The sequence below is a fragment of the Martes martes genome (assembly GCF_963455335.1).
Source record: "Martes martes genome assembly, chromosome: 6".
In the NCBI taxonomy this organism is placed as follows: Eukaryota; Metazoa; Chordata; class Mammalia; order Carnivora; family Mustelidae; genus Martes; species Martes martes.
In genome coordinates, this window is record NC_137893.1 from 86792558 (window position 1) to 86864154 (window position 71597).

The window sequence follows — 71597 nt, forward strand, 5'->3', positions numbered from 1 at the left end:
GTGTTCTCTACCTTGGGGGACATATAAATTAAAAGTATAGAATCAATTGTAATCAGAATAATACCACCTGACAGGGATATTGATGAGCAGAGGAGAGTTTATTTGGAGATCTCTGATCTTTCCAGCCCTGAGACTCTGGGCTTAATACCCATATAATAATCATTAGTGTTCTGTAGTTTATAACAGTGTTATCATTGATCCAGGTCATTAATCATCATGAATTGGTGACTTCTCAAATGTTATGGATTATTTGCATAGCTATGAAGAGCTCTGTGATTTACAAACCAGGGGTTCCTTGGAGGTAGAGGGATACCATGGCCATTTTACAGATGAGGATACTGAAAACAGGAAAAAGATTCAGCTCCCTTGAAGGAGAGGGTCTGCAGTGCCCTTGACCTGTTGGGCCTACTGGCTTATTCCTCCTACCCCCACATTTTAGAAAACAAAAGCAAAAAAGCAAATAGGGACTTGGGGCTTGTTTAATCCTCAGTTTTTCAGGATGTTTAAGGCCTTTGGGGCAGTCTTCTCTTTCTCACAGGCACTACTAGGACAGGCACAGAAGTCATTAAATATTTGTTCAATAGATCTCTCCATGTCTTCCAAATTTTAATGTTATATTTTCATTTTTAACTCTCATCGCTCACACGATTCCTTCCAGGTGATTCACGGAGAGTCCTTCACTGTTCTTAGGTAAACTTGGGGCAACTCCAATTATCAGGTGACTAATTACCCAGCTCTTCCCTGGGTAATTATATGACCTGCAGCAAGTTGTGTATCCTTTCCGTGTCTCAGTTTTCTCAGTGGTAAAATGGGTGCTCTAACCCTTGTGTCATAATCCTTGTAGGATTATGAGTAATGGCACATGAAGTATGCAAGATGCTTACTGCACTGTTCAGAAAATCACATGAGTTCCTCTTCCCTGCTTGGACAGCCCTTTGTATAACAGACTCTTCAACAAAGAGCTTTACTATTCATGGTGCCTCACAACCAAGAGAGGAGAGTCCTGAGTCTCCCCTTCCCTAGCCGCTTTATGGCCAACCCATATTCCATAAAACTTTCTGAAAGACATCTACTCTTCTGTGCAACAGCTCTCCCTCAATAAATTTACCCTGAAATAATCTGGAAGGCCAGGGGCTCATCACCCTCAGTCACTCTCCACTCATGTGGTGTCCAGTCATGCCTTCGTGGAGACCTAGAAGAGACAAGCGGATTTATTGGTGGGACCATGCCCTAGAGTCTCCAGTATTCATGGAGAAGCCAGCCCTTTCTTCCTTTACTAAACCTTGATGTGCGGGTAGAGACACAGCCATGATTTCCCAATGAGCGTCTCTTCTTTTATGGGGTCAGGAGTCTTTGCCTTCCCACAGGGAAGAAGAGCCTCAAGACATATACAGTATGAACACTCAAATCCTGAAAACGACCTCAGTTTCTTGGTGGACCTGCTTGTCTCCTGGCTTCACTATGTAGAAGGCCCACAAGGATGCTCCAGATGGAGCCCCATTGCAGGCCTCTGCTCTCTTGCCCTCTTCTGGATGTAGATGGTAGATGGGCTAGACCTATATCCTAGATTCACACAGCTGTCTCTTCCCAATTGTTCCTCTGATTCTGCCCCTTACCTCTTCCTTACTCATGCTTGCCTGATCCCTCTCCCCTCCCCTCTTCTTAACTAACAGTAGACCATGGTCTCTGACCCTGTTCCAGCTGACCTGGCACTGAAGGGCTGAGAGAGCTTCATGCCCATGGGGAATTCCTGGCAGAGTCACCCTTTTCAGCCCTATGCTGCAGCTATCCAGGGCCCCATATCCTTTTTCACCTCTTCTAGGCTTGATTGTCCTTCTGCCATGTGGATATTTTCTTTCCTTCTTCTGGTTGCCTTCTGGGACTTACTTGTATTTTGCTGTAGCAGTACAGACATCACTGTAGTGGCTGGGGGAGTGGGGGAGGTGGGGGTTGGGAGTGATGAGAACACATGTTCTGGGGTCTGAAGATTTCATTTGAGACCATCTTCTGCTCCATAAACTCTATAAGAACTTGGAAAAAACAACTTGCATTCTCATTGGTGGCAGCATTTAGGTCATTCCAGAGCCCCATTGTTGGATTTTGGTTATTATGCCAGACCTGGAATGAGGATAAAGGGTGAGCAGGGATCAGGGAAGTGATAAGCAAGGGAACCCAGGGGTGCACTCAGGGATTTTCCAGGTCCTCCTTGCTGCTACTGAGACTGTAGATCTCGCAACATGAAGGAGCATCAGGGACTGCGGAGGCTACCATGTGCTTTGTGCCCCTTTCTGGCCTCCTTCCTTCTCTCAGTTTCATGGAGACCAACAGTGATTTGGCAAGGGAGCAGCGTCCTCCCCCATGGAGATTTTCTCAGCCAAGGTCCTGGCTCTGTACCTAGTTTCCCATCATGATTTTGGCCACAGCATTCTGAGAGCTGCTTTTTGTCTGGCCTCTAGATTTCTTGTGAAGGCAGGAATGATGGCCCCACATGGGCCCACCAGGAATATGGTGTCATAACCATCAGGCCTTGATCTGATTGGAGTATGGGGAGCCACTTCCTGCCTGGGATGAACTCTGAAATTCATCATGCACAATCTTGCTTGTAATAAGATTAATGACGGTTTTCATGGATATTGAACAGAAGATTCTAATCCCCATTGAGGGAGGCTAGAGGGGATGGCCCCTCATAGCTCTGGCAGCCCTAAGATTCTCTGAGTCTGAGATACCTAATATTGTTACTAATTCCCTGTAATTTATAATAATGTTTTCAACGATGCATATCATTAATAATAATGACTGTTATCACTCTGCCTTTTCCAGTCTGATGTGTGATCTATTGAACTACATGGTACTTCTCAGGCATACTTACCAAAGTTGATACTTACCGTTGATACTTTACCAGGAAGGAAACCAGGGCCAAGAAATGACTCTGAACCCAGCTCTTCCCACTAAAGGGCCCCTCACCCACGGGAACAATTGTATTTGCCTTGGGTTACTCGGGACCACCCCCCACCCTGACCAAGTTCTCTGCAACTGCCCCTCTTCCAGGACTCCTTGGTTCTCTCCATCCTACTTCCCACCACTCCTCCTCAAAAACTCCTGGGACAGCTAGTTGCTGCCATCCACCCCTGCTTGCCCATGTGCAGGATTCCAGTCCTGACCTGGTTCCAATTTGGCACAAACCTCATCAGTCCCCATGCCAGGTTCCTTTGGAACTTAAAATCTAGTGAATTCTTCCAGCCAGAGGTGTCACCTGGGGCTTGTGGCCCTGACCAGTCCATCCATCCAGCCATCTCCTCCGGGATAGTAGGTTCCCCAGAGCTATACATTATCTTGAAATAAAAAACAAACCCATCTTTGCAAAATCAGAGATATAGAAACTAGCTCATGTCCCTGGCCCTCCGGGAAACATGTAAGATCCTCAAGGGCATGCACAGTGTCCTTCACTTTTATTTTGATTTCTTTTTAAAACCAGGCACAGTGTGGGGCACACAGCAGGTCAGCAAATGCATGTTGAATGCCTACAGCGCTGATTTCTCCACCTCTCTCACTTTTTCTACTGGGCTGGGTCTTCTCAAATTCAAGGTTCACACACCAGGATTCAGGCCTTTGACATGAAACCCAGCAAACTACGTTTCTATTCGCCTTTGCAGCTCTGCAGGTAACTCAGTGCAAATCCATTTATTGAATGTTTATCCAACTCTGCCACTCACTCACTGTGTGATGTGGGGCAAGTTATTTAACCCCTCTCTACCTTAGCTTCCCCAACGGGAATGTTAATAATACCTACTCCATTGTGTTGTTTTGATAATAAAGTGAGATTACACCAAGCTCTTAGAACAGCGCGTGGCACATAGGAAAAATCTCAATGTCAGCTATTATTAGCAATTTAATTTTGCGGTTCAATGTCCACTTGGAAAATGTTAATTTCATGTCAACCTAATGAAGGGATAAAACTTTCCCCGTATTGGTCTGGGTAAATAAGGCAACTAGCCCATCCTGGGTAGACAGGCAGAATCGTATCCTCGAGAGATCCCCGGAGGAATGGGTGGAATGTGATAGGGAACCCAGGAGGGAAACGTTCAGAATTAGTAGGTATAACCCAAGTCTTCACTCTCTTCTTCTTCATAACATTTCTTTTCCGACAGGGAACAAGATACCTGCCTCTTGTCAGGATGTGCCGAGTCGGTGATGGGAGTATGAGGCTCTGTGGTTTTTTTCTTTGCAAGAAAGTGGGAACAGTGTCAGGAAGTTCAGCTAACAGAGGTAAGTACAATTTGGGGAACAGGAGACACCTCAAATACAGCATAGGAGGTGTCAAGGGAAAGCGAACTCACCCCTGGTCAAGTCGCTGCTGGGTGGCCAGGGAGCACCAATGAACACATGGTACAGAGGAGGTGGTGAAAGAAGAGGGGGTGTGCTCATCATCACTTAAGCAGATGGGCAGCTGGACAGAGTGACCTGAGGCCGTGGGAGGCTGGTCAGTGGGCTGATTGGCTGCAGACCAGATGGGTTTGGGGATCCCATGGAGATGGGTGCAATTCCAGTTTCACCCCCTCATCACTAAGAAACCAAGCGGGTGTCTGCAAGATGCACTGACATCTCAGAAAGGGATGAGATAATGAGATCTTCCTTGCCCCAGTCCCCCAGACACCAGCTCAAGATGCTGGGGGAGAATAGTGGCTCTCATTCAACAGGAGCACATTCGGCTGTTGGCTAAAGGAGCTAGAAGCTCAAGGACCCCAACAAGAAGAGGAAAATAACCAGACAAGAGCCTGCAATCTGGACCCATTTGCTTGGAGTCAGTGAGCTGAAGAAAGATGCCAAGAATCCAAAACGAGGACACCGAGCAAGATGGCTGGGTCCGTCAGAAGATGCTATGTGGCTACGATGGGCATCAGAGGATAGCTTGAGATGCAAAAGCCAGCTCCCCTCTTCGGTCTATTGGAGAGCATAACAATTCCCTCTGCTAGAGACTGTAGGGAAGGGAAATCCTGAGCCTTGTAGTAAACACTGACTGGCTGTGATGTGGGAGACTTTAAATGAGATCATGAAAGATCAGAAATGAAGATCTTGGGTTTAAAGCCTAAAAGAAAAAAAAAAAACAACTATCTTTAAACTGTAAAGGCAGCAGTGTTCCATGTAGATGTTGGGAGAGCAACCTGGGTGGGTCCGATTCTATTCTGCAAAGGTAGAAACCTAAGGTATTTACCTGGGAGAAGCCTTGTCACAACAAGTTTCCTGCTGCCAACTGCATCACGGGAGCGGCTGGGTTTGAGAATCTAGGTGTGCTATTTAAAACCGCGTGGTAGGGATTTGACTGCTGTCTGCCAAATCTTGTCTTTTGAGTAAGTGTGTCGATTTCAGCAGCAGCAGTTTGCAGAGACAGCAGTGGCTGTAAGAACAGAGGAAGTCCCGCCTCGCTGGCTCAAGCCCTGAAACCCTCACTGCAGACACACAGAGAACAGAAAATAGAAGACACGCAAATACCCAGGCTGTGCTTCAGAAAAATCAGTACCTAGAGACCTGGGGAGAAAAAGGTACTACTTGTCTTGGGAGGGGGAAGCCTGAGACAATGACCTTCCTTTTAACCAGCTGGAAATTATATCCCTTAAAAAATGTGCATAAATTCTTTTGGACTTTCAGCAGTGTTATGATGGCAAAATGAAAAGCATCTCCTTTGAGGGGAAACTGAGGAATGTCATTATCAAGAATTTGGGGAAAGGGCGTTGGAGTATTTGTCAGAAAGCTTAATAATTCTGTTGGGCTCAGAGTGTATCAGCTACCTCTTCTCTGCAAAAGAGCAGAGAACGGAAGCTTCTCTCATTCAGGAAAGAGGATCTGGGTGGGCGAGCGCTTCTCCTGATAGGGAGGAGAGTTTAGGGACAGGAAGTGGTGGGAAGATGGGGTTGGTCATTGGAAGGAGCTGGCATGAGGCTTTCTATCTTACAGGGATAAAGTCACAGGCTTTCAGGGCACGGGGGACCAGATGAGGCTGGGGGTGGAAGGTTATTAAGCAAGGGATCTTCTAGAAGACTCCAGGCCAGGAGAAGGGCTGATCACAAGGGTGGTCTGAGCAGGACCTTCTGAAGCCTGGGGGAGTCTTTCCTGTCAGGGGAGGGAATGTGTTACACAAGCAAAGAAGGGCCAGAAAGGCCGGTGTGAGGTCAGAGGAAACCACTTAACCAAGGGACCCTTACCTGGAGTCAACACTTGAGAATTTTACCAGCCTTGAGGCCAAACCAAGAGCTTCCAGATTAGGCTATAAATCTGAGGACTTCCACCAGTCTAAAATACAATCCATAATGCGGTGAAGGGAGGAAGAAAGAATCAGGGGTGATGTTATGGAAAGAGCTGAGGCTCTGCAGCCAGACTTATTGCGTGACCTTGGGCAAGTTACTTAACCTCTCTTGGGCCTCAGGCCCTTCATCTGTGAAATCAGCATGAGAATATCTACTTTGAGAGGCTGCAGTGAGAAATGTCTAATTAGTAGCAGCGCAGGACCTGTAGGTGCTCAGTAACTGTCAGCCTCCTTCCCCTTCCAAAGGGTGTGCTGGCAAGTCAATCACTCTCTGTCTAGAGTTGCTCTGTCCCATATAGTGACCAGTAATGGCCACACGTGGCTCTCAAGCACTTTCAACGTGGCTAGTCTGGATTGAGAGCACACACTCGATTTCCAAAACTTTGGGGACAATAAAACTCCCCCTCCCTACCCCAAACTTAAAGGTCTTATTAACAATTTTATAGTGATCACACATTAAAATAATACTCTTTTGTATATATTGGATTAGATAAAATATATTATTAAAATTAATTCAACCTGTTTCTTCATACTTGGTTTAATGCAGCCACTGGAAAATTTAAAATGACCATGTGGGTCACACTTTATTCCAGTTGGACAGTGCTAATCTAGCCACTAGATGTAGCTAGGGTTGGGAAGCTGTTTCCAGAGAAATTTATTCGTTTCTATACCTTGGGTTTATGCTTTGGTTTGTTGTCCCAAGTTTCCCCGTGAAATAACCTTTTTGAAAAACTGTCATCCAAGGCTCAACGAAGATGGGTGGGAGGTGTCCGTGCGCCCCTAGTGGTTAAGTGTGGTGGTGGCCACAGTACAGGAAAAAGGAGGCAGGGCAGGTCTGAGATACCAGGTGGGACAGGCAGGGCCGCTGAGGATGGACCATTCCTTCTTCGCCTGGAGCTTCCCTCCAGATCCCTCTACTGTTCTTTATTTCAGAAGGACGACCCCATTCTCTCTTATTTCAGACGGCTCCCATCTTATATATGAACTTGGCAGGAAGCAGGCTCCCACTGGGCAGTAACAAACACAGGTGCAAGAGAAAATGCCACTTCAAAGCCACCTTCAGAAAACCGCAGTTTCCAGAGAAATGAACAGCAGACATTCACAGATAGGAGAATGTTCTTTTTTCTCTCTCTCCCAAGGAGTGTGGTTGGTTTTGTTTTTTAAACTGTACATTTTACTGTACATTTCTTTTTTAGCAAAGAAAGTTGGCATTTATATTCTGACCACATGGATGCTGCTTTCCAAAACTCCGAGTCAGAAACATGACAAACACAAGTGCAAGTACATATCATGTCATGACAGAGCTCGGGGCCACTGACTGAAATACATGGTTGGTTCCTCCCCTTCCGGTGTCCACCATTACCTTCTGGGTGTCCGAACCCAAAAGCAAAAAGAAAGGTGGTATTCCGGGTCACTGCCTCAATGGCTACATTTAGAAATACTGAACAAGAAAAGTTCAGGGAGGAAAAGGAGAGAAGAGAAACTTGGGCAGGGAAAGAGGGAGGGAGAGAGAGATTTCTGTTCAAGTCACCCAATTCTGTGGTTGCCACCCTGACTGGGGAAGGCCTATGCTCTGGCCCCAGGACTGGCCTAGAAAATTAACGTGTCTCAGGAAGAGACTTTCCTGGGCTACTAATGACCATCAGGACCAGAAAGGGTCTGGGGAAGGCAGAGGGTCAACAGAAAGAACAAGAATGAAGACAGGAGAGTGGAGGGAAGGTGAGAGAAGGCAGGAGGGGTGGAAGGGAGAAGGACAAAGACAAGGGATTTGGAGGCTCCTGGCCTGAAGCCAGAAGGCAATCTGCATAGACAGTTCCCCACCAGCTTCTTGTGTGTTCCAAGTGGGGCTGGAGGCTGCCAGCTCAGGGCCAGGTGGAGCCCATCAGAACCCTTCAGCAGAAGTAGACTCACCTAGACATTGTATGCAGTGTGGTTGGCAAGTGGAAGGAGGGAGAAGAACAGGAGAGAAGCTAGATCAATGGCAGAGACTCAGAAGAGCAAAGAATGGTTTGGGAGACCGAGGGAGAGGTAGTATGTTGGCAGTGAGGAGAGATCTGGAAGAGACGGAGACCAGGAGAGACAGAGATGCAGGGGAAAGTCCTCCAGATGCTTCTAGAATAGTTACTCCCTGGCTACATGTCCTCTGCCCCCTCTTGACATGGTCCGGGGTGTGGGGGTTCATCCCATGGTAGAAAGGATCCTAGGTGCACCTGCCCATCACCCTCTGTCATTTCCATGGATGGATGGATCTTCCTCAAAGCTGGCATCCAGGAAAGTCGTCCCCTATCTCCCACCCTGGGCCACCTTCCTCAGGAACAAACAAGGGATAGACTTTAGACACAGAAATGCCTGAGCTGGGGTGAAGAAAGCATAATGAATTCCAAACAGCATCCTAGGAGGTGGCCTTGGCACCTGCACTGACTTAGTCACTAACTCACTGTGTGACCTTGGGCAAGTCCTGTATACTCTGAGGTGGGTGGGGGAGGGAGAGAGGGTTAAGGATAAGATGATTACAAACACCTCTCCAAACTTCAAAACTCTACCATTCTAAACAGATTCCAATTTCCCCCTCCCAAACCTCTTGAATTCTCTTTTTGTGTCAAGTAGGAAAAATAAGGATGTTCTACCAGCTTGTGCTGCTTGTGCTGCTGATCTGGAAGCCATTACATCTAGAGTCACGGAAGATTTCATTAGTCCTTAGAACTTGAGGGGCATTAAAGACTGGGTACAATCCAGTAGTTTGGGAGTTAAGAGACTGAGGTCCAAAAAGAAAAGGGTCTTGCCCAAGGTGTTCAGCTGGTTACTCAGTGGTGGCTCTGGAGCCCAAACTGAGAGCTTTGGACTCCAAGTCCAGTGCTCCTTTTGCCACTCCACTCTGCTTTCCTCAAGAGAAGCCCTCTTGACCCACCATAAGCTCATGGGGAATTTTGGTCCCAGCTTCCCCCCAAAAGAGGTAAAAATCTTACAGCAACTCCAGAAGTTTATATCCTTTATACCCTTATGGCTCATAAAACCCTTCTCTCTTTCCCACACATAAGAAGTTCTGGAAGTTACCCTTCTGGCTTAGCCTGCTGTCATGGGTGTGGGTCATGATATCTGAGCGGAGGGAGCTGGATCAAATATGGGGGTGGTTGTCTATCTCCCCCAAGCATGCGGACAGTTGGGAATAAGGAGTCTGGGCAGAAGATGCCACAGTCTTCCCTCCAAACAAGTGTGGAGTCAGACTCTTTCCCTTCTCTTGTCAAAGGACAAAAATCCCCCACTACCAGGGTTGCTCAGAACGCACCCTCACATGAAGAGTAAATTCTCCATGATCTGTGTGAACGAAGAGGAGGAGTCTGGGAAGTGGGGAAAATAAATTAAGAAATAAAAACCATAAGCAATCCAAAGCCGCTTGCTTACATACTACATTCGTGATCAGAAAGGAGGGAGTCTGCCTTTCCAAACACTCAGGGCTCAGTCCAACATTTTAGCGATCGAATCTGCTTTCCCTGAGCACACCCCAGCTGGGTGGTGGGGGACAGGCTTAGAAGGTGGTGTGGGTTGGTGGTGGGGTGGGGGGGGGCGTTGACAGGGAGACGAAACTGTCCCTAGATGTAAACATCACCATGGAAACTCCACAAAGACTTGCCAGTACAGATTCTTTCCCCTTCATCCACTCTGCAAGGGTGAGCGGGAGGAGGCCCCCCCAGGGCTACACCGTGCTCTCCATCACCCACTCGGAGCTGCCAAAAGTCCCCCGGGCCCCCACCAGGTCACTCTCCTCAAAGGGCAAGAGCATGCCATTGACAGAGAGGCTGCGCTTTGTCCAGATGTTCGAGACCCTCCGAGGTGGGCTGTAGCCACCGGGGGCGACCCCTCCAGCTGCCGCAGCTGCAGCAGCAAAGTCCCCCATGTCAAAGGAATGGCTGCGCTTGGCCTTGCCCTCCAGGGGCAAGGGGAGCAGGCTCCTGGCCCGGGCTGCAGGCGGCCCCAGCAGTGGCTCTCGGTCCGAGTGGTGGCCCCTGGCCGATGTCCCAGACCCTCTCCCGCCTGGAGTCCTGGAGTCCAGCAGCTCCTCCTTTCTCTGACTCTTGAGGTCCAGAGAGGCAAAGGCCCCCATCAGGCGGTCAAGGTTAGGCTTCGGGCGGGGGGCAGGGGGTGGGAGCCTCCAGGGGCCCCGTCCCAGCCCTGCGGCTTCCCCACTGCCCAGGGAGCTGGAGGAAGAGGAGTCGCTGCCCCGGGCCAGGCTGGCACTGAATTGCACAAGTTCATTGCGTACCACCACCTTGGGCGGACCCTGCGTGGGGGCCCCACCAGGCGTGCCAGCCAGAGCAGGTGGCGGGGCTCCGTTGGTTTGTGAGTGCACATTGCTGACAGCAGCGGCTGCCAGCTTGCCAGGGGCCTCCTGGTTGCAGACCTTGTACCGCACCATGAGGATAACAATGAAGACCAGTAGTGTAGTCACGATGATGCCACCAATGACCAGGATCATTGTGCCACCCAGGATCTGGCTGTGCACTGACTGGCACTGTGGGTAGTCAGCCTTGGTGAAGAACTGGGCGCAGCCCACGATGTTGGTGGCCGTGAGAGTTGTGGCTGTATCGTCCCACATGGCCAGCACACACAGGTCATAGCCGGTTCCTGACACCAGGTTGTTGACCACGAAGGCCTTGTTGGAGGCTGGGATCATCCTGGAGTGGGTGGACGCAGAGGGGAAAGACAGGGAGGATCGGCAGAGACAGAAAGAGAGAGAGTGACAGAGACAGGAGGGGTTGGCGGTAGGGAGACAGACACAGGGACACAGAGGGGATGAGGTGGAGCAGGAGAGAGAGGGATGAGCCAAGAGATAGGAAAAGGAGCCAAGGAGATGGGAGGGGAGGGGAGATAGGAGGAGGAAGCAAAGGCACGAAGGAATGGCAGGGGACAGGAACAGGGCATGGGAGGTGGTGAAGTTGTCCCAGAGGTAGGAGGAGAGGGGCCCAGGTAAGAAGTCAGAGAAGGACAGGTGGGGGTAAAAAGGGCAGCAAGAGAGAGATTCAGGGGTGGAAGCGTCAGTGAGAGTTGCACACGCAGACCAGGTGCCCAAGGGCCCAGAAGAGGCAGAAACACAGACACCAGGAGTGTGAAGATGAAGGGAATGAGGAGGGGGGAGTGGAGAGCAGGTAAGAAGAAGGAGGTACAGAGAAGAAGGGAGGGCCTCAGGCAGAGACGGGAGAGGGACCACAGGAGGGGCAGAGGGAGAGACACAGAGAGGCAGAGAGGTTAAAGCCTGCAGAAGCCCAGTCTGAACAAAGGGACCCCCAGCCTGAGTCCCGCACTATCTCCCTCAGACTCTGGGAGGTTGTGGGAGCTGTGCCTGCCAGGGCCCCCACTCCAGATACCCCAGACCCCGTCCACCCTTGTTGTGTCCTGGAGATTTGTGGATATCGCCTGAGCCCTTCCCTGGGCCTGTGCTCTGGGGAGTCACAGTCAAGGCCCTGCTCTCGAAGCCCATGCCATCCTCCTCTGCAAATGGCTTTCTCAGGCCTGGCAGGAGAACGTTTGCTGCTGCAAACCGGGTTGGCCGGGTCTAAGCAGAAGACAGCTGGAGGCATGGAAGGGAGGGGGACAGTGCAATCTGAAGACAGGAGGGCGATTCTGCTTCCCAGAGGGAAGTGATGATTCTTCCCTCGCGGGCATAGCAGGCCAACCTCATCCAGAGAGGCCTGGGGAAAGAGAGTCTCTGCTTGCGGTGGCATCAACTGGTCCCTACCTACACCTTAGGGGAGGGTATGGTGGGGCCTCAGTCTCCCAAACTGGAGACTGTCTACTGTCCTGGGCCTCTCTTGCTGGGACCCTCAGGAAGCCTGGGCACAATCCCTGATCTCTAAGGCCCTGTCCACGTATCCTGCCTGTGATATCTCCAGAGACAATGCCCGTGTCACCCCATAAACACTCCTGCAGAGATAGTCACCATGTCCTGAGGGGGCCACATCCCTCTGTGCCCTTCCCACTGCCCCTCCATTTCTCCAGTCCCCTACTACTCAAGGGCTCTATCGCCACCCATCAACCCCGAAAACCCAGAGCCGGGCAGCTTAATTGAGATCTCACATATGAAATACCGGAGCCTGGAAACTTCCACCCAGGAACTCCTCGCTCAGGATCGAGCTGACAGGCATCTATTGACATCCCGTCAGTGGGCAGCACGAGAGGCCGTTGCCTCCCTCCTCACGTTCCCAGCCTGCTCTGCAGATGGGGAAGCCACAGTGGAGGAAACTTTGGTCCCCAACCCCACCCCCAGCCCACAGCTACAAGAGGTGGGGAGGTGGGGTGGTGGGGCTGGGGTCGGTGCAGGGTGGGGAGGGGTCCGCAAGGGCCTGTGGGCCAGCCCTTTAGGTCTTTCGCCTGGGCATCGTGGCAATCCCAAGAAGATAGGGACTAGTCCTCTCATGGCACAAAAGAGGAATGGCCAAGATTCAGAGAGGTTAAGTGATTTGCCTGAAGTCACACAGCTGGGACTGCTAAGAGGGGCCACTGGCCTTTAACACTGGTTTCCATGTCCATAGTCTGGGTTTGCTCCTTACAGGTGACAAACACAGGGCATGTTTCCTTATCTCACTGAAAAGCTTGTCCCAGCCTGTGGCCTGTTACCCGCCCCTTCCCTGGAGCAGGGCTCAGAGCCCACCAAGGCTCGCATGCCTCCACCAGCAGGCTCTCTGGCCTGCAGGGCCATCCACTGGGCAGAGCCCACTTCATTCCCCCTCGGAACTGATGACAGAAGTCAGAGTGGCAGGAGCTATCTGCACCCAGAACAGTGACAACAGTAGGAGCAAACCCTGAGGGTCACTTGTGTGCCAGGCCCCCTTTTCAGAGCCCTGTGGCTGTCAGCTCACGTGTTCCTACAGCGACTCTCTGAGGCAGCCCCTACCATGATCCTTACTCTGCAGGCAGGGAGGTAGAGGTAAGAAACAAACATACACAGCTGGAATTTGAGCCCAAACCTCTTCCTCCCAGCACCTCGATGGGGCATGCGCAATGTCAGAGCGCACCCATTTGAGGACGGGATGGGCCAGCTTGCTTACTGAACACCTGTGATGTGATGGGGTTTTCACATCTTGTGTTGCGCTTACCCTTGGCACCAATCCTAGGACACGGGGAATGGATCATGAGCCCGGAACTCCTATCTGCGTTTAGCTGTCTTCTCCTGGAAAGCACACACCACCACTACCACTAATTAAAAATATAGAAGAGGGGTGAAGGAAGTGAGGGCTTCCTGTGGGCCAGGCACCCTTCCGAGGTCTTTAAGGGGATTAATACTCCCAATAGCAACGGTCATCTTCATTTTACAGACAAGAACCAGAGGCACAGAAAGGTTAAGCTGGCTGCCCAGGAGCACCTAGCTAGTACTCGACAGAGCTGGGATCTGAACTGGGCAGTCGGGGCCTCAGGGGACCACAGTGCCATCCTGCCTCTCCGACACTGTCCTGTTTTCTTGAGGCCTTAGGGTGACTCTGTGTGGGACCCTGCCTGACCTCTCTCCCCCTTGCTTCCCAAGTAAGGGCAGCTCAGAATAGGATCAAGCCACAGTGGGTGCGCCGCCGACGGGGTGCAATAGGGCAGGCTGATCTTTGGCGCCAGGGTGAGAGGAGCAGGCTGGGAAAAGCTTCCTACTGTAACCGGTGCATCAGAAACGTGGCCAGAGGAAAAGGCCCGCTTCCCAGGATTAAGAGCAGGGAAGAAGCTCCGGGATCCTGGGTGTGTATGTGTGTGTATGTGTGTACTTACGTGAGCCAGAGCCAGCTGGCTCCGAACAGCCTTGGCAGTCAAGTCCACCTTTGGCAAAAACAGTAACAACCAGCGTTCAACTGAGCCCTCATCTTGTGCCTGGAAGTTTGTGTACATTATCTCACTTAACCCCCCTGGCCCCCCTGAAGGAAGTCATTAACATCATTCCCATTTAGGGAAGGAGGAAGCTAAGCAGTTTCACTTTCCCTCGGGAGGGGGGAGCCGAGACCAGATCTGGATCCTCGGGGATTCAGAGCCCACACTTCCAGCCATAAGCAAGGCTGCTTCCTGCCCCAGGCAACCAAAAAGACAAACTGCATGAGAAAGTAGTGTGAAATGGACTCTATCCAAAGTCAATTCAGCCCATGTGGGCCTGTCTACCCATTCATGGTCCCCAGAACAACCGTTGACCCTCCAGGCTAGAGCTGGAGAGCCTAGGTCCCCTCTTCACTCCTATCCACGTCCCACGTTCCACCTTCTGGACTTCTCTCTGCCTTCCATCTCCATACTCACAATTTTGCTTAGGCCTTGCCGTTTTTGGTGTGGACGAGTGCAGCAGCCTCCAAACAGGCCCCCCTGTCTCTTCCTGTGCTCCCTTCACGTCCATGTTCAGCACAACCAACCCCAGAGCGCACCATCTGAAACAACTCTGGCCACGCCCCTTGCCACACTGAAATACTCAAGGGCTGACTGTGACCTACAGGAGACAGTCTGAGCTCCCAAACCAGGTTGCCCATCACATTCTTGCCCCTACACCCACACACCCTCTGACTTTGCCCACAGTCTTTAGGAAAACACTTCAGAAACAGCTGGGCCCATTAGTGGCGGAAGGTGTACTAACAGAGGGGTAATTAAAGCCTTTGCTTACAAAGGACCTTGTTACAAAGGGGTAGATTCAGGGATGGGGGACCATGAGGGAACACGCCATGACCCAGGGTTGTAGCAGCCAAGCTGTTCCCCAGTCTAGCCCTGAGCATACCAGGGGAGGTCAGCAGACCCTGACCTCACTCTCTTCCCTCTTCCCAAGCTTCTGCTGTTGCTCCCCATGGCTGAACCCCTCCGAAAGCCGGGATTCCTGGAGGCACACTGGTCAGCCTTCCAGGGCACACAGCAGCACAGAGGAGTGGATCTGGAGAGGCAACGGGCTATATCTGACAGAAGCATCGGTCACAGCCCTCCTTGTGAAAGACATCCTGAAATCCTGATAGGTTTCTTCCTATCACATACAATGGCGACATCTCCGCTAGCAGAAAACATGAGCTGCTATTTTAAGTTCAGTTGCTCCAACATGTTAAATTTAATTAAGCTCACGTGCTCCTAAAGCACAATTTAAAGCTGCAACCCCAAGCACTTACCCAGGAAAAACAAAACAAACGTAAGTGGTTGCTTCTGAGCTGTTTTTCTTTTTCCCCTATTAATATTCATTCGGCATTCGTTCATTCAGCGTAATCCTATCAGACAAATCTACAGCTGATGTCTACAGCTGATGCCGGAGGTTTGGGAAGGAATCGGGAGCATACTGGTTACCCGACTATTTGCTCACTTATCTGCCTTCCCTTTCACCTGTCCCCACTCCGTGTGCCAAGGAACTACATTTCCCAGTCTCCCTTGCCTGTTCCCAGGCTCCTTAGCTTCGGGCTTCCAGGAAGAGTTGGCCAGTGGGGGCCCGGAAGAAGGCTGGAAGACCAGAGGTGGGGCAGAAGCCAGCTATTTCTTCCTCTTTTTCTGCTTCTTGTGGTGGTTTTCTATCAGCTCCTGGGGTTCTGGTTCCTGCCAGATGGATTTGGATCTTTGGCTCTGGTACTGTCATCTCCTGTGCTCCCCAACCCTGGGTGGGGTGGGGTGGGGGGCAATGGCTTCCTGCTGTTGCTCATCTCCGAGATGCCTCCCTACCCCTGGTTGAAGCCCCAGCGATTCCATCCCCTGTGTAGCCCAACCCCTGCACTGAATTCCCTCCTAGATCTAGAGCAGATTTTTATGTTTCCTGACTGAGTCCTGAGTGGCGTGGGAGGTAGTCTTCCCAGGACGAGAATGTTCTACCTGTTTTCATTTTCCCCCTGGCATTTCAGGAAAAGACTCTCCTGGCTTCACATCAGCAGCAGCACATCTTGGCCCTTCCTCATGGAACTCCAGTTTCAGGAAACACTTGGCCACCTTCTCTGAGTCTCTCCCCACTTCTACATAAGCCACCCGACCCCTTTGCCTCCAGCAGCCCCTGTTCCTGGAAGCCTTCCTATCTCTTTCTCCACCGGGTGACTGTGTCCTTTGGGGCCTAACCCCAAGGTCATGTCTGACTCCACTGACCCCACAGGGAGCTGCCCCTGCCCTCGTGCCTGCCTGCCTTAGAGCCCTTCTCGGTTCATGAGCTGCCACCGACTCCCTTGAGGACAGTGGCCTTGTCTTATTCATTCCGTAGCTCCACTGCCAATCATGGTATCTGGCCCAGAGTCACCACTGAGTAAATATTTACTTCACGGTTGAGTGAATGAAAGAGTGCTTTGTTAAATGTTAAGGCCTATACAAATGGGAGAGAATCTTCTTTAAATATGATGGCTGGCTAATGGTGACTCCCAGACACTGGCTGGTCCCCAGGAGATCTTTCCGGAGAGGCATTTTTCTATATGCCTGAGGCTCACCGCGTGGCCTCCTGACCACCTTTATGGGTGTCTGGGGCGTGTGAGCGTGGGCATGGAGGTGTTTGTGGGGGGGGGTGTGGCAGTGCTTCACACAGATGGTGTGCAGAGGGGCCGGTTCCCCCCAGTGTTAGTCACTGCTCTGCTCCACTTCTGCCGAGCCTCAACCCTCCCAGACCCTCTTGTGTGTCCTTCTGAGGAGACTCCCATGTGCCCTGTCCCAGAGACACTTGCAGGCCGGGCCCGATCCTTCCTAACAGCTACCACTAAAGGTATCTGGGCATTGGAGAATGGGAATGGGAGAGATCCTGAGTCTCTGCTCAGGGCCTCAGGGCAAAGCCTGGGAGCTGACTACCAGAGTCCACTTCCCCCTCTCTGGGCTCACTCCCGACTACATTCCCCCACCTCCCTTGTAGATAGGTGATACGTTCTGGCAAATGGAATGTGGGCCATGCGTGGGCCAGGCCTTAAAAGAGAGGCACTGCCAGCCCCACATTCTCCCTCCCTCCTGCAGCCAGACACGGGGTATGGCGACCTGTTTGGACCATGCAGGTGACAGCGAGGCCTGAGGCGTGGTAAAAGCCAGAGGTGCCCGCGTCTCTAGGTAAAGAAGACATCCTGACTAACCCCACCTCTGCTGCCTCCCATCCATGGTGCACCATGGCTGCCGACCGGGCCCGTGCACTAGTCCGGAGAAGCCATGTCAAGCTGCCCCACTCCACTTCCCTGGCTCTGCATCATTACCAGCTCTTCTCAGAACCACCAGCCTGCCAACCTCTCTGGATGGCTGCAAGATCTCCGGGCGCAGGAAAGAGCCTCGTTAAACCATAGTGAGTGGCCCTGGATCCCCAGCCTCTCTCTCTTCCCACAAGCCCCCAGAGGAGCCTGTTTGCTTCCCTGCACAAGCTGCTTCTCTCTGGCACACAACTTATTGAGTCCTTCCTGGGTGCTGGGCACTGGACCAGCATGCTCTCTTTGATTCTGTGCACTGCCTGTGTAAGCGGGAATAATTATCCCCGCACCATAGATGAAAAGACTGAGGCTCAGGCAGGTGGGTCACCTGCTCAAGGGCAGGGGACTGGATGGTGGCTGAGCTGGTGTTGTAAGCCAGACCTGCCAAGCCCCTGAGCGTGATCTGGCCTCTACTGAATCACCTGGAATGGAATTGAGCAGAGTCAGATTTTAGCAGCAAGCAGGTCTTAGAGTCAGGCTAACTGACAGCAATCTAAATCAATCAATCAATCAATCAATAAAATCATGTATTACTACAACGACAGCTGATATTTCCTGAACACTTACCATATGTCGAACACTCTTCTGAGTATGCTACACGTATTAAACTAATTTAATCCTAATGGCAACCCTGTGAGGGAGATATACTATTATGATCTTCATTTTACAGATAAATAAATTGAAGCTCAGAGAAGTGTTTTGCCCAACGTCTCATAGAATGTTTGTGCCTAGACAAGATTTGAATCCAGCACTCTCACAACATCTCCATCAATGCTCACCATAACCCTCAAAAGTAGTTTTCATAATTTGGCTCCCATTTTAGAGGGAGGAACTGAATTGCCCTGAGGTTACATAGCTAATTAGAGTTAGAGACAGGATTTCAGTGAGCCATCAGGGTTATCAGGCTGCTTCCTGAAGCTCAAGTGAGGTCTGAGGATGATGAGGGAGCCACATGGATATTTGCAGGCGGTTTCCTCACAGACGGAACTGCCAGTACAAAGGCCCTGAGGCAGGAAGAGTGAGGCAGCTGGTATGGTCAAATAGAGTGATGAGAAGGAAGAATGGTAGGAGATGAGGTCACCAAAGTAGTTGCCATGAGCCAGGTTCTGGAAGGCTTGTAAATATGTTGAGTTGGGTTACAACTCAGAGTATTTGCTGGGCACCAGGGTTGAGAAGGATTTTGAGGCTGTGTTCAAATTCAGTGGGACAGAGTGGTATGGGTCTGGAAGAACCTGTGTCCTGTATTTGTTGTTTCTGGTCTAGGGATCAGAGAATAGTTAGAAATACTGGAATTACTAGTACAAGCCGTGAGACTCCCTCTTCTGATGTCTCATGCCAGATGCTGGCCTTCCCTAAACACATGGCCCTGAGTGATAATAGGGAAAGTCACACGGCTGTTCTTTTGAATGGAATTATCATGGAGCTGGCATGACTGAGTGAGGGCTTGAAGAATCAGAAACCTCTTATCAACTTCTGACCAGGGCCAGGGGCCAGGGACCATGATCTGTCACTGCCTCTCTGCCTTTGCCCCTCCTGAGAACACAGGTTCCCCTGGGTGTCCAGAGGTCCTCTGTCTTCTTGACAGTTACTTCACTCTGTCAGCAAGTAAAGAAGCCGTATTCAAGATTATTGAGATTCTGAAGCAAAGCCCCTCACTCTCCATTTCACAGCCCTCAGGAGAGCAGGCCAGTGGGAATCAGAGACCTTGTTGAACTGGTCTCTGGGTAAACCCTCTTGCTGTCCTTCCCTCTGCCTCTCCTGCCACAGTAGCCAGAGGAACTTGTTAAAAGTCAGTCAGATCAGGTCCTTCCTTTGCTCAACGACCCCAGCGAGGTCTGTCTTGCTTGTCAAAGTCCTCGCATGGCCCACAGGCCCCATGTGATCTGTACCTCACCTCCCTTATTTCCTATCTTCCTCCTTACCCAGATTACTCTGCACCAGCACCTGTCTTCCCTGCCAGTTCTCAACCTGCCAAGGGTACTCCTGCCTCAGGACCTTTGCACTGGTGGTTGTCCTTACCTTAGTGCTCTTCATCCAGATGTCCCTACGCTCACTACTTCGCCTCCTTCAATTCTGCTCCAATGTTACCTCCCCTGACCTTCTATTTAACATGGTGGGCTTCCTCTCATCTCTCATCTCTCTCTTGGCTCCTTACTTCTTACTCTCCCATGCCCCTTACTCTGCTCTACTTTCCCCCCATTCTATGGTTATTGCCTGAAAGATGCTATCATTTGCTTATTTATTATGCTTACTATTAATGATCTTTCTCTCCTTGCAGTAGAGTCAATCTCAGCTCTCCGTCTGGGGATCAGGGTTTTTTGCCTGTTTTGTTCGCTGATATTTCCCCAGCCTTCAGAACAACACTTCGTGTAAAGGAGGCCCTTAAAAACATTTGTTGGGCAGGTGAAGGAAATGCATGTTCTATATTTGCACCACTGAACACAGTAGCTACATGTGGCTATTTAAATTTAACTTCAAATTAATTAGAATGGAATCAAATTAAACATTCAGCTCCCCAGTCACGCTAGTCACATGTGGCTGGAGGCTACCACACGGGATAGGGTGGCCGCGGAGCATCCTCCAACCCATCCCAGAGCTCCATCAGACGGTGCTCTCCTAGGGCATCCTGAGCACTCCGGCAGGAGGTAGGCCCTTTCCTGTGTGAGCCCCAGCACCCCAAACGGATGGGGCCAGGCCAGGGAACACCAACCAACTCGACCACTCCTAGAGGTTTCCATAAGGCCTCTGAGTTCTCTTTATCCCCACAAGGTCTCTCAGTGACTTTGGGCAGCTTTATCCCTTCGTTTCAGTCCTTCTGGCTTCTCCTGGCTCCTCAGACCTTAGATTCAGTGGGGTCTTTTCGGGGTTCCCCTGGGCCTGGCTCAAGCTCACATGTCCCTGGAGTGCTCTGTCTGCCTTGGCAAATGGAGACTCTGGGCCGCCCTCTGGTTCTCTGTTTCTAAATCCTCATTCCTGCTTTCCCATTGCCTGTCTATTAGTTACACTTCCATTGCATAAGTCTCTATTAAGAAAAATCCCTGATAAATCCAATCCCAGAGATAAACGTCACGCCTCCCAGGAATACCTTCCGCTAGAAAGAAAGAGAAGGTGCAGAGGCAGCAGAGTGCCAGGGTGATGAGCAGACCCCAGTGCCAGTCTGGGGGTTCAAATGCTGGCCGCACCGCTTCCCAGCTGTAAGAGGATACCACAGGCAATCTCCTAACCTGTCTGTGCCTCAGTGGCCTAAAAATACCCAATTTCTGTAGAATGGGGGCTTATAGGGTTATTACAAGGTTTACATGAGTCATGATTCACAAAGAACCTAGGTCAGTATCTGGCGCAGAATAAGCTCCTCCTGAGTAGCTATTATGTAAGGGAGCTGGCAATGCCGAACCAAAGGAAACAGATCTCTTAGGGTGGAAACGCAGGCTTCGGGATTTGTGGCTGGCAAACTTCACACCAGCTGGAGAGTGGGAGACCTGGCTGTGCCTGGGTCCTGGTTGGGCCGGCCTAGTGCCTGGGACACTCACTGCAGGGACATGTGTCTGCCAGCCTCCACGGGACTCTAAGAGTCTTTTTCAGAAGACACATGGGGACTGCATTAGTTAAGCCCTGGCTGAGTGATTGCAGAGATGTCTGGAAATCAGGCCAAAGTGAGGCAAGCCCCTGCAGGCTACCTCAGCATTCACCTCCCCAGAGTGAGGGCTTACTCCGGAATAGGTGAGGGTCTGACCCGGGGAGACCGTTCCTTTGCTCCCTGACTCGGGAAGCAGGGCACATCCAGCTGCCCAGCGAGGGGGGCAGGAAATTGCCAGGCCCCGTGTTTGGCTAGTACTACTGTGCCGGTGAGGGAGTTTTGCTCTGCTCCACTGTGCACCCTTGCGGAGAGGATCGAGCCAGGAGGTCAGGGCGAGAGTGCTGGTCCTGGGTCATCGGGGTTCAAAACCGGCACCATCACTTACTGGCTGTGTGACCTTGGGTAAGCCACTCAACCTCCCTGGAAAGGGGGACAGAAGACAGGGCCTCCCTCACAGGATCATGAGGAGGACAAAATGAGTCAGCACCTGTCTTGTGAACAGTGCTGAGTCCCTGGTGAACACTCAACATATCCTAGTTGGTGATCGAGGGTGTCATCTGGTCCCAAGGCAGGCAGAGCGATGAACTCAGCAGCTGTGAGGTTAGACTCAGTTCCGATTAGGGAGGCAGGCACAGAGCCCCACTCAGGGGCAGCCATCTGAGACCTGGTGGTCTGTCCTGGTGCCCTCACTGGCCCAGCCTACCCTCCAGTCCAGGTGCTTATCTGGCGACTCCCAGATGTCTGCTGGACTGTCCCCCCTCCCCTGCCATCTCCAAACACAGACCTCAGGAAGGCCACTTGAGATGGGTGTGAGTCCCTCTGAAACAGGCTCTTCTGGCTGTCAGCACTGCACTCCCACAGGTCAGGGACAGATCAGGAAGTCCATCCAGCTCCGCACAACCCCAAGCAGAGGGAATCCCAGCTCATGTCTCTGTCCTGATAGCTGCTGCTTCTCCCATGGACCCCAAGCCAACCCCATGGGGACACGCAGAGCAAGGTGGTGTTTTGTGTATTTGCTTGTTTTTGGACCCATGGGGGCTTCATTCAAATCGTGCAGTGACTCCCATCCCACCTTGAGTTTCCACTTTTCCAGAATTAACATTCCCATTCCTTCCGACATTTTCTCGGGCCCCAGCTTCCTCTTGCCTCTTGGCTGCTCACCTCTGGTCCCATGGCAGTCTGGGGTCAGCCCTCCTCTCTGGGACATTCTGAGCACAGAGAGTGGGGTCAGACCCCACCATCCATCCCCCCTTGCCCCCCATCAGACGTCAGACTTCTCCTGAGCCTCCCCTACTCCTTCCCAAGATTGCATTGCACTTTCTGGGAGCAGCAGCCCATCGGTGGCTCCCCTTGCGCACACAGTCAGTGGAAACACTCTGTGATTCGCCCGGGGTTGTTATGAAGCCCCATTGTACCCATTCTGCTCCCCTAAAGCAGCATTTCTACCATTGCTGGCTCATTTTTTTGCCACTGCAGCTGACCCAGGCAAGCTCCCCAGCCCAGAGCAGGCCCCTCTCTCTGTGTGTCTTTAACTTTCTTCCTGCCTCCCTTCATCCAAATCTCGACAGATGTGAACCTTCTCTCTGTATTTACTTGCCCTTAGTCCCAGTCCCCAAGGACTAGGTTAACATGTCTCAGAGGAAAAAGTGTGGGTTTTGGAATCAGACAGAAATCTCTCTTTGAAGGCCGGTTCCGCCCCCAACCGTGTGACTCTGGATCATTTTCTGTCTCTGAACCTCTTTGCTCCTGTGTGAGATGGGGACAGCAGTACCAGCCTCCTCTGTGAGTGTAAAAAATTAAAGCCAGTGGGGATAAGCACCGCTGCCCCTTCCACTCCTTGCCCAGGGACACTTGGTACCCCCAGCCAAGAAGAGGACGAAGAGGACGATGGGGATGATAGTTGTCTTTTATCTCCTTGAGGAGTTGAGAAACGCTTGCTCACTAAAAATTCATTACTTACGAGAACAAAAAAAAAAAAAAAAAAACCACAGAAGGTGTCAGACCAATTATACCTCATTGTAAACACAGGAGTGTTTGAAATCAAGATTCCCTACTAGCCGCGTTCAGAATGCACCCAGACAACTGTCAGACCTCAGCTCAGTGCTGCCCAATGAAGTACCTGATCCAACAAGTCCCCCAGTTGGCAGATCCATCATTTCATGGGGGGAGCCGCCCAGGGGCAAAGTCACCTGTGGCACCCACCTCCTTAAAAATGTTATCACAGCGTTTGCTTCAGCGGCCCACGTACAAAAACTGGGATGATAGAGAGATGAGTATGGCCCTCGCACACAGATGACATGAAAATTCATGGAGCATTGCATACTTTTATGAAATTCTGACACAGGCTACAACATGGGTGAACCTCGAGGACATTCCGCTAAGTGCAAAAGCCAGATGCTTAACAACAAAGACGGCACAATTCCACTTACACAAGTACTGAGAGTAGTCAGGTTCACAGAGACGGCAGGTAGAAAGAAGGGTGGCTGCCAGGGGCTGGGGGGCAGAGAAAGGGGAGCTGGTGTGTGACGGGTGTGGAGTCTGAGTGTGGGACGATGGAAAGTTGGTGGGGGCGCAACCGTGTGAAAGTACTTTGTGACCCTGAACTGCACACTCAGAAATGCCTAAAATGGTCAACATCATGTTCCGTATATTTTCTTTCTCTCTCTCTCTCTCTCTCTCTCTCACACACACACATACACACACACACACAATACCCCCCCCTGCAAAATGCCATCACTAAGCAAATTCTGCCAAGAGGGTGGGGCAAAGAGAGGTTGTTGGAAACAGATTTGCCACATCCATGTGGCTGATGCACACTCAGGGGGCGGTCCCCACCAGCAGGGCCTTCCTGGCTCTGTTGTCCACGGGCTCGGTGGGCCCTGTCAGATCAGGGATGGGCAGCATGTGGGGAAGGGCCTGGGTGAAACAGGGTGGCCCCTGGCCTTGTGTCTGTGCTTCTCCATCTGTCCTGAAGGCTGAAGAACTGGGCAGCTCCAGAGCAGAACGTGGTATAAATCGAATGGGTGCAAAAAGGTTGGGGAAGAAAACCACATGGTGATTCATGGCGTCCCCTGTGGTGTCGGCAGGGCCTGGATTAAATTCCCCGCCCTGCCACTGGTTAACTGTGAGACTCCAGGTGGATTACATCACTCTCTGCCTGAGTTGAATAGCAATGCCAGTACCTGCTTTGTAGGAACATCACCAGGAGAAAATGAATTACAGTATGTGAAACGCTTGGCAGGAGGCCTGAACAGGAAACACGAGGTCGTGTTTTGACGATGGTGGGGAAGTCAATGCTGACTCTTGATGGAAGAAATCAAGATGAAGTGTTCAGTCATTTCATGGCTGAGTTTGGGGGTCCTGCCTTTCCCTCCCTTGTTACAATCCCCTCTCTCTGTCAGATGAGAAGCTCCTTGAAGAAGGGAATTGGCTCAATCCCGAGGTGGAATTTGTGCTGTGAGGGAAAAATTCATTGACTGTAATGTAGGTAAGTCACTTCACATCACAGCTCCGAGCCTTACTCAGTGTTCTTGCCTGGAAAATGGGTTCATAATATTTATCATCTGGTATCTCCGTAAACATTAAATATGGTATTTGCTGAGTACTGAATTCCGTGCTTAGAACGCGTATGTGCAGTCGGAAGCAGCCGTGATGATGCCGGGGTTCGGTGTCTGAAGATCAGGGTCCATTCCTGCCTACCCTCCTCGGCTAGCTGAGCAATCTCCAACAAGGAGCTCTCACTCGTCTAAATCTCAGCTTTGTCGCCTGTCCCACAGAGTGCTAATCCTGCTACCTGCCCCACAGGACTCTTGGGCAAACCTAGGAAGATGGGAGTCTCCTGGGATGCAGCACATAAGTGGTAAAGTGATCACAAATGTGAGGGATTGTTCAGCACCCGTGCACAAACCAGAGACGGAGAAACTGTCCAGGGTGTCCTTGAGGGTTTCTCCAAGCTGCATGGCTGGAGGCTGGCCCCCATGACTGAGTAGCCTGCTGGACATCCAGCTGGCCAGGTGGCAGCATCACTCTGCTGCTTCTCCCCCAGTAGAGAGATCCCCTTTCTACCCGGTGGGCTGGAGGAGCCTGCCCAGCACTTCTCTGGGCTGCGTTCCTGCTTGTCCTTCCCAGGACACCTCTGCCTCTCACAAGTAGGCTGGCTGGGAAGGAATCAGTCAGGGGTAGGAAAGAATGACCTCTGGAGGGAGACCTCCCCACAGTGGGGAGGCTGCTGTGCTCAGCCAAGTGGGAGGGTGGATGGAGGAACAGAGCTGTCCCCACCCATCAATTACCCTCAGGCTCAGGCTGGATGGACAAGGGTCTAACTCTGGCTTTGTCAGGGACTGGCTGTGCGGACTTGGGCAGGTTACTTCTCTTCTATGTGCTTCAACATCCAATTCTGACATTCCAGAATTCTGTAAAAACATCATCAGAATAGGGGTGACAGGAGCCAGGGGGAGGCAGAAGGAGGGCAGATGGGAATAGCCAGCAAAGGGCCAGATTCCCAACCCTGACAGTGGATAGGATCTGGCACCCGAGTGACCCGGGCTGTGAACTCAAATCTTGACTCATAACTTACTGGCTGCCTCATCTTTACCCCTTTGCTTAACTTCCCACAACTTCATTCTTCTTGTTTGTAAAAGCTGTTTGCAAACCTAAATTGCAAGGTCATAGGAAGATTAGAAATAATATATGCAAAAATACTGGCATACAGTATATACTCAATAGGTCATGTATGAATATGCTGAATGCTTACCTGCTTTATCACGTCTATCGTCTATCTCTCCATTTATCTCTGTGTGTCTGTCTGGCTACTGATCTTCATCAGCACTATTCTTTTTCAGAGAGGACACTAACACCCGTCCATCCCCCAGGAGGATGTCTTGCAGAGCAGAAGGTGAGCTGTTTGGGGGCATTGGTAGGTCATCTGGGGGGTCAGGGACTCAGTGCTGAGAAGATGAGCCTTCCTGTGAGACTTTTTCATTATCTGGGAGCTCTCAGGTGAGGCCGGCCTGGTCTGGAGGTGCCCCATCCTGGTTCTACTTGAGAATAGCTTAAAGCAGCAGGATTACCATCCTCTCCCTCCTGAGCCCTCCCCAGGCCTGGGCATCAGAGCCTGTGGGGACACTGAGCACTGAAGAGAGCCACTAAATGCATTTTGGTGTCCCTGGAGGATGGCCATGTGGGTCTGTGATCTTCTTACATGGGAGTAATCATGTGAGTAAATCCCGTGTGAGTACATCACAGACTTGGGTCGATAATTTTCTGGGCGTCTCTCCAGCACTGTTATTGGGGTGTATGGGTCTGAAGCCACTGGAATTGGCTTGCTTTCCTCCACAGTGTGTACATTCATTGGCCAGTGTGAGCATGTGAGTGTGTGTCCACTGGCTGGTGTGTGTGTGTGTCCCTGGCCAGCATGTGCATGAGAGTGGGTCTATCAGGTGGTAGAGAAGCATCCTAGGAGTGTGAGCAGAGAGAAGGCTGTTGGTTTGAGGCTGTGAGCTCATGGGAGCATTTGAATAAGTCAGGGCATTTAAGAAGATGTCCTTGAGGGGGGGCTGCAAGGTTCCCAGGACCTGGCCCCTCTCCCTCCCTGCCCCACCTCCTAGACTCTGCCTCTCGCTCTTCTACTATAGTCATCCAGGCCCCTCACTGCTCCTCAGACCTGCTCAGGTCCTGGGGCCTGACCCTGGCTGTTCCCTCTGCCAGGAATGTCCTTCCTGCAGACCTCAGCTTGGCTCACCTCCTTCAAGACTCTACCAGGTCTCACCTTCTCTGGGAGGCCCATGCCGGCCACCCTGTGTAAGCCTGCACCTCGCCACCGCCCCAAACCCCTTACCCTGCTCCGCTCTCCCCTGCATTGCACTCACTCCCTCCCCACACCCAGATAATTTACCCATTTATTGTGCTTGTTGCCTGCTTCCCCCATGAGGATGAGGATCCTTCGTTGTTTTATTCACCGATGCATCCCAAGCACCCAGAATGGAAGCATTTATATGCTGGCATATTTGCCTCCGGATTCTCATTTGTAACATGGGGACGATAATAGAAGCTCTCCACTTCATAGAGTTGTCGGGCAGATTAAATGAATGAATACCTAAAAGCACTGAGAACAGGGCTTGGCACATAGTTCAATAAATGTTGGCTATTATTATTATGCTCCATCACAGCTGAGAGTCAGAAGGAGATGAGTGATCCCTGTGAAGGGCCTGGCAGAGGGGGAGGGGTTCATCGCCCTCCCACCCACCTTGTAAAAATTCCCCGACCTCCCACAGTCCCGGAACCCATATTATTTTACCCCCTTTGGCTTAGGGAGTTAGTTATCAGTCTGTTCATTACTTTTTTTGTTTTTTGTTTTTTTAATCAAGACAGGAAGCCAGGAAGCCCCAGCCTGCCTACCGCGGGCTGCCAGCTCCGGATCCTATAGGTGGTTAGCACATCTGTTAGCAGATCCTATAGGTGGTTAGCAGAATGTGACCAGCAAGCACATCTGCACATCCTCAATGGCTGTGGTTGCCAGTCAGACCACTAGGACCCCAGCTCTGGCCCAGGAGTTGGATGCCTGGGTTCGTCTGCCAGCCTGGAGACTCCTAACAGGCTTTAGGACCCCGGACAAGTCCCATGCCTCCTGTCTGGATCTCTGCTCTTCTTGAGCACAGGGAAGAGTTGGGATTAGATCATTTCTGAGGTCTTTCCAGGCTGGTCCATTCATCCGAGAAATGTTCCCAGAGCACCTGTTATATGCCCGTGCATATCCCCAGGCACTGGGGATATGACAGTGAGCACTAGACACAAGTCCCTGCCTTGTGGAGTTGACATTCTCAGCATTGAGGGCAGGGGGCAGGCAGAAAGTAAAGAATAAACATAATTGGTAAATGAGTGAATATGTCATAAAATGGAACATGTTATGGGAAAAAAAGGAAAAGTGTAGCAGTTTAAAAGGAGATAAAAGTGTTGGTAGAAGGAAGGCAGGCTCAGCAATAAGTGGGAGGGGCCAGGGAAACTTCCTTGAGAAGGTCACATTTGCAATGAAGGACACCTTACGTTCCAGGAACCTATGAATCTCAGCGATTCTTGGTGCTTCTTTGTTCCAGGGAGAGCACCGTTTGGGGTCCCCTGGAGTCCCCCATCTCCGAGCACACTGATCCTCAGGTTGCCCAGTGGGTGATGGGGCCGGAAGACAGAGCAGCCAAGTTCCCAAGAGTGATGAGTGATTCACCACTTTCTTTATCCACACTCCAATATTTTATAGCTCCTGTGGCTCTGATGGAATAAATATGACCTTTTTTCCTCACTTTGCTTAAGACTCAAGGTCAACAGCCCAGCTGTGATCCATCGGCGGCTCCCTGTGCCGCACGTCCACGAGCCAGGGAGCCCCATGGCTGTCAAAGATTCATGGCACCATCCTCCAGCCCTGCACAACCTCCTGCCCCTCAGCACTAGTTCTGGGCTTCACCCGGCCAGCAAGGCAGTGGCCACAGTGGCTCTGGGGGATGATGACTCATTAAGAGCAGAGACCAAGCCATAAATCTTCTCTCTCTCTCCTGAGTACACCCCATCACTAGGGTTGAACCCATGACCCGTGTTTCATTTCGGTCCCGGGAGGAGGCAGCAATGGGGAGGCCAAACAGCCATGGTTCAAATGGCAAGTTATAAATGAGAATGCCCCAGGGCCCGGCCATCACTTTCCTCAGTGTACAGAAGGGGCAAAAGGTGTGCATCAGCTTGCTGGCCTCCCATGGAACCTTCCAGGCCCTTTATGCAGCCAGGCCCTCCTTCTCCTTTCAAAAAAGGAAAGATTTTTTTTTTTTTTTTTTTTTTTTTGTTAGACATCACCAGCACTGCCCGGATGTTCTTCCACGCTGGCTGAGATCCCTCCCTATAACACCCACCTGTTTCCCCTTGTTTCCTTCCTTTCGTGGGGGTGGGAGGGATGTGTTCACGTTTCCCCTTTCTCCTCATGGTGGTTCTGAGTAACAGCAGGCTGACGGCTCTGGGTTTGTGAAAAGATTAGGTGGCTGGGTAGGGGTTGATCTAGAAGGGAAATGGGGTCACTTGTCTCTGTTTTCTCTTCTTTTCTTTTTCTCTTCTTTTCTTTCCTTTCCTTTCCTTTCTCTAAGCTCTACGCCCAAGCTGGGGCTTGAATTCATGACACTGAGATCAAGAATCACATGCTCCACTCACTGTACCAACCACAGACTGAATATACTACCAGTGACCCCAAGATATCCCTCTCACTCTTCTCTACCTTAACTCACAGCCTGGGAGGAAGAAGAGTGCTCAGGAGCTATCTGGAACATGGCAGACCTGAATTTAAATGCTGTCTCTGCTACATTGAAGCTGAGAGACCTGGTGCAACCTACCCTCTCTGATCCTGAAGATCCCTACCCTATAAAATGGGCTTAATAGTAATAGCCACTTCTCAGGTTGTTGTGCGAATGCACAGTGCAATGGGGGCGCACGGAGCATGCTTTGAGATGCTAGCTGCATATTATTAAGGCAGTGAGGCCTAGACCCTGGAGCCCACCTGCCTGGGTTCAAAGCCCTGGCAGAACACCCCAGAGAAGTTACTTAACCTCTTTGAGTCTCAGTTTTCTCACTCGTAAAAGCAAGATAATAACAGGACCCTCGGCATTGAGATGTTGGAAGAACTGAATAAGCTAATAAATGGAAACCACTAGAATAGTATCTGGCATGTCATAATTTCTCCAAAAGGTTGGTTCTTATTATCATCATCATTACTGGAGAAAAAAAAATCTGCATTTACTTGGCACTTTTGACCTAATTTCCATCAGTTGGTTTTGTGATTTATAATCCACTTACTTCTAACCAAAGACATATGATGACTTGCCACATGAAAACATAGGAGATAAGTACATTAAAAAAAAAAAAGTACTTTATGGCAAATTAGAGATCAGCAAGGAGGTTTGAGCTAGAGGCCTTGGACCCCAGGATGGTTGGTTGTGCCAGGTAAGTAAGGCATGCCTACAGAGCCGCTGGGCAGCCCTGGGTCATTCTATCCTGGGAAGAGCATGGGGGGTATGTGATGGCCTCAGAACAAAGTGAGAGGAACAGCTTTCTTGGGGGCATCCAGTCTGGGTGGGCCTGGGACCACAGGAGCATAAAGGGCTGATCGTACTCCAGATGAGGGGTACCCCCCAGCCCAGGAGGGGTGCTGCAGTCCACTTGGGAATGGCCAGTGACATCCAGCATACTGTCCAGTGGACCCTACCCATGCAGAGGGAGGGCACAGCCGGAGGCACTACCAGAGAATGTACCCGCCGCTCCCTTCCTGCTCCAGAGACAACCAGACCACCACCCTGTACCTGAAATACCTCCTGTGTCTCTTCACCGACCGAGCTCTTACTTGACCTTCTGGGTCACCTCCTCCAGAAAGACCTCCCTGACCTTTCCAGGACCTGCCTGTTGCTTGCACGGCACTTATTCTAGCCATAGTAACTGAGTCAGGTATTCCTTAAGTACCGAGTCCTTTAGGTCCGCCTCCCTGGGAAATGAGAGCTGCAGCAGGGCAGGTGTGTCCTGGTGAGTGGCCATTTCCTCTGTGAGTGGCCCAGACTTGACATTAGCTGCATAAAATAAAGGCTGCTTCAATGACTAAAGGTGAGAGGCAAGAAGGGAAGAAGGCAGGGAAGGAGGATATTGAAGCTGAAAAAAAATAGCATTCGGCAAACCATGAGAATTATCTGCAAACATTAAATGGACCTATTTTGAAACCAGAATACATTTTACTTCTGATGAGGATGAAGGCAAAATGGAAGGGCAGGAAGTAGAGGCAGATGGAGTTGGGGGCTTATAATAAGGAAAATCTTCTCAGCTAGAGCATCCAATGGTAGTTGGGGCTCTTGGGGGGAAAAAAAGAGAGGGTAGTTTCTTGTGTATGCAAGCTATTCCCATATGGGGCCAGTTAACATCCTAAGGGTATGGTGGGGAGGTGAGGTGGGGTGATAGATGGGAGAAGTGGTGGGCATCATAAGGATTCACAAAGAAAGGAGAGAGCTGGCCTGGATGACCTTGAACTGTCCCTTTCTAACTCTGGACCTTCTTCAGTCTGTGCAAGTAGCAAGAACAAGGCCCATTTAAAGACAGGAGAACAGAATACAAGAGAGTTGTGCCAAATAAATAGCTGGACGAGTCCCAAGACCTTGGCTTTCCCTCCTTCTCCCTGAGCTCTCTCAAGTCCTTGGCAATATGTCCACACAGGGGAACTGGGCTTTGAGGTCACCTTATGACCTCTCCCTGACCCCCTCCCACCTCTTGCTGCTGGGACCTCCACTGTGCCCTTGCCTCTGGTCCATATCCTCTGTTGACCAGTCCCGGAGGAAACCACTGCAGCATCACCTAGGTTTTGCCTATGATAAGTGCAAAGAAGTGCATTTCTAATGGTGGAATTTCAGGCCCTTTGATCTTCTATGAAGGAAATATTTTTGGGTGGGGTCCTACTCGTAGGCCCATCTTAGACAGAATGTGTGTGGGGGGGGAGGGTGGTTTGGGTCTAAATCTTGGCACCGGTGCTTTCCTGGCAGCTCCCACCCACTCACTTTTGTTAGAGTAGAGCAGCTTTCTTCCAGCCCCTGCCAGAGGGAAAGAACTGCTGGGCACAAGCCTAGCCGACCCGGGAATTTTCAAAGTCTCGCTGTTTCACTCAGACCTTCTTTTGAGCGACAATCAAAGGCTGGGGGAGGAGCGCAAAGCAGCCTTGGGAAGCAGCCCTTGGCACCGGCTCACACACGGTGGCATTTTGACGGGTGGTAAAAATATCTCTCTGGCGTTCGGTGCCGGCTGCTGCCACCGCCTCAGCTTCCAAGATCCTGTCTCCTTGCCCAGGGCCTCTGCAGCCTCCCCACCTGGCCACACGCCCCGCAGGGGACAGAACCCAGGTCACCGAGCCCCAACCACCAGCTAGCCTCACATCTGCAATAGCCGCCTCTGTCACTGCGGCCTGGCTCCAGCAAAAACGCACTGAAGAGCCACTAGAGGAGGAGATTTATTACCAGAAATACTGCAGCACATGCCTAATGAGCTAATTAAACAAGAACATAAATAATTACTCCCTATCAGAGTGAGAGGGCTGGGGGCGGAGAGGATGGGGGACGCTGACTGCGGAGCTGGGACAGTGATGCTGGAGATGTCTGCTCTGCGGGGGGGCAGATGGGGACTCCTTTCCACTCCAGACTGCTGCTGGGCCTCCACGAGCCTCCCCAGCCCAGCAGAGGCAAGCCCATGAATTCCGCCAGAAGAACCATGACAGAGGGCTGCTTTGTTCCCTACTGGAGTATTTCCTGCTCACTCACTTGCCCACACCCTGATCTCCTTCCCCCATCGAAGGACACTGAGGACACCCATTTTATGGACGTGAACCTTAAGGAGCAGGGGGAGTCTTAAGACATAGCTAAGACCCCTGAGACCATCTTTTAACTGATCTCCCTGCTTCCTCCCCTGCCCCCTTGAGGTCTATTCTTCACCTAGCAGCCAGAATCTTCTTTCTTAATCACATGATGCCATTCTTCTGTATTCACCCCCCCCCCCGACCTCCCCACCAGTGGCTCCCATCTCTTTCAACATAAAATCCAAGGCCTCACCATGGCCTAGCGGGCCTTACATGATCCAGCCCCATCCAGTCTTGTAACCTCATTTACTGTCACTCTTCCTCCAGATACACTGGAGTCCTTTCTGCTTCTCCAACAAGACAAATTTGTTCCTCTCCCAGGGCCTTTGCACATACTATTTCCCCTGGCTGAGCTCTTTTTCTCATTCCATTCAGGTTTCTCTTCCAATGTCACTCCTTAATGGGACCATTCCTGACTACCTATATAAAGCAATAACCCCTCATTCTGTGTCCCCTTATACTAATTATTTTTCTTCCAAATGCACATGTTAATTTTTTTCTCCATCTCTTTCATAAGAATGTAAGGAATTTGCCTATCTTGTTCTAACCCTAGGTTCTTGACAGTCTACTCCAGAACAGATCTAACTACCCCAAAATCTAGTTACTGCAAGTCAAAGCATGGTTTGTGCCTAGACCATCCAGTTCCAAATCCAGAGCTTTCTCTACCACAGGTCATTCCTTCCCAGAGAACTTGACCTGGCTTCCCACTGTCAAAAGGAGGAAGCCTGACTTTCAGGACAGGACAGAGCACTGGCTACAAGTTCCAGCTCCACCCACTCCAAGCTGGGGGGCCTTATAATTCACATCACCTGCTATGGCTCTATAGTCCTTGTCTGTCAAATGGCTATGTCACACCTCCAGGGTTCATATACCAATGAACAAAACACACAGAATGCTTTTAGAACAGTTAACTGGAGGTAACTGAAGGTAGTAAGGATTCAGTAAATATAGCTCTTTTGTGTGATGTTCAAGGACACCAAGAGGCTGACCCCTCCCATCCTCTTTAAACAAACCTATTATTTTCCTAGACCAGAGCGTCTTGAAATGTTGTCCCCAAAGTGATAGTATCAGCATCCCTGGGAGAATGTATTAGAACAGCAGATTGTCAGACTCTGCTCCAGACCAACTGAGTCAGAAACTCAGCAGGGTCCTGCATCCGTGCGCTAACAAGTATGTCAGATGACTCGGATTCATGCTTAAGTTTGAGAACCTGCCCTAGAGACAGTTCCTCTGTTAGGTAGGCCCTGTGCGCCAGATTGAGTTGTTGGTCCTGTTTCTTCACTTTCCCAAAAGAAAATACCTCCGCAGCCTTACCATGGCCTGATGGTGGATGAAGTGCATGCCTTGCCCTCTGACTTTGGGCTTGGCCATCTAACTTGCTTTGGCCAATGGAATTTAAGTACATGTGATGTCACCACAAGCTTGGCATTTGGTTCTTCTGTTGGGCTTGCTCTCCCACATTTCTGCTCTCACTGTGAGAAGAACACACTCTGAACAGCCATCGCCCCTACTGGGCTCCAGAATGAGATATGTAGGGAGAACCTAAGCCATAGCCCAGCTCGCTCTGTCCTGCCCAGCCCAGCCCTGCCCAGTCCAGCCCAGCCCAGGCTACCCAAGACCAGTTGAACTCCAGCAAACCTGCAGACCCAAAATAAGAAAATGGAACGTTAGTGGTTGTAAGCCGCCTAGATTTTGAGGTTGCTTGTCACACAGCGTTACTGTGGCAGCAGCTGATTAATACACCAGCAGCCCTTATAAGTCCTTGACCAGGACTAAGCATTCTTGCCTCTGCTCTGTCTTTACCGATTCCACCTAAAACAGCTACACCTTCCCCTCTTCCCTCCAAATCCTACCTATTCCCCGGGACATGCCTTACACTCCACTCCACCCATTTCCAGAAGCCCCACCTCCTAGAACACCCCCCATACCCAGGCATGTGAATTCACTTCAGTTAGCTCATGAAAAAGCTCAAGTGGATAAAGTTCACCAAGCAATTCATTTAGAGTTTAACCTTTTAGGTGGCTAATTACCACACTGAAAGGCCCCTAAACTTAGTATCATCACTAACTAATTACCATGTTACAAGGTTAAGTGTTTCATAGCTCCCCATGATGGTTAATTTCCAAACACTTATCTCTTTTACAATGCAATACAAGTCAGTTCCCACATCTGGATCAGGACTTCCACCCATAGCCTCAGCCCTGCAGCCATAGAATGAGTCGGAGCCCATCTTTGGAGCCCACCCCAGCTAGAAATAGCTCCCCTTTGTAAATAGTTAATGAGCTGTTCATCCATATTGCACGTCTCCGTGGCCCTGCCTTCATCCTGGGCTGGCACACTGCAGTTTGTGGTTTGCGTGATTCTGCCTGCTCCCTCTCTGCCCCCACCACCTCAGCGACTTAGAAGATGATGGGCATTAATTTGACTTCATGTCCTGAACCCTTCTGTCCCCCACAGGGTGCCCACTTCCATCACACATGCATATGGCAGGCCATAGCCCTAATTGGCAAGAACTAAGACATCCCTCTTTGCTTTTCTCTGTCTCACTGTCTCCAGAGATGAGAAAAGAGCACTCAGAGAGAGGCAGAAAAACAGCCTGGATCATCTTTCCTAGGCTGGCCTCAGCTCCATGTTGGCTACTGGTTTCTGGGATTGTGTGGGCAGGTGCCAGGAAGAGTTAATGACACCAAAGATTTCCCCCATACAGCTCTGCAGTGACTGTGTGCTTCCCTGTCTTTCTCGCCCCCTCCCAGCTTCCCCGCAGAGCCCTGGTTTTATTTGGGGCAGTGATATCCCTAACAGACGACTACCTTTGTCAGCCTCTGGCAGAGTCATGGGGTGGGAATTCTGGGGGCTAACCCATTCAGGAGGTGGTGCCTAATGACATTCCCCAGAAGCAGACCGAGAGACAAGGATTCGAATACCAGTAGTTTATATGGGAGGTGGGCCCAGGAATGTCTGGTCAGGAGACGGGGAAGGAAGTCCTTACAGGGGGTCCACTAAGTAGGGTTCCACTGTGGGCAATAGGGGCTCAATCCCACTTGGACCCTCTTGGAGGCAGCACAGAACACGCCTCAGTTATCCTCCTCCCCCATCATCCAAGGAAGAGGAAACTGGGGTATGAATCCTCCAACTCCCAGTTTTGGAGGCTTGGTGCAGCTCCTGGGGATGGCAGGTCCCCTGCACGTCCACCTGTGCTGCTGGAGAGTCCCCAGGCAGAAGCGTCAATGAGAATAGAAGACATGAGCCATGTGGTAAGGATTTTGCCATTGACCTTCGGAAGGAGCCTCAGTCCTTGAAGGCCATGGAACTTCCATACCAGCCTTGAACTACCTCTGGCTGGGATTCTGCTACATGACAGAAAAACAAAACAGAAAACAACCCCCTAAATTTGATGAATGCACTATAGTCCGATCTCTGCCACTAGAAGCACTTGGCGTTCTATGAAGATGCTCTTTGTCACATCTGATATCTCCTTCCATTTTGCTGCCACCTAGTAAGGTAGGTAGGGCCCTTACTATCCTCATTCTGCAGAGAGGAAGCCTGAGGCTCAGAGCAGGAAAGACAAGAGCCCATGTCTGGGGCTCCCGAGTCCGTCCTTCTATTCATCACTCAGGCTCAAACAAGGGGCAAGAACAAATGACTCCAGCAACTGTAGTGTGCAAGGTGCTTTACTTGCCTGTGCGTACTTTACCTTTTGGGAGATAACCCCATTCTAAGGGATTTTTATGTCAACGTTAAGGTGGAAGCAAAGTCTCCAAGAGATGAGATGAGCAGGTCTTCTGGCTTCTCCCTGTACCGGAAGTTCAGAGACCAGCCCGCGCCCCTCCCCCACCGTGGGATGCACAGCGGCTCGGCCCACTAGGGCCGCCCACACGTCTGATTTCACTGGCATGTGGCATGATGCTGAATGCACGTCAGAGTCGCTGGGGGAGCTTTAAAAACACTGATGCTTGGGCGCCACCCCAAGCTGACTCAGAATCCCTCAGAGGGAAGATACAACTCCGCAAAAGATTCAAGCATTCAGCCAGGATCTGGGAACACTAGGGAGGTGGAAACCTGGGACTTGGGGTCAGGGTGCCTGGGTGTCACACCTTCTGCACCCCAGGTGCTTCTTGAAAAGAGGTGGCTGCTGTGAACCGACCTGGGCAAGTTGTCAGATAAGGGTTTGATGGCATTATGATGACCGTCCCCACCTGCGCTGACCCCAGCACCACACATTCCTACAAGTTGAGGCCCTCCCTCTGGGAACCTTCTTTGGTGTTTTCCTGGTGTGAAATAAATGATATCCCCACTTCCACCCACGGACTAACCAAAGGTATAATAAAATTAACAAGGGGCTGGTTCTCAGTTCTTCCTTACCAACGGGGGGAACAGTCACATTTCAGAAGCAAGGCAGACCAGATATACACTATAATCCCTTTACTCCTGCTAATTATTTCTATCTTCGGAGATGTCTCCAGCCAGAGCTTTTTGAAAATGAAGAGGGAATGACAAGTAGAGAAATTAGTCACCTCTGAGCAGATGCCCTGGAGGTTTTTGAATTTGAGCAGTGTCATCTTCTTGTGCAGAGCAGGAAAGGAAGGATGAGAAAGGTAGTGATATGATTTGAAATGTTCTTGGAAGGCACCCCTGAAAAATGTCTTCCCTATGCAGAAGTGTGTTGTGGGATTTGAAATTTCACCATTAGAGATTCATTCTTTTGGGTCTTCCCAATTGAACTGTAAAAAATTCTGAAAGGGTTTGCATCTTGTGCCTTGATCTCTTAAAACCCTATTAGATCATTTTCCAAGTTTATAGCTCTCTTGGAATGTGGCTTTGAAGACTGGAGCCCTAAGAGGCAGTTTGAAGAAGAGGGCCAAGAAGAGGGGCAAGACGGGAAAGCAAGCAGGCTCCTAATAACAGTAAGTACTTATATGTGTTCAGCATCGCACACTTGACCATGAAAGATGTTTTCTCAAATACATGACCTCATTTAGTCTGCATCACAATCCCAGGAAATATGCAGAGAGGAATCTCTGTTCCCATTTACAGAGGAGAACATGGAGTCCAAGAGCAATGATATGATTTGCTCATGGTCCCAGGACTAGCACATGGTAGAGGTGGAGTGTAAACTGAGGTTCTGGAAGTGCTAGCTTCTTCCCTATCTTTTCTATATTAATGGGTGTACATTGTGCCTAGCTTTAAAAAACAAACAAATAAATATTTCTCAGCATCCCTTAGAGAAAGGTATGGTCAGTGAGATGTGCGCAGATGTTATTGGCCGGGGCTTCTGGGAACTTCCTTTTGCCCTCTTGGTCTCTACTTTTCATCTTTCCTGTTGTGTATAGAAGGGAGATGTGATAGCTAGAGCTTCAGCAGCCATTTTGCACCATGAAGTGACCTTAAGGACAGAAACTGTGCTGAGGATGGCAGGGCAGCAAGCTAGAAGGAGCTAGGCCCCTGGTGGCCATGCTGTCCAGAAAACCAGACCTAAACTCTCTTCTGCTGTACTTCTTTTACATGAGAGATGTATAAACACTAACGAGATTAAGTCATTGAGTTTTCTGTTCATCCTAATTGCCACTCTGGACTTCTTACGCAGACTTGTTTTCCTCTGGGATGCCTCTAACAACTAAGTTATTTCACAATGGCTTACCTGGTACCACATAGAAATCCTCATCTTGCCTTGATTTTTGGCTAGCTGGTCCCAGGAGGCTATTTCTGAGTGGGATCCAAGGTTCTCACTGGCCCTCCTGTTCCACTTTCCCTCAACACTGCTGGGCCCTAGAAATGCAGGAAACAACTAAAGCTTCGAGAAACAATCCAGCAGACTCCCAGTGATTTGCCCCACCCTTCTCAGAAGGAGAAGTTACAATTGGTGCTCCTTGGCCCAAGTCTATAGCCTTAACCAAAAAATCATGTGCCATTAGTGAGATGTGCGCCACAGCGTGGTACCTGGCACTGAACATAGGAGACCTCTGTATTTTTTGGAATCCTGGGAAATGTACTCAATTCGTGGGATAATTAGTTTCATCATCTATAAAATGAGCCTTATATTTATCCTGTCCCTCCCTCCCTTGTGGATGTCAGGTTTCCGTAATTTAATAGTGTGCAAGAAATTTAGAAACATATAAAATCCAAGGCAGGCTGATTTTGATTTTGGTTCTAACCAGCAAGCTGCTGGGGAAGCTTCCCTTGACCCATCCACCCCAGTTTCCTCCTTTACATCTTTTTCTTCCTTTACCTGTGGGAGCTCAATCAACATTTTCAGTAGAAGCTGGAGTGTCTAGGGAAGCGTCCCCCAGGACAGTGGGTTCTGTACCTGGGCTCCCCCTCCCTCTAGGAAACAATTGCCCCTACCAATTTCTCTCCATATCCATGAAGTCTCAGGTTCATTGGCAAATTCCCCTCCATCCCATGGTGGAGATGGCTGTCTTTTCATGATAAGAGATAGATCTCCACTTAAGCATTGACTGATAAGATCCTGATGGGCTGGGACTTGACCAAATTGTCCCTCTTATCCTTTCCTTAGATGGAAGGCAGAGCAACAGCAGAAGATGCCCCCTCCCCAGCACCGCAAAATTCAGTGGGGTGGTCCGGTCTCCCCAGAATGGGGGATGCTGTAATGTCTGACATTCATGAAGAAGACAACATGGAAAGGGAGGCCTGCAGACAGAGCAGGAGTGGGACATGGAATGGCTGCTATCATCCCCCAACTTCAGTGTGTCTCCTCATAATCCATCATTGCCCTACTTATGGATGACCACAGCATAATAAGCAAGGGAAAGGCAAGACTGCATCCTGGCTAATTCCACACTGTGCTTTAGAAGCATGCTTGCTGTTCCCTAGCCCTCCTGGGGATGGTTCCAACATCACGCCTGGTGACAGATGTTCTTGATGACTCTTGGAGACAAGTGTTTGTGAATGTCACTTGGGCTGATAATGACATGCGGGGCACTTAACTTTCCATGTCATACCAGGGATGAGCCTGAGCCGGGAGGGGTTGCTATCTTCTCCAGGAGGGAGGGAGGCCCCCCTTTTTCTGACTCCTCTCCTGCCACCTTCCCTCTTCCCCTTGTGACCCCTCCTTGCTCTGACACTGTCCTCATTAATGCTGACCACTTCCTGAAAGGACAGGCTCTGGGGCAGAAAGATGGAAGAGTTGGCCCTCACCGGTCACGTGGGAAACATGCCAGGCCACTGCAGGGCTCAGCCATGTGTACGCAGGGAGGACAAATGCCTTGGAGGTCAGCAAGAACCATTAGATAATTAGGAGCTAATTATCTGATAAAAGAGCAAGACCCTATTTCATAGTCAAATTCAAATCCTGAGTTATCCATGATTTGGGATTACCTATGGCTGCTTTCTCCTTCCTGGTATGTGAAATAGAACCTGATGTTTTCAGAAACTGCTTACAGCCCCCCATGGCTTCTGTGGGCCCCAAATGTGGATCAATGATGACCTCTTGATGATTCATGTCCTGTTCTGGTTGAACAATCTGAGCCCATTCTAAAGTCCTTGTCTGTGGCCTTAGGGCCCTGGGGCTCAAACCTCTATGACAGAGGGCACCCTAACTCTGGGAGGTAAGATGTTAGATTATCAGACCCAGCTGGTAAAAGCAGGTGGATTTAGCAAGAGTAATAACTGTATTGCCTCAATCATGGGATTATAAAGGTCTTGCACAGAATAAGAGACCATCAGGGCTGGGATCATGTAAGCCAAATGTTTCCATACCTGCCTAAAGTCAGTCTGCCCACTCAGTGTCCCTGGTCAACCAAGTTCTGCTTGAACCCTTCCGGCATGGGCAACTCACTACTTTGTGGCAGCTCTTACTTATTCTGCTGTTGGGCAGCCCTGATGCTCATTTCCATTCTGTTAAGTACATCAAGTGTTGACCCAGTAGCTGTTGTGGGCCAGGACTTACTAGGAGCTGGGAGTACAAAGATGAGTACTCATGGAAAGCACATGCTGGAGAGAAAGAAAGACACAAAACCAAATTTCACGGCCACATGGAGAGTAATGACAGAGGTATGTAAGGCTGTTGCTGTTGGACTTTTCCCTTGTAATGAGCTGATGCCCACTTTCATATGTGCATGTGCGTGCATGTGTTCATGTGTTTTCCGCTCTTCTGCTCCTAAACTTTTTGAATAAGTTAAGGGAGGTAGGTCTTCTTTTCTGAGTCGCCTCATCTCCAAGGTAACCTTCCTCCATCTCCCATGAGTTTCCAGAATCCCATTCTCATCAGTTGATCTCTGGACACACTGCAGTTAGTAAAATGACTCTTAAGACCACGCCGTCCTGTATCAAACATTCCACGGCTCTGCTCCAACTGGCTTGAATGATTCAGTGGTTAGAATCAGAATCTCACACGAGCTGAGCATTTTCCTCCTGTTAACACAACCAAAAACCATCGGAGTCTCAGCAGCTCCATCACTTTGTAGGTATAATGGACTTGAGATCAGTGAAAACTCAGAGCCTAGACCACACAAAACTCCAGTCAAGCCAGATTTCCCCCACCTTGTGCTTGTTCAGTTGAGTCCTTGAACCAGAGGGAAGGGAATACACATTTTCTGTGTTATTATCCACGACAATAGGAAAATGAATCGAGCAGAACAGAAACGGGGACAGAAGCAGAGGAGGCGCAAGGCAGAGGCTTCCTTGCGCTTTCACATCAGTGTATCAGTCTGGTTACATGACCATTTTCAAGTGCATTTCACCAGCACGCATTTCTCCATTTTGTCCCAAACACAAAGTGAGATTTTGTCAAATGTCCTGTAAAATTGTAATAAGCTCTGTTTATGGTAGTGAGTCACAGCCAGTGGAAACTCCTAGGACATTTTCCAAGGGTACTTAGCATCCCCTGATATTCGGATCCACTTTCCCGTGGGGACGCATGGGGGTGGGATCCAGTGGAGAATCGCTGTAGGAGGAGGATGCCCACAGAGAGGTGCTGCCCTTGAGAATGATGGGGAGGTGTGCCTGTCTGAGCCGCGAGGTCCACAGTGTCTCCTGAAGACAGATCAGCAATGGGGCAGGATTTTCTCCTTGTGAACCCATGCTGGGCCCTGGCAATCAGCATTCTTTTCTGAGGGCTTACCGCCATCTGTTGTGAAATCCTTTCTAGAATTTGGCAGGGACTCCATGCCCAGCCTAGCATCCTATGCTTTACTCAGTCTATTCTTGGAAAAGCAGAATATCCGCCCTTTTCCCATCTGAGGCACTTCTCTTTCTGTCCGTGCTGCCTCAGGACCACGCCCACAGCCTGGGAACCTCATCTACCCCTTCCTTTACTCTGGGACTGGACACTGGGGGCCTGGGGACCAGGACCCACCCACATTCTTCTATTCCTTCTCAGTAGTATAGGTCTTGCCCTTCCTGGATTGCTTGGATCCTAACTCTGTCTCTGCTCCTTGCCCCTGTATCACACCCTGGACAAGTTTCTTAAATGGAAAGTGGAATAATCATAGCTCTCCCCTCTCGGGCATAGTAAACACTAAATGAGTTGGTCCGCATAAAGCCCTTGCTGTAATAGTGCCCGGCTGGAGGAAGCTCTCAGTGCAAATTCGCGCCCTCCCTGCTGTCCCTGCACTCCTAGCCCCGAGGTCGGGGGCCCATCCGAAATGGCCAGGCTGGCCTGTTGGCTCCGGTCTAGTCTCACTGCAAACTCCTTCCCATCCTGCAGACTGTTGTCATTTTTCCTTTTTGCTACCAACACGGATTAAAAAGCCCCGTTGGGCTGCCTTTGGCTCACTCCACACAGCGCACACGCCTCCTCCTCTTCCGCTCTGGGCCTTTCTTCCCTTCTTGTGTACACTTCCCTGCTCAACTCTGCGCATGTCAGAAGCCACTGTGCAGCCCCAGTTCATTTTCTGTAAGTTCTGTTGCCTATTTCGGTGCCCTATTTCTCTAGAGCCAGAGTCGCTGCCGGGGCGCTGGGCGGCTCCGCCACAGAGCCGAGTCTAGGCGCGGACTCCAGAAGGCCTGGGTTCAAATCCTGCCTGCTTCTTTCTGGCCGCGTGAGCCGGGACAGCTTTCTGATTCTCTGGGCCATTTCTACTTCAGACTCTGCGCTTGAGCGGCGGGTCAGATGCAGTAAGCCGGCAAAGACGGTGACCCGCCATCGCCGTTCCTGTCATCTGCCTAGTCTCACTCTGAAGGTTTTCTCTAAGATTTTGGAACTCAGACTGAATTGTGTATTTAACCCTCCTCTTCCGTTTCCTCCCCCAAGCTCGGCAGGCAAGATAATGGACTTCCTCTCACTATCACTATTACTTTTACTAACAATAATGATAATGATGCGTGTACCTCCAACAGGAGCTGTGCACTCACATTATTTGGAGAGCCTTCTGAGCTCTGTCTCCTCTGGTCCCTGTGACCGCCCTCAGAGGAAGTCAGCAGGGTTTGTTTGTTTTGTTCTTGTTTTTTAATTATTATTATTATTTTTTAATTCCAAGGTTTCTGATGCTCTCATTTCATTTACTTTCATGAACCTAGTGTCTCCAGGTTCTGAGCCACCAAATGTAAGCCGCTTGAACTCTGTCTTGAGAGACATCAGGAGCTAAACCCCAGCCCCTCCTGTGTCCCTGGCTGGGTTTCTGGGGTCCCCAGGGAGGGGCACCATTTGGGCATGCTGCTGTCTGAACACCAACAGCCCCGATTCCCCCGTCACCCACTGCACTGTCTTCCCTCCGCCCTTTGCCTGTGTGAGCCTCAGAGCAGGCAGCATTTCACTTTTACACTTTTTATCAAAGTCAAGACCATATAATAAATTCACAAGTGAAGAAATATACTTATTTCCCAAAGGTCAACCTCACAAGTTACCAGAGAAATGCAAATTAAAACAAGTTCCATTTCTCACCTATAAAATTGGCAGAGATGAACGTGATTATATATTCAGTCATTGGCGAAGGTGTGGTCAAAATGGGCGCTGTCGCCTTCCACCGGTGCGGGGGGTCAGTAAATATTTACATGCGATGTATAAAGATTATAATTTACTCATTAAACCAGTAATTCAACCCTTAGAAAAGTAAGCTAAGGAAATCACTGAACTTGCACAGATATATTTAGGTACAATGATCCATCTAGGCACTACTTCCAATGTTCAAAATGAGAAACAACCTAAATGTTCAACAGTAGAAGATTGGTACAGAAATTGTGGTGCAGAGAAGTGAAAAACATTTTACTACCATGGGAACTAAGCAAGCTATAATGTGGTGTGCAAAGAATTAAGAAATACAAACTAGACTGACCATAAATATTGTTCTGAATTGAAATAAAACTGAGAAGCCAAATGTCTCTGATTAACTTTGGTGGGGTTACAGATAATTCTTATTTCTCTCTTTGTCATTTTCTTTTCTTTTTTTTTTTTAAAGATTTATTTGTTGGTGAGGGCAGACGGAGAAGGAGAGAGAATCCCAAGCAGACTCCGCTCTGAGCACAGAGTTGGACACAGGGCTTGATCTCATGACCCTGAAATCATGACCTGAGCCAATACCAAGAGCTAGACACTTAACAAACTGAGCCACCTAGATGCCCCACTCTTTGTCATTTTCTTTACTGTCCAAATTTTCTACAGTGACTATTACTTTTATAATTAGAAAAATACATACATGTATATTTAGGCTTAATGATATATCTATAGATCTCTTTATATGTGTGTGTGTGCAAACATTTAATTTAGGTTCTAACGCTGCTTTCTGTACATCTGGAGAAGCGAAGCTGCTCTCCAGACAAACCAAGCGTATGCCAGGCCTGGGAAGTGCCCTGGTTTCCACCAGTTTCCATGATGCACCCCAGTCTCAGGGACTCCATTTGTGGAATGAATGCCTTCCTTATAAGCTCTTCTCCCTCACACATTCCCGCCCAGAGACTCATCAGCTGAGATCAGAGCCAGAAGAACTTTCAATGCTCTTGACCGCTCCTGCACCAGGGACTCTTTGTATGTCTATGAAGCCTATGGGATCACTTCTCAGAATAATCATTTTGAGTGCATAAAAGAGGGGCACTTGGGTGCTCAATCGGCTAAGTGTCTGACTCTGGATTTCAGCTCAGGTCATGATCTCAGGATCATTAGCTCGAACCCCGCATCAGACCCCACATGGAGCTGGCCTAAGATTCTCTCTCTCCCTCTCTCTGGACCCAATCTACTCTCCAGTACTCTCTCTCTCTCTCTCTCTCTGAAAAAATAAAATAAATAAAATAAAAGCATAAAAGAAAACAGAGGATTTCCGAAGAAACCAGGCATTTCTTGAGCAGTGAGATTCTTGGCCATGTGCTTCATGTTTACTGCAAACTAAAGCTGGCTGAGACGGGAACTCATCCTCGGTGGGAGCCTGGACCCTGGGGCCTGGAGCTATCACTCTGTGAGCTCCTCCCTCTGAACGATGGAGGTGATTCTGGGGCAGCTTTTTAGTCTTAACCTCCCTCTCTACCAGGCCCAGGAAATGACCCCTTGGTCCTCACCATAAATTTACAAGGTCAACATCATTATCTCTGTTTCCAGATAAAGGAGACTGGTGCCCAGAGATGCCAGCACTGGGTTGGGGGGGTTGGACAGGATGACCCCACCTGTAATACCCAGGCTCCTATGACCTGCTTTTGCCAATGAGAGCTCATCCAGGGCTCCTGTGGGACCAGCTGGGAGTGGGACAAAAGGACGCTCTCTTCCCTTGAGGGCTGCTCAGACGGAAGAGACGGTGTGGGGGGTGAGGCCAACCAGAAGAAAGTAGAGCTTAGGGAAGGTAAGAAAGTCTAAGAACACAGGATGTTGTGGGAAGGCCTTTGATCTGGCTGAGCTTGGAGCAGCTTTCTGACTTTAATACTACATGAGCCCACACCCTACCTCTCCCTTTTCCCTTTCTCTTTCTTCAGCCAGTTTGGATTGGGTTCCATTACCTGCAATCAAGTGTCCAGACTAAGGTACAGATTGTCCCCATTTTACAGATGGGGACAAACAGGCAGGCCGGGAAGATTAAATGACTATCAAGTGGCGGGGCTGTGATCCGAATTCTACTCTTCCTGACCTTAAGCTTGAAGCATGACTACATGCATGTCCGGGTGAAGGCCGGATCCACTCTTCGGAGGCTCATAGCCACATGCCCATCTGCCAGAGCCACGCCCCGGGGGGCCTGGTCCTCCTACATACACATCTGTTGGGGCTGCCCACAGGGTTCCTTTCTTCCTACACTTGAGTCGATGTGCTTTCCATGTCCTCTTACCTGCACCGAGGGCACAGCTCGCCCCACAACTCCCCCAGGCACCTCTAGGAGAAGGGGCATGTGTGGGAACAGTTCAAAACCCTCCCCAGCGCCTCCTCCTTCCCCAGCCAGACAGTTCCCTGCCCCACTGCCACCCCGGCTCACCTGTAGATCAGTACCTCATCGTCGGAGCAATTGTATTGGAGCTGGTACATCTTCACACGGGGCGCTGACTTGCTGACTGACCACTTGACCAGGGCCGAGGTGGTCGTCACATCGGACACAAGCACAGCACGTTCTGGGGGGCTTTTGGGAGGCTCCCCGCCCCCACTGCCTCCACCTCCCCGGCTGGTCTTGCTGGAGCCGGTGATGTCCGAGAGGCGGGACTTGGGGGGAGCGGTACGGCTGGTGCTGTTGCTGAGGTGTGGCAGCTGGACGATGGAGACCTCCACCATGGCCGTGGCCTCCCCGGCAGCGTTGGCTGCGATGCAGGTGAAGGCGCCGCTGTCCTGAGACGTGGTGATAAAGATGTCCAGGGTGCCGTTGTCATACACGGCGGTCCTTGAGGAGTTCCCCACCAGGCGGTCATCGGGGGCAACCCAGTGAATGAGGGGGCTGGGGTCCCCAATGGCCTTGCACTTGAGCGTGGCCGCTTGGCCCTCCAGAACCAGCAGCTTGTGTGTGTGCTGGGTGATGAGAGGCGGCTCGCACACAAACTCCTCCTCGCGCACATGCCAGAAGTAGCGGCCCTTGAGGCCCCCCGGGGAGCCGCAGGTCTCTAGGTCATCATCCCGTTCCAGCCTCCGCAGCCAGAGCAGCTCGCAATTGCAGTGCAGCGGGTTCCCCCCAAAACTGAAGGACAAGGGTGGAGCAAAGGGCGTGGCGGTCAAGGCGGAGGCCTGGGAGCGGGCAAATATGGGGTCTGGGGGCAGCTTCTGCAGCCGGTTGGAGGTGAGGTCGAGGCGAGCCAGCTTCTGCAGGTCGGCAAAGGTGCCCTCGGCGATGTGGTCCAGCAGGTTGTGGTCCAGGCTCAGCTGGTGGAGGTTGACCATGCGCCGCACGGAGCCCCAGGGCAGGCCATGGAGGTTGTTGTAGGAGAGGTCCAGGTCTTCCAGTGTGAGCAGGAAGTCCTCGAAGGCCTCATCGGCAATGCCACCCAGCTGGTTGTTGTTCACAATGAGGTGCTGCAGGTTGACCAGGCCCCGCAGGGTGTCCTCCCCAAGGCTGGGCAGCCGGTTGCTGTCGAGGTGCAGGGAGCGGAGGCTCTCAAGGTCCAGGAAGGAGAAGGGCTGGATGTGGCTGATGGTGTTCCTTGACAGGGTCAGGTCCACCAGCCCCGTCATGTTGGCGAAGTCCTGGCGGCCGATGTGGATGATGAAGTTGCCACCCAGACGCAGCTCCACCGTCCGCCGGTCAATGTCAGGAGGCACAAAGAGCAGCCCCTTGGAAGGGCAGAGGGTCCCCAGTGACTCAGACAGGTTCTGGCAGACGCAGTACTTGGGGCAGGCGTCGACCACGGCAAACGCCATGCCAAACGCCAGCAGGCCACCAAGCAGGGTCTCCATGGTCTGGTCACTCAGGCTGCGGTGCCTGGAAGGGAGGGATACAAGGTCAGGGTCAAGAAGCAACTTCCTAATGCCCCACCAGGGCTTCACCTATTACCCTAACCCCTGCCTTTTGAAGCAGCAGAGAACAGCCTGTACTCTTGTGAGGTCTAATCTCTTCTGCCTATCGATCCCGCTAACATAGTTCTATTTTTTTTTTTTTTTGCCTTAGCTCTTATCACCTTCTAACAGACTATGTAATTTGCTTATTAACTATGTTTATGGAGTATTTCCTATCTCCCCCACTGGAATGTCAGCTCTACAACGGAAGGTTCTTTTGTCTATTTTGTTAATTGCTGTATCCCACACATCTAGCACAGTGCCCAGAACTCAGTAGGTGCTCCATAAATGTGTTGAACAAATGGAGGGATGATTCCATACCAGTGGTTCACCTGATAATCATCAGATTTGAAAAGTATGTTCTGAATGTATTTTGAAGCACTTTGACTTGGAGTGAAATCAAATTGGACCAACATTCATAAGAACAAGGACATGGACAAGGAGAGAGCTGGCCCCGGAGATGCCAGAGTTATTGGGGAAGTAGGTAAGTTTCCCCATGGAGAATCTACATGGTGGATAAAGCTTTGGGAGTTCAGGGAAGTGGAGAAGGGGGTGAGGCTGGAAGCAAAGGCATGAACTTCTTCTGAGCACCCTGGTATGTGCTGGGTCCTCTGCCCAGACCTCCATGCACATCATCTCATTTGAGCTTTGGGAACAGCTTTCACAAGGAAGGGCTAATCTGTGAATATAGATGAGGACTCGTCCACCCTGAATCGCCTCCTTCCAGTGTTCACTCAAAAGTCACCTTCTCCCCGAGGCCCCACCCCGATGGCATGTCCCTGTTTCCTGCTTTGTGTCCTCTTCTGGGAGCTCATGGTGATCTACCTTACTGTGTATTTATTTCATCTACCTGTCTTGTGTATTGCTTGTCTTCTGTACTGGCATCAAAGTCCCAGGATGCGGGGACTTGTTTTTATTCACTACAACATACTCAGGGCATGAGGCTCTGGCTGGTACCTAGTTGGTGCTTTTGCATGAATGGATATCTGGGGAAGGGAGGAATGGACTCTGGCTCAGGTCTTTGTGCCTCCGAATCTTACAGTTTTCTCACTATTCCATGTTGTACTAACTTAGTTCTATTTATGTGGTGCTAAAAACATCAATGGGGTTGGACGTTTGAGAATCCTGCACACCGGTTGGGTGGCTTCTCTCAGAACAACGTGCTGCCGAGGAAGGCCTTCTGAGGCCACGGAGTTGGGGACGCACTGCCTGATTTTTCTTGCTGTTGCAAAAGCTCTGTATGCATTAGCAAGTACAGAAGGGTTGAGGAATTCTGCCGCAGTAAAGAAAATGGATTAGTGTTTAATTCTGCATTGCTTCCCTCCTTTTAAGCTAAAGATATTCCTTTTTGGAAGCAACCATCATTAATATCTGGAGGAAGTAGGGCTCCAGAGCTCCCAGTTTGAGAAGCACAAGTGCAGAAAAAAACACCTGGCAGATTTAAAAGGATATAAAGCAAATTTAAAAACTTATTCCAATCAGATACGACTTTATGGTGAAGATACGAATTCCATTATTGTGTCTTTCAGGGTAAATCCCCCACCTAAGACCCCTTAGGGTCAGAGACTTAATCTGTATTGCATCTGGATAGAGTGTTGTTTCTGATCAGCCCTGTCCAATAGAAAGATGATTACTAGCCATTAAATGTAACTTAAAATTTTCTCATGGGCATATAAAAAGGGAAAGTGAAATAAATTTTAATATATTTTATTTAAACCACTATATTCCAAATATTCTTTCACATGTAAGCAATACATACAATTATCAATGAGATATTTAACATTATTTTATTCATACTAAGTCTTCAAAATTGGGTATGTCTTTAATACTGAGAGCACATTTCAAGTGCTCCTTGGTCATATGTGGTCATCGGGTACCATATTGGACAGCACTGTTGGAGCAGGTAGTGGCTAACTACAGCTGAGGGCCAAGTCTAGCCTGCCCTGTTTTTGGAAATAAAGTTTTATTAGAACATGGCCGTGCTCATTTATTTGCATATTGTCTACAGATATGGCGTGTATTGTGTGTTTGTGTGTGTGTGCGCGCTACAGTGGCAAAAGGGAGTAGTTACAACAGATATCATGTGACCAGCAAAGCCAAAAGTATTTACTGCCTTGCCCTTTCTGGAAAAAGTTTACTAACCTCTTGTTGTGGTGGATTTTTTTTTTCCCTCTTTATCTTCTTCATTACAATCACCGTCATTAAAAGCCCTTGCCAATGTGCCTAATTCTACACAGTTCTGCTCTGGGCTCTTCTGAGCCACAACCCAACCTGCCAATCCTTGCTCTCACAGACCTGAGGGGTCCTGGCCACCCTGACCTAGGTCTTACCAGGAATATCCAACCCAGAGGTGTCCACATGTGGAAGCTTTCTGCCTGCCACTGTCTTTGTGCTCAAAGGCACTCGGGTCTTACTTAGCTGGGACCCTGATGAAACAAACAGGAATCTTCTCCATCTGCATTGACCCTCTTCTTATTTTTTTTAGCACAAGAACACATTTTTGCAAGGGGCTGGCCATGGCCACTACCAGGTTTATTTATCTCTTACCACTCTCCGTTCCATTGCTTTTCACGTCCCAGTGAGGCTCAACATCTCTCACTTATAAATGCAATGCTCAATCTTCCTCCAAGACTGCCAACACACTCTGGTCTCTTGCTGGCCTCACTCTCTCCCTCCACTCCTGCCTGGCCAAGTTCCTATTCTCCCTCCACATCTTGATGGCTTCCACATCACCTATTCCAGGAAGCCTCTGCACAACCTGGACCAAATTCAGCTCTGCTGCTGTGTGTCCCTTATTCTATACTTGTCCTACAGAGTGCTCACTGCACTTTTAATTATAATGCCTTCCTTCCTTATCTATCTGCCTTCCTAGACTGTAAACGCCAAAAGGCAGAAAACTTAGCTACCTTGTTCACCCCTCACTGTATCCCTGGGGCCTAGCACCACACCCAACTCCTAACAAGTGCCCAATAAATATCAATTAAATGAAAATGAAGTAGGAACTGAGCCAAGGGAGTTTCTGGCATTGTCACTGAGGTTCTGAGGTCTGTATTAACCCTATTCAGGGTTCATTCGGTTGATCAGTTGAGAAAACCACTTTATGGAGAGGTGCGGTCATAGCAAAAACTTCAGAAGCATCTTCCGTCAAGCATTAGCTGCCCTTCCCAGCATGACTCACTCTGGTCCTACAGTCAGGGAGTCCCTGTTCCTCTGGCTACTGCGTCTTCTTAAGTAGAGGTGAACGGTGTTCCCTCTACCCATTGGGGATCCAGAGATGTCCCTCCCTAGGTAAGTGGGAGGCAGCCGTGTGTGTGCATATGTGTGTGTGGCGTGTGTGTGTGTGTCAGGGGGAGGGTACTATGCTGAAAGCCTAGGGCCCCGAGAAAAAGTCATCCTCCTTACAGCTCTCGCCTAAACACTGAAGTGACCAAAGGCCAAGAGGCACGTCCAGCATTTTCACATCACGCTGCGCAAGGAAATGGGAGGGCTTATCAAGTTCCTAGGAGCCCAGGGCCAAGCTAGCTCATAGCCTTTGCGAGCTCTCTGTGGTTTGTCCCTCCAGGTCCTCGCCTGGCCCCTCTCCCTGGGAATGCCAGCCGTCTGGGCTGCATCAGCACACCGTGGGCAGACTGCCTCATCCTACAGCATCCTCTGGTGCTGGCTGTCCTCAGTCCCGTCACCTGCCCTCTGCTAGAGGGCAGCAGTGACAGCAAGAAGGGAAGCCTGGGACACTCCGGGGTGTGCACCCCGCGCAGGGCTCATTGTTTCAAACAGTTTTGTCCTTGGAAATTATTTTTTAAAAGTTTGTTAAGGATTACTAGACATCTAATGAATTCAAAGCTGTGACATAATAGAACTGGGTAAATATATTTTAAGTCATCAGCATGGAAGATTACTGACAGAGAAGTGACTATTGAATCTTAATTAAAATTGTATTCTGAGAACTGTCACTTAATATATGACTCTCACAACCAAACAAAAAGCAGCTTAAAGCCCAGGTTGGGAGGGAGGCAAGGGGAACATGCAGGTGTGCATAATTAGTGCACGCCCAGAGTGGGGGCTCCCTCTCCTGAGCAGGGAGTTGGGCTGGAAGGGGCAACTCGGTTCTCCTAAATATGTCTGATGGGGGAGGTTGCAGAAGGGAGCAAGAAGAGGTGGAGATTAGGAGTAGAGGTCCAGTCTCAGGAACAAAGGAGGGGATGAAAGCAGGCAGGAGGGGCTCCTGGATTATTTGTGGACAAAGCTGAGAAAGGTGCATGGGGATCAGAAGCGAGGCTGTGAAATGGATGCTGGTATCAAATGTCAACATCAGCCTTCATGCAAAGGAATCCATCTGCAGAGGAGCAAGAGCTCGTCTGCTCAGAATGTCTATGAGCCTGGGCTAGGGGAAGGGAAGGGAGGGGACTGCCTGGAGAGGCAGACAGAGGACCCCGGAGAGGAGGAGAAACACTCTTCCCTGGGTCTGCGGTGCTCAAAAGAACCCGTGCATCTCTAAGCACGAACAGTGTCTCTTCCCTCCCTGTGTTTCTTCAGGCGATTTCCCAGACGCTCTGCGAGGTGATAGCTGCCACTGGTCCATAAGGTACTCGTGTGCAGTTAGGAACAGGTGCCCCTGCAGGGCATTTGTAGGGCCCCTTCTTTGGACAGCCTTGCACAGTAAACAACCTACGCTCCCATACCTTGTGGCCTTGAGTATTGCTATCCCCATTTCAACCACTAGGAAATGAGGTTCAAAGAGGTTTGGGCCAGCCCAAGCTCTCCCAGCTACCCAGAGAACTATGACTCTTTGGCTCTAGGCTGTCCTTGGAGGAAAGCAGACACCCCTCCCCCCACCCCAACCCCACAGCCCAGAGGCTTCCATGTGCGTGGTGTACAGGGAGGAAGTGGGATTCTTCATAACCTGTGACGGCCAAGCTGTTTGACTAAATTTGGGCACTTGCATTTCCTGCTTAGGGATGTTGTTCTCAGAAGCAGGGGCCTAACTGGCTCAGAAAGACCCACCTGTCAGGCCTCATGGTGGTGATCCACACACACACACACAAACACACACAAGCACACATGCATGCACACACACGCATGCACGCACACACTTAAATATACTGGCAATAAATATAGCGTGTGGAACTAGGGCTGATGGTTTGTAATCAGAGTCTCCAGATGGGATTTTATATTTAAAACAAAGGGGAAAAAGAAAGGCAAGGACCGAAAGCAGAAAACTAATGGACATGGCGGCAGAAAAGGAAAGTTCCCGTTCGTTGCCTCCATGGTGAGACCACAGACTTTCCTCCTCACTCCCTCCAGGCCCTGGGCCCTGCCTCCCTGTCAGAAGCACCTCGAGCTGTTCCAGACAGAAGAGGCAACATTCAGCAGATGGCTGGCACGATATATGTGATATCTCTCCACCCTGATTTCCATTTAAAAGATACCTTAGCAACCAGCCAAGGAGCCACCCGCCCCTAGAGCCTGTAAATCAAGTAAGATGCCTGTCTCGGCTTCAGGTAAAAAGAAATGGCCCCTCCAGGGTGCTCCCAGCCAGGAAAGTGTGAATTAATAAAAGTGGGAGGGGTTCAGATCTGTCAGGAGAGGCAGCTGCCTGCGCCTTCTTTCCAGACTTGCCCTCCTGGAGCCCTTGCTGCTCCCCATAAGTCAGACCACTCAAGGCGAGCCCTGGAGGGACCGGTTCTGGAGCCAGGGGATAGGGAAAGGAAACTTCCAGACAAGAGCTGAGGGGGCTGCTTTTCTGGTCTTGGAGTTGGCAGGTGGGGGCCCTGCCCCCAGCCCCATGTTTGGCTCCGGGGTGAAGCTTCTGGCCCTTTCGGCTCCATCTCCAGCACCTCCACCACCCAGACCCCCTCAGGATGTAACAGACCGGGGCTCCTTTTAGGGATAAGAAAATGAATTAACACAAGAGAGCTGATTTCTCCAGCTCCCTGTCAGATGCTGCCCTGTAGGCAGATCCTTCTAGAACCTTCAGAAAGAGGGTAGGGAGCAAGCCTCATGAGTCTGTACTGGAGAGAGAGAGAGCCCGAGACCTCAGTGTTCCCAGTCTGATGGGAGAGGCCCAGCCTCTTAAACTCAAGCATCTCCTATGTTGATGTTGGAGTCACAGCTTCTCCTTTGAAGGGGGTAACAGGAGAGAGGGAGGTGAGAGAGAGAGAGGGGAAGCGGGAGCCCCTTCTCCTCCGAGAGTTTCTTGGCTACAGAGGACACTCATACAAAGCAGGCAAGAACATTCTCTGTGCTAGCATGGAACAAAACCGTGGAGGCAGAGGCCACATCCCAAATCCCTAAACTTTGGCATAAACTTGTTTAAAACACGGGTCTAAGGCAGCATGGGCAACAGGTAAAAAAACGGGGTGGGGGGAAATAATACCGAAAACATCAAAAGGGCAGAATGAGCCCATTTACGCTCTGTTTAAACTTCTTTTGTGCAAGATAAGCAGTTGTTATCATAAGTAAGTTATTAAGCTCAGAGCTGCTTCCTCTCTGTTCTCAGTGACAGCATTAGGCCTCTGTGTTAATGCATCCATGATAGGTTTTATTGTGTTGCGATGTAATTATGTGTTTTGCTCTCTCCTACCCCATTCACCTGGGAACCCCTTCTTGGCAGGGACTGTATTTTGTTCAGCTCTGAATCCCCAGTAGCAAGCTCAGTACCTGGCACTGAGGAGGCATCGGGGACATGTCTGATGAGAGAACGAATGAGCAACTGACAGAAAATGAGTGCTCTCGAGTGACCAGTTATAGCCCTTGGCACCTTTGCCACCCTGCGCATGCTGACTTGTAGCAGGAACACACTCACCCTTGTCTGGGGCAGGCCAGGCATGCTGGAGAAGCAGTGCCCTAGACAGCAGGCCCAACCAGTGCTTCCCCATGAGAGGGGACGGAGGATAAGTACCTCAACTCCTTCCCCCAACTGGCGAGATGACTCTGAGGCACGGTCTTCGGTCGCCTGGAGGTCTCCGGTGACAGTGAGCCCAATGCCCTTTGCAGTCATCTGCTCCTCACACCCCATATTGGCTTGGCTATCTTCCCTTCCCCACCCTCACTCCTCTTCCTGCATGACCCGCAATCACCCGCCAAATAAACCACTTCCACTCAGATCCTTGTTTCAAGTCCACTTCTGGGGAATCCAGCTCATTATAACTTTCTTCTTCATTATAACTTTCATTGTGTGAGGTACCAACTGAGGTTGGGCCACTGTGGAAATGCTCCGCATGTGGAAATTAAAAAATGGTATGAAAGTCACACACATTCTCGTCAGTGACAAAAACAAAACAAAACAAAACAAAACCTAGCAGCTCTGGGAAGGAGGGAGACCTGAGTTCCCACACAAAGGATTGGTCGCAAGAGTTGAATGGCAATTGTTTTCCACCCAATGTAGTCACCACCAGGGCCGTGGAGCTCTCTCCCTCTTGTCTCAAGACAGCTGTGAGCCAGTGTGTGAGTGAGTGTGCTTGAGGGAGGCCCATGGGCACACGCATGTGGAGTGCCGATACCAGGGTTGGAAAGTGAATGGAAAGGTGTGTGTGTGTGTGAAGAAGCAGGCACGTCTGACTGATCACGCGCCTGGAGGCGCCTCCTGTGTGAGTGAGGGGGTGTTTTGTGAATGAAGGTGAGTGAGCAAGTGAGTGAGTGAGTGAACGGGTTGTGTTGGTCTGAATGGAGGGCTGTGAGGGAGAAGGGGGGCCTGGTTTTACGAATGGGGGCCTGGATGTGAATGAGGCTGCCCGTGAGCCGATGGTATGTGAGGAGGGGAGAGGGAGGAAGCTTGTTTGTTCGGCTTTGATGGAAACAAATGCTGTTTTGCTACTGTGTTGTCAACTACAGATGCATTAGTCTCCATGGTTGCCTGTGATCTGTTCCTGCTTAGGGGACACAGACAGCCCACGGGGCTCGCGACTCTCAGCATCAATTTAAGCCTTGACCTTCCTCCCTGTCCCTGTCTGTCAGCCTCTATTCCAGCCCCTAGGTGAGTGTGTGGGAACTCTGGTTTCACACAGAGACATCTTTGCTTTGATTTAGTCACAACTTTCAAGATTCCTTCTCTAAAATGCCCCCTGCCCCCATGTCGAGCACCTTTTGGATGCTATCACCTGGAGCCTCAAGCAAGCATCCTGCTCCAGAAGCCAGGTGGACCACTCCACTTGTACCAAAGAGGGTGAATGTGGAGGGTATGGATACATAGGGAGGCATTTCCAGTCACTGGGACCTCTCCAGTCCCTTCTCCCTTGCCCAAAGTCTCCCCCAACCCCCACAACAGACTCATGTTGAAGAACCCAGTTCTTGCCATCTTAACCCTTCCCTGCTCAAAATCACAGAGCACCCCTGGGTTCACTGACTCATAAGCACCCTGCCCCCAAGCACCCTGACTTTTCCTTGGGCCCCACGTTCAGGGGGTAACCTCAGTGTGTGGTCCTCTCTGGGACTGGGCTAATGAAAGGAGCAGTGGGGTGGATAATTCAAAACGGCAGATAATCCAAAACTCATTTCCATTTGGCTAGGGAAGGTTCACACTATGATTTACTCTCCTCATTATGTTTGGCTCAGGCTAAAATTAAAATTGGCTTTTCTTCTTCAAGCCATCCAGGCTACTGGGTAGGCAATGACTAGAGAGCATTAAAGTTCACTCCAGCTGGAGAACATAATATAGGGTCGATATCTCACTAGGATATCAGACTTGAAGGTCACTGGAGATAGGAGTTAAATCTCTCTCCTCAGACTGGGGCTCCCTGAGGGCAGGGCTGTGTCTCCTCCCTCAAACTGGGGCTCCCTGAGGGTCAAGCTGTGTCTCCCTCAAACTGGGGCTCCCTGAGGATAGGACTATGTCTCCCCTTCAGACTGGGGCTCCCTGAGGGTAGAGCTGTGTCTCCGCCTCAGACCGGGGCTCCCTGAGGCAGGGCTGCGTCTCCCCTCAGATTGGGGCTCCCTAAGGCAGGGCTGTATCTCCCCCCTCAAAGCAGGGCTCCATGTGGACAAGGCTGTGTCTAATCCCTATTTGGCCAGCTTCTGCCCACAGTACTCCCTCTGGAACTGGGAGTTAGAGTTACCAGTGTCCTTCTGCTCCCTCTCCTCACCCCACTCTTAGGGTCCCCACGAGGGCCGGTCCTCCCAGAAGTGGCCCGTCCAGCAGGTAGGCAGAGGGCTGCAGTTGAGCAGCCCGGGGTGGGATATCATTAAAGTTCCCAGGCTGCTCTGGGAAGGAGGAGGTCTCATTACAAAGGCCTGCAGTTATTATCCTGCCCTGTTATTATGTGTTTGCTAGGACATCAAGCATGGCATATTTAATCTCGGGCTCCTAATAACACCTCTGATTATTAAAACAGAAAGAATTTAGACAATCAAATTGGCTTCTTGATGGGAGTTCTTTTTGCCTGTTTCATCTCGCCTGTTTGTGGTGGTGGGCCCGGGGCTGCTCACCGCAAGGTGGGACATGGGCATAAAGAATCCCGTGTTGCACCTCCAAGGTCTATCTGATCTTTCCTTGGCCCTGGAACAGAACCCTCAGCTGATGGTCAATCTAGACTTACAAGGTGACATACAAAAGCAAAAGGACTAATCAGTCGGGGCTACGTTTGCTGTTTGATAACCCTCACAGATTCCCTAGCAGACATAAGGCCTAAGAAAAAGCCATAAAAGAAAAAAAAAAAAAAAAGGCTTCCTCCCACTTTGTAATAAGCAAATGGAACAAGGCCCTCCTGTCTGTTTCCTCGCTGTGTGGCTTTCCCGTGTCCTCCCAGTTCTGGGGACCAGGGATGGAGACGCATTATCACTCAGGGTTCTCGGAGGAAACAGGTGACAGAGTGGAAGGGTTGCCTGAAGGAAGTTTAGTGAAGGGACAATGTACATGGATGTGGGTAGGGTTGGGGAGTTCTAGCACCTGGGAACTGGCAACAGAGGAGAGGCCTTTAACCTTTCGCTCCCAGGCCTGGAGGGGCCAAGGCAGAGGGCAGTTTCAGGAACCTGGGCCTGTCACAGCCACAGGAGCAGAGTGGCCCAACAGGAGTTGTGACCCTGAGTAGAGGCCACATCCGTGGACCAACTGCCCTCTGGGAGGGAGCCGGCCAAGGAAATAAGCACCTCTCTCTCAGACTGCCCTCTCTCCTCCCGCTGGGACCTTCCAGCAGCCAAACCCGGGAAGCCAGAGGACAAGGGGGCCTGCATGACACTGTCCACACAGGTTGGCCTCCTGGGCCACATGGCAGGGCTGTGGATAGTTTTCTTGGAAAAGAGTCTGCACTCAGAGAGAGAGCCCTTCACTGCTGTCAACTTTCCCAAGGAGTTGGCAGATAATAAGGCCACTTGGAAGTGCAAGAAAAACAAGGAGGAAGAGGGAGGGGGGAGCGAAAGGGAGGAAGAGGAGACAGAGAAGGGAGAGATTAATCCATTGAAAGCAGTAAACCCCACAGACTCAAGGGCAGTAAATATGAATTCAATTTAGTTTTGCCATTTACAGAGCCGGCCTTCTTAAGCGCTGACAGGCTGATCAGATAAAAGTCACTGTCACCACCAGGACGGCACATTTAAATTTTTATTGCAAACACCAGGCTCCATTACCCTGGGATTTGCTCTCTGCATCTCTAATATTGTCTTTCTTCATGTTGGAATGTGAGCGTCCTGACTCACAGGCACAGACTAGCAGAGCAGGAAGAGCATGTGTGAGCCTTCTGGGCCCTGGGTCCCCATCCTGGCCCTGTCCTGGTCCTCAGCAAACCACTTGTCTTCTTTGTGCCTCAGTTTCCACATCTGGACAATTAGGCTCTGTGTACGGTTGGGGGGGGGGACAGTCATCTATTCAGGTCTATTTCCAGCTCATTGAATGAAATTGGGGGGACATGGAGACTGGGACCCCATGAGCACCCTAACCCTAAGTCCACTCCCACCCTAGCCCCTCAAGTGTGGGGCATGTCTCTGTCTTCAAGTCTGAAAACCTCACAGGGTTTCTCTTTTTCCTTTTTTTTTTTTTTTCCCAGTTTACAGACTCATCTCTCCCCTTTATCTCCTTTTTCCTCCTGTCCCCCTTTCTTCCCATGATCTTCCACCCTTCCCTGTCTCCTTCTGCCTCTGCCTATCTTCTTTGTCTTCTCCTTCTTTGCTCTTTTGTCCTCTGCTCTGGAGACTGTCTGGAGATCTGGAACACTGCAGCCAATTCCTCCCTCCTACGACCCTCCATACTAACCCCCACAGCCTCCACCACCCCCAGACACAGGACCTGCCAAACTCAGCAGCCGGGACTCAGTTGGGCTTCTGCTGAGCACACACTGCTCATGGGCATGCAGACATGGGGATGGAGAGAACTGGACAGGACAACCCCCCTCTTCTCGGGAGGAGCTTACACATACCTGACTAACTGTAATCCAGCAGGGGTGGGGGGTAGTGTCCACAGTGTGTCTAGCCCCTTTTGCATGTTATCTCACTTACACCATTTGATAGTGTAATACTAGTTGCCCATTTTAGAAGTGGGGAAACTGAGGGTAGAGAGAGCGGATGGCAAAATGCTATGAGGAGTCTTCAGAACACATTCCTCCTAACTAGAGCAACGGAACACTTCTTGAAGGGGGTAGCACTAATAGTGGCCTTAAATGGTAGGGGGTAGGGTTTCAGCATCTAGGGTTGGTGAGCTTACTGAGAACATTCTAGAAAGACAAAGATTCAAGGTATTGTGGGAGTCAAAGCAGTATTTAACAAAGCCGAGTAATTATAGAAACCTTTCAAAGGAAGACCCTTTCAGAAGTCCCAGTTGGAGAAGTGCTGTTCTAAGAAGCCTGACTTCGAGAGAAGGGGTCTAGTGGGAAGCACACAGACTGTGGAGTCCAGCCACCACATGCACTCAAATCCTGGCTATTACTAGTGTGTGATCATGGGCAAGCTGCTTGACCTCTCAGTGCCTGGGTTTCCTTGCCTATGAAACTGGATAATTTCATAGAGTTGTGAAGATTAACTAGGTCACTCCATGTAAAACACTTAGGCAGAGCTGAGCACATTGTGAAATCGCCAAACAGCGTCACCCATTATAATTCTTATTCTGTGACTGTCTTTAAGTCACAACCGGCTGTTCTCAAAAGAATCTTTGGTAAAGAATGGATCTGAGATTGCCACTGAAATAAAAAGCAAAAACGTAAAACGTATTCCAGAATTCAGCACCCCTGGGGATCTCTGTCAGTAGCTGAAGGAATTCTGTGGTGGTAGGTCACGTGGGTGGAGGTGAATGCAAGTAAAGCTGGGGTCAGGAAGCAACACTTGAATCTTCCTCCAGTCCGGCTGCTCCCCTTCCAGGGTTAGGCTGGGGGGAGTTTGGGGATAGGATGCCTCCAGGCCCAAGGAAAAAACAGATTTTTTTTTTTTCTTTAGTGAAGGAGCCTTCAAAGGCGAAAGTGCCTAAGACCCAGAAAATCATAATAAAGACCTGCTTGGGGTTCTGGGGTGCTTTCCGCTCACCCACCACTGTGGGGACCACAAAAAAGAAGGGTCCTCCACGCCTCCTCTCTGATCACTTCTGGTTCGTTAGTAACTCCTTCTCTCCCTGCTCCTTACCACCAATGGCCGCCAGCACAGCTGCTGTGTGCCATGCTCATTACACTTCTGTCACTGAGGTTATGTGTATTTATTGTGCTAAATCCTTAGCAGCTATAAATATTTATTGAGCACCTGCTGTGCTGGGCTCCATACAGAGTCTGAGTAAATAGCTCCTCTCTGTTCTCTAGGAGGCTGCAATCTACGAAAGGCCAGACAGAGGGACCCAGCACTGAGGGAAGAGGGAGACGGGTGGGGGGCATGAGTCTGAAGACAAAAGCAAAATCCACCCCGCCTCCCTCCTCAAACCAAACTCACAAAGAAGCAGAGTTGTGTCCACTTGTTTGGGGGCTCCTTGAGGCAGAACTGTCTCCCCTCAAACTGGGAATCCCTGAGGACAGGGCTGTGTCTCCCCCCTCAGACTGGGGCTTCCTGAGGGCAGGACTGTGTCTCCCTCAGACTGGAGTCCCTGAGGGCAGGCTGTGTTTCCCCCTCAGACTGGGGTCCCTAAGGGCAGGGCTCTGTCTCTCCGCTCAGACTGGGAATCCCTGTCCGCAGGGCTGTGTAATCCCCTCAGACTAGGGTTCCTTGGTAACAAAGTCTAGCTTTTCTTCACCATGAGAGTAGTTCTTCAGGAACACTCTATTTATACTTCCTCTTTGCAAGGGGTAAATACCCCCACGGAACTTCTCATTAACCTCAGGCTAAGCACATTTCCACCTTGTGTCTCAGTTTCCCCTAGGAAACTAATAGGGGCACTAATTAGCTTTCTCATTGCAGTGATGTTGGGGCACCTGGGTGGCTCATTTGGTTGAGCGTTGATTCTTCATTTCAGCTCAGGTCATGACCTCAGTTTCCTGAGATCCCGCCCCACTTTGGGCTCCATGCTCACCCGGGGACTCTGCTTAAAGTTCCTGGCCCTCTCTGCATGCACACGTGCTTGCTCTCTCTCTCTAAAATAAATAAATCTTTAAAAAAATTAAAAAATAAATAAAGTTGCAGTGATGCTAGGATGTGGAGTGAGACTCAGAAGTAAGCCTCAGCCCAGGGATGCCTGGGTGGCTCAGTCCATTAAGCAGCTGCCTTCAGCTCAGGTCATGATCCCAGGGTCCTGGGATCGAGTCCCACATCGGGCTCCTTGCTCCGCAGGGAGACTGCTTCTCCCTCTGCCTCTGCCTGCCTGTATTCTCTCTATCTCTCTGACAAATAAATAAATGAAATCTTAAAGAAAAAAAAAGTAAGCCTCAGCCCAGTCTCTCTTCTGCCCCCAAACATGGCTACCTTTTGCAACACCGTAGACAAACACACTGTCACTATTTGGTGATGTCTTCTACCTAAACTAACTGCGGACCTGGGGTTAGAGAATATTTTATTTATTTCACTTTATTTCATTTCATTTTACCTTGTTTTAAATTTAAAGATTTTATTTATTTACTTATTTATTTTAGAGGGAGAGAGGGAGCTCACCCCAGAGTTTCAGAGCGAGGAGGCCCTACCTGACATGTCAAAGAGAGGGGTGCTCCCAGTATTAGAGAACAAGCAGGTGAGGGATGAGGGGGTGCCCCTGAGCAATGTCCTTCCCGGGGATCCCAGTGTGGGAGGGAGTGTGAATGCTTCCTCTTATTCACAATATCACGGCCCTCAGGATTCAGGCGGCTTGCTGATTTGGAATAGGGTCTCACACTTTCTGCTATCACTGGGAGAAAGAGGTTCAGGGATTTGTTGAGGCAGCAAGGGTTGTGTTTCTCCAGCAACTTCTGGGCTTTGGTGAACTCAGCAAGAAAGTGCTCCCCTCCAGACCCCACCTCAGGGAGCCTCCAGACCCCACCTCAGGGAGCCTCCAGCCCAGGGTAGGATGAAAAAATTATTATTATGGTAATCAGGAGAACAGAAGGAATTTGAAAGCAAAAGGGAGCTGCCCCTGACAGGGCGTGACTACATCTGTCCACAGTCTCCTACTACCCTCAACTCCCTCAAATGTACAAAGGGAAGGGTGTTTGGGAGCAATGAGATCTCTGAATTCTCTTCCAGCTCTAACCTTTTGGAATTTTTATTTTGCCGCAACACTCCAAAAGATCAAATAAATCAGTGGTTAAAATATTAACGTCCGATTAGGTGAAACAAGAATTCTGTACTGCTTCAACCAAGGAACTAAGTCCCTAATGAAATTTTAGGCACTATCCTCTGACTCGTGAGGGTGGTATTTGGAGATACTGTGAGGCTGAGAGAGTCTAATCATTTCTCCTAATTCACATTACCTAAGTGCCTCCTGCCATCCGACAGCAGAGCCAGGGAAGATGAATGCCTCTGGCTTAAGTTCCCAAGAACTGCCGAGGAGATGGGGTGCTGTCTCAGTAGACCAAGGAAGGGGAACTGAGTCTATCTTGCTAAAGGGAAGAAATGAGGGAAACCTCTTGGTGGAATTGGGAGAGGTAATGGGGAAGTCAGGTTGGACAGTTGGGAAGGCAATCAAATCAATCATGTCTTCCTTAACACTCAGCACTGTGCTCTTCCTCCAAGTACAGAGACTCCTGGTTGTCCTCTCATATCCATTCTCTTCTTTCCCAGTAAGAATCCCCAGGTGTTATTTGCCCTAAAGGCCATGCAGAATAAAGACTACACTTCCCAGCCTCCTTTGTACCCAGGTATGATCATATGACCCAAGTCCTAGCCAGTAGGCTGTGAGTAAGCCACTAGAAGGGGATGCCCTGGAGATTTCCTTAAAGGAAAAAACACACTCTTCTTTGTCCTTTTCTCTTTACTAAGAGCTGGAATGTAGATGAACAGATAGAGATTGAATATGTATCTTGGTCCACTAATTGGTAGTCATGTGTTGAGGATAGAAAACAACAAAATAGAAGAAGCCTGGGTACCATGGTATTACCACATAGCCCTGGACTCCCTGTAGTTTTGTTTTGTTTTGTTTTAATTATTTTTTTTGGAAATAGTTTAAGATACATAAGAAGTTTTTTAAAATGGTAAGAATTCCCATAGACTGTTCACCTTCCTTTCCCCATCTTGCTTAGCCATAGTGCATAGTCAAAACAGGAAATCAACACTGGTGCAATGCTATTCACTCAAATATAGAACTTCCTCTGCACTTTTACACAAGAGAAAAATAAAAGTCATTCCCATTTAGGCCACTTTTATTTGTTCTATCCTGTTTTGTTTTATCACTCACCATGAAATCTATTTCTAACTGGTACAATTTCCAAAAAGTATAATAAGGTAACCTCCCAGCTCCATCCTGAGAAATGTAGGTGGTAGGCAGAAGTCGAGCTGGCCTGGATCCAATGGGCCATGGGGAGAAGTCTTTTTGGACAGTGAGAGGCACTAGGCCATCAAGCCATCTTTCCCTTTGATGGTGCTGGTAGAAGGACTGTCCAATCCCACCTCCTTGCTCCACCCATCTCTGCAGGCATCTTCACCTCCATTCCTAACTCTGGGCTCACCCTTCTCAGTGCAGGAACCATCTCCACACCCACATCTTCCCTACCCAGAGCTCTGCATCTCCCTTTTAGTTCATGGACACCCAAGATGCTAATTAGTATTGCAAGCTCCCGGCCCATCAAAGTCACATGTCAAGAGAGAGGAGCGAAGGCGGGTGACATTTGTTGGTATTTTCAACTCGGGAGAAAACAAACAAATTGCACTGGAGTTAAATGTCAAAGGCCCCTGAGCATATTGCAAGGGAGGAAGGAGAATTTCCTCGTGGGGACAGACTTGTCTGTGTCCCTGAGTAGGTGTGTTTGGGAGATGCAACTGTGCTGAGGCCTGCAAGGAAGGCCAAGTGGGTGGTGTTTGTTAATGTCCAGCTGCATCCTGCTGCAGGCAGACTGGACAGTCCCCAAGCAAGGGCACTCATTCATCATCCATCCATTCATCCAGGGAGCATTTACTAAGCACTCATTATGTATAAAAGACCATAATGGGTACTATGGGACAACCATTAATGAAACATATATGGCTGGTCCCCACTTCCTGGGAATGGTCTTTAGAGAACATAGAAGGTGAATAAACATCTAATGTAGGAAGGAAATCACCATTATCATCAGAGGTGCAGTGTTCTTTAGGTTCTCGGATAATAGAGGGCAAAGGAGGACCAGAAATGAATTTTAGGGACTTTTGCATGAGGCCTGAAGGATGCACACTTATATGGGCATAGAGTTGAAGGTGCATGTGAGTTGAAGGTGCTGTTCCTGTCAAAGAAAGCATCGAGACATGTCTACCCATGTTACTCTTAGCTTTACTATCATTGCTCCCCACAAACAGAAGAGAAGTATCTCCAAGGGAGCCAAATATATGGAACATAATCTAGCACAGGAAGGGTTTCTGGGGCCTGTGAACTTACTGAAAGTATACGCTGAATTTTGTGTGACCATGCATTTATTTTTCTGGAAAGGATATCCACAACTTTCATCAGATTCTCCAAGGTGAAGGTGATTTCCCCCTAAGTTGAACCCCTATCCTAGAAGCTGGTGAGAATGAAGGCCACACTGGATCTCAGACCATTACTTGTCTGACCATATCTACTTCAGGAAGGGAGGTTGGAAATCTCTGGGTATGGTTTTTCCTGCACAAGTTCTAATTCCTGAGACCTGCATAATGGGCTTTATCTGGGAGAGTAACCAGCCCCAGGTTGGGGGGGGGTGGGTTTGACAGGAGGTAGAGAACTGGGGGGAAAAGGCAAGGCCTGCTATTCCCCAGGGAAGAAGCATCCTCTGCTGATGTCTGGCCCTGCAGTGAATGAATTATCAGCCTTTTCACTTAATGAGTATCTGTCTGGACAGGCCACGGGGCCTGTGGTGGGGAGAGCAGACATTTCATTACCAGAATTCAGTGGTACTTTGTTGATCCTGGTTTCCTGGCAATTATGAGAAGGAGCCAGAGTGCCAAGTAGCATACTTGTGTGACTTTCCCATTGTTCAAAACATACAGGCTCTTTTCTATTCCCCAGTCACACATGTAGTTCTTATGTGACCAGGGGAGGCAACAGTCCCTTTGTAGGAGATCCCAAAGTACAAGAGGAAGGCCTTGTTGGGATGTGCCCTTGGGAATGGGCCATACATCACTGCTCCTTTTCATATTAAAAATGAGTAATGGGACACCTGGTTGGCTCAGTCAGTAAAGCATCTGCCTTTGGCTCAGGTCATGATCCCAGGGTCCTGGGATCAAGTCTTGTGTAGGGCTCTCTGCTCAGCAGGAGGCCTGCTTCTCCCTCTCCCTCTGTCCCTCCCCCGACTTTTACTGTCTCTCTCTGACAAGTAAATTTTAAAAATCTTAAAATAACTAACTAACTAAATAAATAAATAAATAAAAATAAAAATGAGTAACTCCCCAGGCTGCCAGTGGACAACTTTCCAGGAACAATCATTCTTTCATTTTGTCACTTCCAAGGGTACCTCTCCCAGTGAAAATAATATCATGGACACCCCACATCACCATTATTTTCCCTCCTACATAAGGAGAAACAGAGCCACAGGAAAAAGGCTGGACCCATTAGTGGAAACTCTGAGAGGACTTCCAAAGTGTCTAATCTCCAGTGAAAAGTCCTCTGGGAACAGAAGGCAGAGCAGAACCACTATGACATGTGACATTACATGTGTCTCTAGGTCAGCCTGCTTAACATCTATGGTGGCAGCTGTTCGCAAGGCCAGAATCACAGCTGATCAACATCAGAGGTCCAAGGCAGGGTCAACCATGCCATTGATTTGTTCCCATAATCTTGTTGACATCCCATGCTAACAATGATCCAGAATGAGCCACTTCCACGATCAAAGCCATAATAGTCAATGGTATCACTAGTCAAGATTATGATATCACTCCCTAAGGGGTGAACCCTGGAATATGAGCAGACAATGTGTGTCATTATTAGAGAGGACTATCCAGTCTCTCTCTTGCCTGGCCATGAGTCCCAAGGAGGCTGTGTGTGTCAGACGGTAAAACTACAAGAAAACAGAACCATTAGAGGCCTGGATCTTTGTGGACCGCATGGAGGGTGGTTGATCTGAAGAGTCACTCAGGCCCCCTTGTGCATTTTGTGAGGATGAGAATTAAACCTTTGTTATGTTGAGGTACTGAAATGGGGGCCACTTGTTACTAAAGTGTAACTAGTTTGTTCTAAACAATAAATCCCTTACCTTCTCCAAGGCTGTCTTCTCTTCTTTAACTGTCCAGCCTTCCTCCTAGGGTACAGGTGAGGAACGGATGAAATGACAGACAGCTTAGATCAGAGAATGGGCAGGGGCTGTACCAGCACGGAAACTCTGTTTGCTACTTGGTGTTATTTCTACAGGCAAGCAGGGATGGCCCTAGTGCATGAGGGCAAGGAGGGCTGGGCAATGGACATTCTCATGAAATCCAGTACTATTAAAGAGCAGCAAAAGCTCAAAGGGATCAGAAACCCATGTTCTCTTTAGTACTGAGCCCAGAGATGTCCACTGCAATCTACATGTTGGCTTATAAGTCCTGGCTCCACTGGTAGGTGATGGTCCAGAGCAACATGAAATAATTCCCGACTTTTTCTATTCCCCCAACAGTCACAACAGAAACACTAGGCACCCTGCTTCCTTATGTTAACAGACCCCCATCCTTCCCACAGACCTCACTGGGCACAAAGCACCAGCCAGAGACTCTGCTCTCCAGCCCTTCATAGGGTTAGGCGTACCAACGTGACTTTGCATTCTCTAAAGGAGAGTGTGCAGAAATGACAAGTGTCACTTCTAATCCCTGGCTTTAAAGAAAAAGGAATCATGCTCCTCTTTCCAATCCTCATGTATTACAAAGCAAATTCTCCAGCCACACAGTTGCAGCCACACAGGGGAGTACCCTGCCCAAGGAGAGAAGAAGGCATAAGACAGAAGGAAACGGGTCTGAGTGACTTTGCCAATCACGGCTGCCCTACCAGGCTGAACCAGCTAGTGCTGTGTGAAAGTAAGATACACTTCTGTCTTACTTAAGCCACTTTCTTTCGGGATTCCTTGGTACAGCAACTTCACCTATAGCCTAACAAATACACTGGATAAACAGAAGCTGTTGCCAGTGTTTTAGTTTATTTCACACATGCTTTCCAAGAACCTAGGGGACCAACAACAATGAGACCAATCTTTCTTGCCAGTGGACCTGGCTGGAAGGAGCCTAGGCAGATAGGTGGGAGTGGGGGAGCCCAAAAGATCTCCCAGTGTGTGGGACCCCACCATCTAATGATCCTCAGTTTCCCCAGCAATCTAAGGAAAGTGACTCTCCAACTTGGCCACCATATTCTCAATGAAGTGGACAAAGTTTCTGATGGGGCTGTCACAGGAGTGAAGTCCAAGACCAGAGGAGCTACCACTCTCGGTGGGGGTGGGGTGGGTGGTGACATCTCCCCTGGTCTCCCTGCCTGGGTGAGATGAGATAGAGTAAGAGATTTGGGGAGGCGGTGTGTGGTGTAGAACTTGCTTATAAGCTGCAGTTACATTGTAAACTCAGCCTTTTCACACAAATAGAGATATTTCAGGTACAGATGCAAACCTGTGCCCTTTACTATGAACTTTTCTTCACGCATACCCCCACCTTTTCCTGCTTCCTAATGGCCTCCACCTCATCTCTGCCGAAGTTCCATCTGATCAGCTTTTCAGGGCCCCAAACAAATGCCACCTCTTCCCCTCAAAAAACCTGCATGTCCCCTTGACCAGGTCAATCACTCCCTTTTCCAAATCTCCTACCCACTTTTATCTGGGCTTCTCTGCACTTTATAACATGTAGAAGGGCTGGTGAAGTTGCACAATGAGGCTTGCTGGAGTGGTTGGAGAGAGGAGCTTTGAATGACAGCGTCCAGTATTTGTCTCGAGCACTCTGTAAGGGGACTCACATACATGATCTCACCTGCTTCTCCTATCAGCCCTACAATGAGTCAGGTACGACTCAATTCCACTTCGATGATGAGAAACCACAGCACAGAGAGGTTGAGTAACCTGCTTACGGTCACCCAGCTAACTGCTGGAGAAGAGATTCCAATGTTGGAAGCTGCAGTTATAATCACGGCACAATACTGTCTTCATTCATGAGCAGGACAAGCAGGGGCCCGTGAAGCTGGGCGTAAGGGAAGTGTCCAAGATGGGCACAAGAGAAGGTGGCCGCAGACGGGAGCAAGGGCCAGTGCAGGAGCCCCGGCGTGGTCTCCTGTGTGGTCTTGTTTCATCACAGGGGCTCTTTTGCTGAGGTTCCTGCCAACAGCAGGCATGAGGTTTGAGCCACTCAGCTGAGACAGTGAAACAATTCTGTCAATTAAGTCAAACATCTGGTCAATGTAGCGAAAAATCGGTCACCAGGGGTCTGGCTACAGACCCAGTGCTCCTCCGAGGTACACTCTTCCCCAGGTGACAGAAGGAGGCGGCCCTCAGTGCCAGACCCTCATCTGCATGCCCCCTTCTGATTAGTTGGTGAGACTCACACCTACGGCAGTCCTAAGGCCCTCCTGTAAGCAAAGAAGGGATAAATCCGGTGGGTTCTAAAATGTGCTTTAGAATGGAGAGCAGAATTCAGCCCTGATCCAAAAAGCACATTCCCAAGCCGGGTGGTAAGTTCTGTGCTGCCTGCTGTAGAAATGCAAATTGCCATAATAAATGACGATTATCCCAATTACCTCTAATTGTCTGGCTTGTGTAGCAGGAGCATTACCATAGGAGAGGCAGATAAGGGAGATGGTGTATTTAGCAGAATACCCTATCCAGGGAGTTGGGTTACAAATAAAGCAGGTGAGCCTGGCCAGGAAGCACCCCCTACCCCCGTGGTCCCTTGGAGGGATCGACACAAAAAAACAAGGGGGCTTCACAGTCTCCCAGCTGCTCTGAGCCAGTGCTGATGCTGTGACATCTTTATGCGATGGCCATTAAATGCTATTTTAAAAATTGGCCGTGTGCTGGAAAGAGAGGGCAGAGAATATATGCTTGAACACAGAATTTTAGAGCCAAAAGCTGACGTTAGAAATTACACATACTGTGTGTACCACAACTGTACCAGGTGATTGCATTCCTTCCAATAGCAAATAATTTACTGGGCTTCTGACAAGCGCCGAGTGCTGTTCGAGGCTCTGGGAATCCAGCAGTGAAGCAACAAGACAAACAACAAGGAAATAATCCCTGCCTTCATGGAGCCCGCATTCTAGTTTGGAGAGGTAGAGAGCAAATGAGACCCACAAATAAAACACAGAGTATAAGAGAAAGTAGTAAGTGCTGAGGAGAAAAATAAAGCAGGAGAGCAGATGGAGATCGCTGATTATCAGGCTTGAGATGGAAATTTAATGTAATTGGGTGACTTGACAGAAGATGACGTGAAATCTTAAACTGTAGTAGCAATGATAGAGCACCCCTGCATCTACAAAACATATTCTTGTAGTCAATACCCGAATGAACTAGAGAAAATTTGATATAAGCCAGAAAAATGTGGTCACCAGCTATCTACAAGTACATTAGCTAAAGTCTCATTTGTAGTTATGTAGGCTCATTTTTTATTAGCTTAGGTAAGATCACAAGACTTGCTGGGGCCTCTTAATCCTGTTCCTGTATTGATTAAAGCTGAGTGAATGCAAAACGTGCAGTTTGCACATACCCTTGTGAAATTAAAACCTTTCCATTTACTGATCGAGCAATAATTACTATAAAGAATGGAGGGCGCCTCAGCTAAAACTAAGAAATGGTGCCATTTGCCAATGAAGAGAAAAACAGGGGCTAAGTCATGGGTATTTCTTTTTTTTTAAGATTTTATTTATTTATTTGACAGACAGAGAGAGACACAGTAAGAGAGGGAACACAAGCAGGGGGAGAGGGAGAGGGAGAGGGAGAAGCAGACTTCCCACCGAGCAGGGAGCCTGAGGAGGGGCTCGGTCCCAGGACCCTAGGATCATGACCTGAGCCAAAGGCAGAGGCCTAACGACTGAGGCACACAAGCCATGAGTCTTAACCTTGGCTCGGCCCCAGAACAGAAGTGGAGGCTGCTTCTTGTGGGTCCCTGAGCCCCTGCCTTGCCCTGCAGAGGGATCTGTACCCTTCCCTGCCCAGTGTCTTAAGCCAGGCTACTCAGTCCACTTCACGCTCCCTGCATGCATCATACCGTTCCCTGCCCAGGTGTGTTTGTTTGCTCATGCCATCGCCTCCGTCTGCAACAAGGGCCTGCCCCTGTCGTCTGGCCAACTCCTAAACGTCCTTCAGTGTTAACTCAGTTTTTACACTGCAGGACTATTTCTCGAGTCCTCCCCTCATCTTCACCTCAGACTGTGTGAACTCCCAGCTCAAGTCTCCAGGGCTGCACTTACAACACTGCATTATAATTATCCCATACGCGCCCATCCCTTCCGCTAGACTGTGAAAGCCTTCAGAGCGAGGACTACTGTCTGATTCATCATTCTCTCACCAGGACCCGGTAAAGACCCGGCCTAACCAGACATTCAATTTCTGATGAATAAATAGATTAATTAATTGTCGTGGTCCCTGTTGGTGAGCCGCCCATGCCCCTCGGTGGTCAGCAGCCCCATGCATACTGATGGCTTCCTCCTCCACGCATCTGCCACTCTGCCTCCCGGCTTTCTCTGGGCACGGGGACTCACAGGGCTCAAGTGAGCAAGAGCATAAACACTGGGAAATTACCTCCCCCTGCAACGAATCTTGGATGGGAGCCAGTGGATAGGGATCCCAGCTTATCTACATCCTAAGCCTCTGTGAATATGTTAGGTGACATGGCAAAGGGGATATTCAGTTTGCAGATGGAATTAAGGTTGCTGGTCAGCTGACCTTTAGATAGATTATCCGGGATTATCGTGGTAGACCCAATGTCATCAAGAGGGTCCTCAGATGTGGAAAAGGGAAGCCGAAGAGGAGCTCTGAGTGCAGCACAGCTATGCCCGCTGCAAGGAGGGGGCCACGAGCCAAGGAGTGTGGCAGCTTCTAGACACTGGAGACCTTAAGGATGGGGATTCTGCCCTAGAGCCTCCGGAAAGGCTGATTTCAGCACAGTAAGACCCATTTTGGACTTCTGTCCTACAGAATGGTAAAACCGTAAGTATTTTGTTGCTAGCGGTGAAGTTTGTGGTCATTCATTACACTGTAGCAGGAGGAAACTAACATGCCCTCCTGCAGGTCCAGGGGTATGATTCCTAGTTGTTCAGATCAGTAATCTCATTAACCGGCCCCATATTGGCTTCCTGCACTTCCTATTCTCACTTCTCTGCCTCCCTACTGGTGTCTCCTAAGGTCACCCCCAAATAAAGTACCTGCTTCAAGTCCTCACTTCGGTTTTCTTCTGGAGACACCCCACATAAGACATTAATTAGTTGGAGGGAATAGAGAGATATCTGACGAAAAAGATCCAGGCCATCCTGACCCACCTATGATTTGACCTGACAGCTTCAGGATCTTTGGGGCAATTAAGTTCCCCACATGATTAAATTCATAGCAATCCGGAGGTTCAAGGGATAGGCTCCCACTCCCAGAGCTGAGGGGAAGCCCAGAAGTGGTCCAAAGGCATAGGCCGGGCTGGATGGGGTGGAACAGAGGTCGGGGAGGGCAGGTTCAGGTTTGGGGGTCAGAGGTGTGGGATGGGATGGGATTGAACTCAGATGTAGCTGACAGTCAAGCTGGTTTTGGGTGGTGGTTTGTGCATGTTTATTCCACTACATCGGAGGAAATGCAATGTCCTCCCTCCCCATCTTCCCTGAAGTAGAAACCAGCAGTGAAATGGTGCCAAGTGTTTTCCATTTAATCACAACTTAAGAGGCTGTTTCCTGTCTTGCTTAGAATTTCCTGAGCTAGGGAAGGAAGGAGAAAGAGAGAGAGAGAGAGAGATTCAGAAGGTCACACAGCCAGCCCCTCTGT

General features: G+C 49.8%; 1 protein-coding gene across 1 annotated transcript; it reads right to left on the reverse strand.

Annotated features, from left to right (window-relative positions):
• Nucleotides 1-9995: 9995 nt before the first annotated feature.
• LRFN2 (leucine rich repeat and fibronectin type III domain containing 2) lies at nt 9996-47145 on the reverse strand (the record flags this gene model as incomplete). The annotated part of the gene is made up of 2 exons (XM_080806907.1): nt 45737-47145; nt 9996-10974 (listed from the first exon to the last, which is right to left on the reverse strand). The coding sequence occupies exons 1-2, from the start codon at nt 47134-47136 to the stop codon at nt 9996-9998; spliced, it is 2379 nt and encodes a 792-aa protein (XP_080663033.1). The 5' UTR covers nt 47137-47145.
• Between the last annotated feature and the right edge of the window lie 24452 nt (nt 47146-71597).